General features: G+C 35.5%; 1 protein-coding gene and 1 long non-coding RNA gene across 3 annotated transcripts; one reads left to right on the plus strand and one right to left on the minus strand.

The window, feature by feature from the left end:
• Positions 1–25725: 25725 nt before the first annotated feature.
• On the plus strand, positions 25726–26082 carry LOC122018899 (splicing factor 3A subunit 1-like). Its single transcript, XM_042576360.1, has one exon. The coding sequence runs from the start codon at positions 25738–25740 to the stop codon at positions 26029–26031; it is 294 nt and encodes a 97-aa protein (XP_042432294.1). The 5' UTR covers positions 25726–25737; the 3' UTR covers positions 26032–26082.
• A 26860-nt stretch (positions 26083–52942) lies between these two features.
• On the minus strand, positions 52943–56057 carry LOC122020691. 2 transcript variants are annotated; one of them, XR_006122282.1, is made up of 6 exons: positions 55811–56057; positions 55522–55691; positions 55337–55406; positions 55143–55242; positions 54439–54502; positions 52943–52990 (listed from the first exon to the last, which is right to left on the minus strand). It is a non-coding gene; the product is annotated as an uncharacterized LOC122020691 (long non-coding RNA). The 2 variants fall into 2 exon arrangements; XR_006122283.1 differs by lacking the exon at positions 52943–52990 and having other exon boundaries at positions 54443–54502; positions 55337–55427.
• Between the last annotated feature and the right edge of the window lie 4891 nt (positions 56058–60948).

The raw sequence follows: 60948 nt of genomic DNA on the forward strand, positions 1-60948 counted from the left end.
AATGGTCCTACTCAATACACTCTAAGTGTACTAGTGTAATTATATAGTCAAGATAAACTAATTCCTAATTACACTACGACCTTCCAATGGTTTATTCCTTTCCATTTTGGTCGTGAGCTACTGCTTATAATTTATAAGGTATTGATAACATCATCTTCTGTATGTGGCACCACATACTATGTTATCTACAATATAAATTAATTGAACAACTACAACTAAATGTAGACAATTTGACCAAATGTGATTCTTTATTCAAAATAAATGTTTACAAAAGCTTAGGCTTTCAGTATACACTCTAACACCGTCTACGACCTCCGGAAAAAATTTTCAATGGAAAAATGATTAATAAGAAGAATTTGAGTAGAACCATGATTACTCCACTTCCGGGGTGGCTTCTTCTTCTAAACCTTTTTCAACCACCGGGAATGAAAGGAGAGTTGGTTCTAATTTTGCATACTTTTGCATTTTAATTCATGCTTGGTGTCTAATAAATTCTTTATACGTTTCTTTAGTTTCATATTTTGCATTTAGTTGGTATACATAGCATGTCTTTTTGAATAAAAGTCTCCATGGAATTTTTCTAGTAATATTTTTAAGATGGTAAGAGTTTCTTAAATTTGATCATCAAATTTTAGGTCATTTGACATGATTGGATACTCTACTTACATAATATTGGTTAAAATGGTGGTGAATTCCATTTTGATTAATTGAGCTTGATTGCTTAAAAAATTACCTAGAGAGGACTACTTTAAGCCTAAACACTATTATTTCTTTTGTGTGGCATGCACTCATAGCAAATTAAACTCTAGAACTTGCGTAGTTTCTTTTCAATGTCACAATAGCATTTGTGTGCATGGTGATAAAGGATTTTGTCAATTTTGTTCCCTCATGATTTTTAAATTCTTTCCCATAAATTATCTTTAACATTCTCATTCAACATTTTAACCCTTGATCACTTTGCCTTGTCTTCATTCCATTATGAGTATTGGTTGAATTCTTGATGATTTGGATCGACTAGATGACAAAGGATTAAGTGTGGGAGAGGTGTATAGTGAGTTTGAATGTTAGGATTCATTTGTGAATGGGATTCAAGTTCAAGCCAATGATGGATATTTGGAAGATGCAATGGTGTTAAATGCTAAAGGTTTTAAAGATGGAGTTGCTACTGTACTAGAAAAGAAAATGCTGAAAAAAATTGTCAAGAATGAAGTGCTCTTAAGATTGTATACTAAATGAATCCATTTGTTGAGTTTTATCATGTTAAGAGCAAGTTACAATTGCTTTGAATTTTGAAACTTGATACTATGTTGATACATTACAAACTCTAGGAGAAATATGAAGGAAGAAGATGATGAATCTGATTTCTGAATTTGAAGTTGCTGGAAGAGAAATAGAATTGATAGGAATTCAGAAAATTCTACAAGTAACATCTGAAAGAATGCAGGAATCTACAGAAATGGAAAAATCAGAACTGAGAAGTTGTTGTGACTATGTATCAAGATGTTACAATGTTTCTTGATCAGTGAAGGGTTCAAGCAAGTTTTTGATTTGTAATGCAATTGAAGATCAGGAATCAAGTGCAGAATTCATAATGCAATTTTATTTTTGGTAAAGTCTGATTTCTGAATTTGTTTTATGAGTTGCAAAAATTGGAATCCATGTCCAACAAATTCTTAGATAAACATCAAATTCAGGAATGTTAGATTAATTCTGAAATTCTGTGAAGTTGAAACTATGAAATGAAGAATTCAGATTTGTGCTATGCTGTAAAACTGTCAAGAAATTAAGAAGCTGTTTATGTTCCAGAACTCAGCTTTGATTCATAAGTGATACATTTGATGTGTGAGTAGAAGTGTTGTCAACATTCGGAAATTGATACTATGGTGGTCTTTAATTAAGCAATTCAATTCTGTAGAGATCAGAAACTTTTTCTGGACACAGAAATGCAAAAACAGGTAGCTTTTGTAGCTACTAAAATTTGATTTTAATGGACCAGATTTCAGAATTTAATTGGTGGGTGTAATTCCATTAATAAAGTACTTGAAATAGCATCATTTAATCTAAAAGAAAGAAGAAAGAGATTTTAAGAACTAGATGTTGAATTTTGATGTGTAGAAAGGAGTTAATGTTGAAAATCTGTATCAAAATAGGAGGCAGTTAGAAATGCAGGAATCGAATTGCATTTCCAGGAATTTAGAGTTATTAAGATGGAATTTTTGTTACTTATTTTCAAAAGATGCAGAAATGAAAAATGAAACTCAAGTGCAGTAGATGAAGAATGTTGTAAAATGAAGATTGTTGTAAGTTGCAGCAGTGAGAAAGTTAGACAAGCGATCAGTCCTGTTTAGTGCTAATTTTGTGTGCAGATTCTGACATTTCAGTTTTTAAATCAGTGAGTTGGAATGTGAGAAACTTATAACTGAAAAACATCACGGAAACAGAATAGAAGATTATAAGAAATAGCTACTACAGAAGAAGCAGTAAGCAAAAAGAAAATGCAGTTGAGATGTATCACATGTGTGCCAGAATTTTATCAGCAGTTTTCGAATCAGAGAGGGACTTTAGTGAAGATTTTGTATTTTAGTTTGCTCTATAAATGCAAGTTGATGCCCAAAGATGCATTCTGATATTATTTTGTTCAGTTTTCTGTTAATATCAGTGTTGTAGAATATCTTCAGCTTATTTCCATTTTTGGCCTGCTAGGATTGAGCTTTGGTTTGAGAAGTTGAATTGTTGGAATAGTGTACAATCATCAGAACCAGAATATGGAGAGAAGGTATTTTCGAGTACATGTTTGATATATGTTTTGTATAAATCCTCTTCAAGTTTTCCAATGAATTTTACCTCTGAAACTGCTCAACTGAAGTTGTATTAGCTGGAGAAACTGAATTTTGACTCTTAAAAGTCTCACTGCCAGTTCTGAATGTGTCAACTTTAATTTGTATGCCAAGTTTTTGTGGCAGTTTACTATCAGTGATAAACTCAATTGATGCAGCTCTTAAAAGATTTCTGAAGTTGTAATATGACAAGGAGTAGTCCTTTTGAGTTGGAATTCAAGAGCTGCAATTTAATGTTCTTGCAATTGTTTATAACCTGAACCATGATGCAGAATTCAGAGAATGTTGAAAATTAATGAAGTTGTTACAGAGTTGGGAGGTTGCTGGATGGAGCAGCAGTGAAGAAATTGTGAGAATGTTTATTAGCTGCTTATTTAAGTGTTGCTGTTGATTTGAAGGGAGTTCTAATTTTTCAGCAATGGAAATAATTAGGAACTGATAGAGCTATGAATAGAAGACCAATGAAGTTGTAAAATGAGATTTAAATTTGAATTAACTCAAAATCCTGAAATCTGAAAAGTTGTACTGAATCAAATTGTTGGAGTTAGAATGTAAGAGCTGCAATCAAATGTTTTTGCAAACTTGGATACTAATACTTTAAGAGGATGCTCCTACACTTCTACTAAGGAATTTTAGAACCAGCACCAAATTTGAGAACTTGGAATTGTCAAATTGCATCTTGTAGTGGCACAAGGAAGTGTATCAAGTTGAGAACCAAGTTTTTGTGGCAAGTTTCTGATAATTGGAAAGGCTAAGTAAAGTTCATGTTTACTCATTGACAAATGGTTTTTCCAATTGTCTGAGTGTTCTATAGATCAAAACTTGAATCAATCATGTAACGACCCGCCTCCTACTGACTAGGCTGTGAGGTGAATCGCTACAATTAATGCTAAACTACACTGTGCGGAAAACTGATCTAATTTGAGTTTTGCTAATTATCTGATTAATGTTAACTCTGACACTAACATTCCGGGTGTACCTTGGAGTTGTACACATGCTAGGGGAGGTATTTACAACTGGTAACACCCTCCGGATCGATCCACAGACCGATCTGCTGATACTGGTACGGTCACAAGACCCTGGATCGGTCGGCTGTCCGATCCCGAAGCTACATCGCTTCTGTCCCCAGCTGGATCGGTCTACCGACCGATCCAGGTATGTCTGGATCGGTCGGCTGACCGATCCAGGCACTTGGAAATCGGGGACTCGCTACTGTGTTGTACTGGATCGGTCGGCTGACCGATCCAGGAGGATACAGTAGCATACTGTATCTGGCTGGATCGGTCGACTGACGTAGCATACTGTATCTGGCTGGATCGGTCAGCTGACCGATCCAGTGACACAGCCAGGCCCTGATCGGTCGAGAGACCGATCAGAGTCTGATTTCACCCGGGGAACTCTGATTTCAGCACTTTCGCGTGCCAAAACCCCACATAACATTTAACTAATGCATCATAAACTATTCTAACAACATGTAATAACATTCTAACGACATAAACTAGTAATCTCACTTAACATATGGCATAGTTTAGGAATTCATGGCAACACACAACTAAAAGTGCCTAGAACATGAAAACCAAAACCAATAAATAAAATGCTAAAGTAAATGCTAAAGAGTCTAATGCTCAATTTGCTACGTCCCCTAAGGACCTTTGATTCCAGTTCCATACACACACATCCTCATCTGCATTGACCTCCAGCCTCCACTACTAGTCCACTTTTCCTTTACCTTTATCTGCAGTATAAGAAAAGTAGTATCTGTAAGCTAACAAGCTTAGTAAGAAACCATCTACCTCACAAAAACATGCGACGATGCAAGATGATTTTTAAAGCATGCTATTTGAAATAATCTGACTAGGCTAAAACATATAAACATGGCATGTGATCATACAAGCATAGCAATCAAGAACTGAACATGAGCTATCATAATGTGTAAGCAAGGAAGAGCTAAACTGAAGCTAAACTGGTACTGAATTCAAACTCAACTAACATAACTGATTTATATGAGTTTTGAAAACTAATACATAGTAAGTGAAAATACATAATCATGCTGTTTGGGCCCGGCAACTGTACTTGCTGTGCGCGCATCCCTGACTAGACCCGGGTTTGCAAGTCCCAAATTTAGTAGGGTTAACTAGGTTATCTAAACCTAGGGACGACTGTGGGAGTCCAACTCAATGGATATCTGATCCAGTACAGTGCCACTGAAAATAAAATACTGAAATAGCTAATACTTGCTTATTCTATTGTTTCTAGGTTATCTGAACCTAGAGCTAGGTTATCTAAACCTAGAGGCGACTGTGGGAGCCCACCCATTGGATATCTAATCCATATAAGCTGTAATAAACTGAGAATGCTGAATAGATACTTCTAATGTATCTAACTAAGCTGTTGGAGATGCATAGGGTGCATTTTACTAAACTAGCTATTTTATCGAACACTTAGTGTGCCCTAACTCTCCTCTTTATTAGGGAGACCACCTCTAGGCACCCGACAACGTCTAACCTCCTATCTGAAGAGAGAAAGCGTGTCCGGCCCATCTAGAGGTGTTCAACTAAATCCCTAATCTGAGAAGAGAATTAGGTACACCCTAGATATCGATAAAAATCTGCATACATCCTAACTAAATCATAAAAACTCAATCGGAAGCTATTATACTGTAGGTGAGGGGTTTCTTACCTCTTGTTCGTAATTTCTTACGATTCTATTCGCTAGAATTCCGGTGGAGATGACCTCCTCGACGATCCGATCACGTCTTCGCGTTCCTCTCGCGGAGAAGAACCTCTTTCGTGTTGGAGTCGTCGCCGGAAGGTGTCTTTGGGGCCTAGCCTTGGTGCGCCGAGAGAAAGGGGAGGAAGAGAGGTTGGCGTCGGTGAGGGTTTTGGAGAAGAAAAGTGGCGTGAGGTGAGGAGGTGCCGAACCAAACTCTAAAATAAACCAAACCCTCTTTAAGTTCTTAATTTATATTAAGTGGTTTAATGAACCCAACTCTAATATAAATATATTTGGTTCTCCTTTCTTTCAGCACGGCCCTGCTGGGTTCACTGGTTCCTAACATTATCCGCAAACCATAGGTCTCGGGTTCGATTCCCGCCTAAGCTATTTTGCGGTTCTATTTATTTTTGCTGCTTCTGCTACTCGGAAAATTCCGGAAAAATATCTAAAAATTCCAGAAAAATCGTAGAATAATTCTAAAATAAATTCGGGAATTTTTCGGGCTTTACAAATCAAAATCCTGAAAATCTGAAAACTACAACTGCATTGAAGTTTTGGAGCTGGAATTCAGAAGCTGTAACTGAATATCATTGCAAATCAAGCAAGAAATGGTGATTTCTTTATCTAAATAACTTTTTGGAAGTGTATGGAATTTGATTTGGTACTTCATCAATTTAGAAAGGTATCATCAGCCACTAAATTATGCAATTGCGATAAAAGTCTGATATAAGAAGCAACTAGAAAATTAAATGTGGAATTTTGCAAATTTCAAAAATGCTACTAATGCTACTAAAAGAGTATGTTTAGTGAAACTGATGTAGTTGGTTTAGAAATGAAGAGAGGAATTTCAGTGAAGTTGAGAACATGGAGTATGGAACAGAAATTGTTTGGTGTATCATGAAGTTTTGGAGCTGAATTCTGAATCAGAGTAGTAAAGTTTATCCCTGAAATTGAAGTATCAATTTAAACTATTTTGTGACAATTTCTATGGAATTTCTGCACAAAGACAACTCCTCAATTTGAATTTCAAATAAATGTTTCTGAATTGTTTTATTGAAAAGAAGTTTGAGAACTCCAAGGGAGCAACCAAAATTCCAAGATATCAAAATGTGGCAAATTGTGAACCAAAAGTTTGCACTAATACAACTGGGTTAGCATTTCTTATACACTGGATTTCTAGAATTCTGAAGTGGAACTTATTTAGTGTTGGTTCTTTATGTGGCTGCTAATAAAAAACAACTGGATATATAGCCATAGGCAGTGTTAAATTCTGAACAATCTGCATTGCTGAAAACTGAAGAAGTCACTGCTGGTATCAGATGTTCTCTCTTAAGCTATACCATTTGTTGATGCCAAAACAAGAACTTAAGTATTATTAGATTGCAAAGCAGTGCAGATTTTGAAAAAAAATGTGGTAATTTTGTGCCAAATTGGGAAAGGGATTGTAGCATGTAGAGTTGCTGAAACCTATAAACTTCTCAGTTATGCATTGTAAAGGGCCTTAAGAGACAAGATGAAGAAGTATTGAAATTCCTTATGGATACACAGTGACAAATGGTACAAAGACCAGAATGTGCAGAAATGGATCAGCAGTGGCTGTGCAGAATGGAATCAAGGCATTTGGTTCATTAAAAATTGTGAAACTCAACTGCCAATCCGGTATTAACAAAGGATTATCTTGCTTTTCAAGAGCTACAAGATTTTTTAGACAAGAAATTTGATACTAAACAAGGAAACAAAGCTGAAAACTGAAATTGAAGAATCTGTAGCTTGGGGTCTTGGACTGGTATTGCAGCAGGTGGAAGTTAAATTCGAGCTGAATTTTTGTGCTATTGCAAGAGAAGATGTTAGTCTTACTGCCAGCTATCTTCCAGGGCTTATCAACTAGAAAATTTTGCTGAAATTGAAGTAAGAAAACTGCAGAAATGCAGTAAGGGCAGCAATAAACAAAACAGAATGCAGCTTTAATTGTGTATCAAAAGTGTACCAACCTGAAATTCAGAATTTAATATTTTGTGAGATGCAGAACTGAGCTCTGTTGCTATTGCATTTTCATGAAAAGGATGAATTGTATGACTTAAGCATGGATTGAGATCCTTTTGGGAAATTCTGAGCTTGAGCTAATTACAGTAGTAGCTGCATTTGTAAGCAAGGTTACAATCTACAAGATATTTCAAGAAGAGAAGTGAACAATGGTATTTGTAAACTGTCTTATTCTATTCAATAAATTTGATAGCAGAAAGGAAATGAAGATTGTAACAAGAGAAGAAAAGGAAATGCTGAAACCTGATACTTGAATCTTTAGAGTCATGCAATTACCACTCCACCAAATGGCCTCTGTTTACAATGAATTTGAATCCGACAAATTAGAGATAGAGAATGGAAGAAAATGCAAAAATTTCTGAAAGGAAGCATTTCTGTGCTATTCCAGAAATGAGTTATAACAAGCTTGAGTTTCTAAAACCTGGAAAATTTTTTAGAAGATGAATTGATAAGGGTTTTAAGGAGCTCAATGAAAAGGAATTGGAATTTTTAGGAGCTAAATGATGAATAGTTGATACAAAGTCAAGGACTTATGTAGGAAATGCTGAAATCTGTTATTTTTGCTGAGTGGAATGCAGATTTAAGCCATGCATTCATGGAAAAATTTAAATCCATCTGTTGTTTTAGTGTTGATTGATGATGAACTTGCTTCACCAGAAATTATTTGATTTTAGGCTGAAAGTTGAATACAAATCAGAGGTGCAAACCAAAGGCTGGAAACTGAAAATCTACTCTGTAGTAATACCAGTTTCTGAAATTGCAGAGTTAGAATCCATTTAGGTTTGGCTGTAGAATATGTCCAAGGCATTAAGCAGAGAATCTTTGCTGAGCTGGAATCTTTGTTCAGTAATTCAAAGGGTCTGTTCTGGAATTTTACAGAGTGTGCCAATTTGATCTGCAGATTTTTGCAGAATTCGATTATTAGCTTGAGTTAGAATTCAAGAGCTCCAACCAAATGTTTGCAATCTTCTATGACAACACTCCTGTACCATGATGTAGAGGATGCATTTCCAAAGATGCAGGACCTGGAATTATATAGTTGTATCCATTTCATCAAGGTCTAAATTCTAATTTTGTTGCTGAATTCTGTTATTTACCTTATCGTTTCTGAAGATTGCAGAATTCAGAATGTAATGGAATGCTGGAATTGGGAACAGAGTTGCAGAATGGCTGTGATTTCTGCAACATGTGATTATGGTGTCTGCAAAAATGAAGATTGTTGTTGTGCAGGAATCATCTCTTGTACCAATCTCTTTGAAGTAGCTCTCAATTAATTGAGAAACTCAATTAGTTGGAATTCATGAGCTCTAACAAAAACAATTATTGCAATCTTCAATGACAACACTCTAAGAGAAACACAAAATTAGAATCTGCAGCAGGAAAGGAAAAAAATTCTGCAGAATGGAATCATGAAAAATTCTACAGAGTATCAAGTATTGGAAACCTATGATGAGATTCCATTGTCCGAGACTTAAGACGGATTCTGGATTCCTGAAAGTGCTAGCTGGTAGCTATAGATTGCTGAAGCAGAATCCAAGGATTTGAATTGATGGAAGTGGAGTTGGTACCTTATTAGTAATTGAAATAGCTACTACTTAAGAGAAGAGCTCATAGAAATCTTGTAGCTGAATTTGCAAGGCTAGAATTTTAAGAAATAAGCTAATTTCTGGATCTGAAGGAATGCAAGAAAAGAACCAGTAGAGCAGTCTCTGTATAAAGCTTACATGTCAAGGGGAATTTTGTTAAAAGCTGTTCTATTGCTGAGGATGAATATCAAATATTTCAATATCAACTTTATTCTAAATGGAATGTAGTGTTCTGATCAGAAACAACTTAAATTAAATTTCTTTTTCATTCAATGCTAAATGGAACTCTTTGTTAAAGTAGGGAAACACATCTTTTCCATGATGCTATTCTAGATTGTATTAAAGGCTTTAAAAAGGAAGAAGGAAACAATTGCAAGAACTTAAAATTGAATGTTGTTATGCAGAAATGAAGAATTCTAGATAGGCTGAATTCTTGATGTCTCAAGCTGAAAGTTCTGTGAGCACTATATTTTCATTGTGTGTTTTAATTCTCTATTTCAAGAAGAGTAAATCATATTTGGATTTTAATTGTTAAACTGCATTGAGTTTGGAATTCTGGAATTAGGTTCTGACTGGCTGGAAACTGCAGTGCAGAATTCAAGAAGACCTCATAGCAGTATCCTCTCACACTTCTGAAAATTTTCAAATCTGCAAGCTTAGAATGGAAATTATGAAACTGTAAGCACAAAAACTCAGTTTCTGGTGCTAAATGTTTGTGATCAAAGCTGCATTTGGTGGTTAACGGAATTTAACTTGGTCTTCTGCCAAGGCATTAGAGATGAACATTTTTTCTGAAAATGACAAAAACAGAGAACAAATTTTGTAGCAGAGAGAAAAAAAAATGAAGACATTGGTTTAAGTGTGTTAAGATTTGGATACATGTGGTGTTGAATTGTCCGAGATGGACATTGATTTAAGTGTGGGGGAGGGAATTATTCTTCATGATTTGAGATTATTTTTGAGTTTCAAAGTGCTGGAAGTGAAATGTGGAAAAAACAGTGAAGAATTTTTTTTTTTGGCGAATCAAAAGTATCAAGTGTGGAGATAGAGTATCAAGAATTTTGGATTGCCATCAAATTGAAGGAGAGGTTAGCTTGGTCTTTTGAATTGATAAAAACAAATGGTATTCATCTCTTTTCACATCAAAATGGCCAACTCATCAAGTATATTCCTCCAATACTCTCATCTTCTCATTTACTTCATTGAATTCTTTTCATTTGCCATTTCATTCACTTTCATTGTTCTTTTTTATTCCATTTCAATTCTTGTTGATTAATCCTTTTGATTCATGTATGCTATGTTTATAGTGGTGGAGAAATAGAAAACAAGCAAGCTTATGGTAGTGAATGTTGTGAGTTGCATTGAGTGAGCTCCACTTATACACATGTTTGAGTGTGAGAGCTAGAATAGGTAAATCCCTTGTGAGATTGCATCTTGCTTAATTTTTCAATTGGATTGAAGCTACCATTGTTAGCTAGAGCCCTAGAGCCAATCATTTGATGATTGTATTATGGACTTATTGTATCATATTCTTATATTAATAAAGGCATTTGTTTGGTTATTATACTTACTTATATTGGTGCCAAATAAACTAAGTATAATAACGTCCTTGAGTAGAAGGTTCTTACCTATATCAATCGATTGGTTGAATCGATAGTGAGATGATATAGGGAACACTACTCTAAATCATTCCTAGTCGAGTATTAACATTCAGGGACAATGTTAATGCAATAAGACTAGCATGTAGGTCAACTCGATGACTTGATCTCACAAGTCATGGATATGGAGATATCAAGTTGACACATGGGTATGCATTGGAGAATGTATACTGAATGACACGCCATGAGAAAGAATCATGGATCGTTATATGAGTGGCATATACTTTCTCATGTGACTATTAGTATGACTATTGGTCCTTAGACCTGAAGTCACCATGGTTCCCTACATAAGGAGTTATGTACTTTGATTTCGTCAAACGTCACCCGTAACTAGGTGGACTATAAAGGTGATTACTGGGTATATAATAAATTATGCAGAGGGATGTGAGTGATGTAGATGGGATCTATCCCTCCCATATGACGGGAGCGACATCGGTATTCTTGATAGAGTTAGACCACGAAGTGCATGGCCATGCCCAAATGAGTCAACATGAGATGTTGAGCTCATTTGATCGAGTGAGTCTACTCGGAGTTCAAGATTTAGATTGATTAGAGGATGACACGGTCTATGCCTCACATTGATCAATCTAGATGTCTAGGATAGAAGGACAATGCCATATATTTTATGAGGAGTCACAATTAGTAGTCACAATTAGTAGTCACAATTAGTAGTCACAAGGTGATGTTGGATCTCAACATTTCTTGTAACTTGGGTAGCAATGATGTATTGCTAGATGCTGCTCATTGCTTATGTTTCTAAAGGAGTTTAGAAACATTGCCAATGTTACAAGAACCTATTGGGTCACACACAAAGAACAAGTGGATGGAGATTAGGTTCATAGGATGAACCAATTGGATTAGGTTCATATGATGCACCAAAGATTGGATTCAGATTAATTCAAATTAGACTTATTGAGTTAGACTCAATTAGATTCAATTGTTGAATGAGTCTAATTTAAATTTGATTCATTGAGTCAATTAATATTAATGAATTGAGATTCATTAGATTGAAATTGACTTGAATCAAAGGTTGGATTTAACTCAACAAGGAAGAAAAATTGGTCAATTTTGACTTGACCAAATGGGAAGTTGAAACATCAAGTTTGACTTGATGTATTGCCACTTCATGGAGGATGACTCATCCTACATGGCAGCCACATCATCTCCAAGTTGTCAAGGAGGTTACAAATCCCATTTTCATTTAATGTGGCCGGCCACATTAAATGGAATGGGAGTTACATGTGTGGCCGACCACATTTTGTGATGGGGGTTTTTTCATTTCATGGCAATCAATTGTAGTAATTGCTTCAACTTCTTCCTTGTGTTCTTCCTTCTCTTTGCTACTGTTGCCGTGGGTTTTCAAGCAAGAGGAAGATGAGTGAGTTGAATTCCAAGTGAAAAAGGTGAAGTGAAGGTCACAAAGGAGGGTACCTAGAGGAGTATGTGAGATTCCTTTTCTTTCTCTCCTTTCTCCCCTTTCAAATCCTACCCGAGAGCCCTAGAAAGTGATAGCACACTTGGGGTGCTCTCTTCTCCATCCTTGAGAGTTAGAGAACACTTCTTGTTCATGTGGATATCACTAGAGAGTTGTCTACGTTGACAACTTTGAGATCCGGTGTACCTTAGACTTGCGGGATTGCGAGGGGCACGCATCGAAGGTATAAAATGTTTTTCCCTTGTAGATCTACTGTAGATCAAAGTTTGAAACTCGTACTCGTATTTTCGAAAGTTTTCTTCGCACGGATCCAATGGCTAGGGGGTTTCAGGGTTTCCGCAACGCGAAAAAGCGATTTTCGAGGCCCGAAAAACCCAACAACCATACCTACTGATTATTGTTTGGATTGTATTCATGATTTCTTTTGATCTTTAGATGATCTTAGTTAGATTCTTTTTACTATCTTCTAGGTATTGCTAGGGATTTTTTTGTGGAGATGATTTTTAGTTTTCTTTACTTTCACGGGACGGTCAAAACTAAGTGTAGGGGATTTGATATCCATGATTTTACTGTATTATTTTGATTCATATATGCATGGTTTGATGTTGATTTCATAGGGTTAAATCATGGTTACATCACATTTTATGTATTGTATATATTTTGGACCTAATTACAAATTATTGTATTTTTGTATTATCTGATGCTAATATTTGATTCTTATTTTGCAGGCATCAAAGGATCTTAGATTTGGATCTATTTGGACCAAATTTGTATTCAAATCGGAGATTAAACGAGAAGATCAAGCTGCGGAGCATTATGGACCGTTCATCGAAGATTGGACAGATCTGAACCATCCAGTGAAGATCTGGTCGATCCGACCTAAGGGAGAGTAGATCCAGACCCTAGATCAAGATCAACACCTTCAGATCAGATTTTTGGCGACTTTTCACCGTTGATCAAGCTCCAAATCACTCACAGCCGTCCGTTCAGATCTGGGTCAGATTTAAACCCAGAAGCTACAGTACACTTCTCTTCGTCGACTCCTCTGCGCAGCTTCGTCCCGACGTGTGTTTTCTTCCGAATTCTGACCCCTTTCTCTTCTCCAATCAATTTCCCGAGCTTCAACCTTGGTGGAGAGCTTCTCGGCGGCGTCATCCCGATCATCTGGAGCCTCCGGCGAGTGTTCCCTCCGACGAATTCAGCACTTCTGCGATACCTCTGTTCACCTCAGATTTGGAGGTGTTCTTCCAAATATGAGCTCCGATTCCCATTAACAACATTTGGAGGTGGTCTTCCAGTGTTCCTGAGCTCCATCCGACGTCCATCCTCATTCCACAGCTTCCAATCAGATCCAGATATCAGATTTGCAGATTTCCAGCATTTTCGGCACTTGAGTGGGTTTAGGGTTGTTCTAGCTCGCCGGAGGTGGTCCGCCGGTGTTGTTGAGCATACCTCGAGCTGATACGCCACTGAGAGTCTTCATTGAGGTCCAAGTTGGGTGTTCTCGACTTTGGCACTCTTGTGTGACGGCAAGAGTGAGAAACTTGTAGAGAATGGTTGTGAGTTGGATCTGTTAGGGTTTATTTTACTTTGTTACTGTTCTTACAGATAGATTATATTTCTTTTGATTTAGTTAGGTTTTTATCACTGCCATTTAGCATTTCTTTTTCTTGTTGAAGTTTAATTCATGTTTGGAAGCTATAATTTCATTTATGCAACTTAGTTTAAGTCTTGTTAGATACTTGGTTAATTGTTAAGTGGTTAGGTTTTAATTAGGGTTTAAATTTGACTATAGAACAGATTTAATTACGTCTCGTAATCTCATATTTAGTTTAAGTGTGTTGATGATTTAATTATGACGTAGGGTGACAATACGTTATGATTTGATCATTGACACTTAGTTAGGTTTGACTATTGCTTTAGATTAATTTCTTTATTGTTGTGCTTTACTTTTGTTAGATTTAAATTCAAGTTAAACCCCCCATTTCCATATTAAAAACCCCAAAAATGAGAATAAAATACAATCCTAGATTACATCCTATCGTTAGTTCCTCGAGGTTCGATCCTGGGCTCGTTACTACAACATGATTGTGTAATTAAGGGGTTCAGTGGAAATACATTGTTAATTTGATTTATGAGTGTGACAGACAACGTTATCAACGCTCGAACCACCATTTTCCAAATATTCCTTTTCCTGCAAGAAAATATTAGTACAAGGCAAAATAAAGATTAAACAACCCTGCAAAACAACAGTTAGCACAAATATAATAAAATAGGGTAATAATTAGATTCCGTCTCACCGAGACCGGAATCTAGTCACGATCTCAACTTAGATTCCCGAAATGGTTCTAAATTGGATCGACGCCTAAGTTCCCTAACTAGGAACGCATCCTCATTAAGTCACTCTCCTCCAGTGACTTACCTTAACTTACATGCCAGATGTCCGGTCAGCCTGTCGACTTATCTGGACTTCATGCTAGCTATCAGGTCAGCCCGTCGACCTATCTGGACTTCGTGTCAGACATCCCATCAACCCGTCGACCTGTCTGGACTTCGTACCAGACGTCCAGTCAGCCCGTCGACCAGTCTGGACTTCATGCCAGCTATCTGGTCGGCCCGTTGACCTAGTTGGGCTTCTCCTGCACACTTCGTCAAAGTGTTAGATCACAACAACTTAACCTATTTTGTCATTAATCAAAACATGAGTTAGACCGTCAGTGCTAACCATACCAACAATCTCCCCCTTTTTGATGCAATGACAACCTGGGTTTAGTTAGTGAAAAAAATGCAAAAAGTAAGAAATTATAAGCAACGACATGGTTTTTAAGTTAGCCTAAGCAATTATAAGCAACGACATGGTTTTTAAGTTAGCTTTGTTTTATGTTATGTTTGGTATTTTGTTGTTAACTAACTTAAACCACCTAACCCTCCCCCTTTGGCATTCATCAAAAATAGCAAAGATAGCAGAGATGGCAGAGTAAAAGAAAACAAATTTGACAACAGAAAATAAAATTTTCAGGTTGACCTGGGGGAGTTAACTTAGAAAAATAAGTTAGCCAAAATATTTTGAAAATCTAAGTTAAAATAGGTTTGCAAAAATCACATTAATTCTCAGAGATTTTAAAAACGAGCTTGCAAAATTAATGTAATTTTCAAAAATAAGTTTATAAAAGTAATTTTTCAACACATTTATCAAAAACAAGTTTTATAAAATTCAGGTTTATAAAAGGAATTTTTCAAAAAGAAACAAGTTTTATAAAATCTAATTTTCAAAAATAGGTATGTAAAAGCAATTTTTTTAAAAAAACAAGTTTTATAAAATTCGATTTTCAAAAATAGGTTTGTAAAAGCAATTTTTTTTAAAAAAACAAGTTTTTTAAAATTCAATTTTCAAAAATAAGTTTGTTAAAATAATTTTTTAAAAAATAAATTTTATAAAATCTAATTTTCAAAAATAGATCAAAACATTTATCAAATTTTTTTTTATAAAATCCAATTTTAAAAAAGTTTTATTAAGTATGAAAATAATGTGAATTAATTCTCCTCCTAAACCTGACATTAAAAAAAAAACCTCAACTGTCTAACTATTAGTTACTTACTAACTATCAGGGGATATCAGCTTTCACTTGGTTAGTCAAGTTAAGTTGATTGTATTCAGTTAGTATTTGACTAAGCTAAAATACTTAACCTGATTAATATTTATTTAGTTTTTAACACTCAGACTTATGATGATGCATTGATATAAGCATCTTTAAGTCCAGGTAATCTGCCTATACATCTCACCCCTTTCTAAGTTCAGAAATACACAAACAAGTTAGTCCTAATGTGTTGGTGAGATGCTCAAACCTTAGATCTATAGGAGCATACTTTCTAAGGGGTTGATCTACTCTAAGGCTAAAACTGATTTTAAAATTCTAAAACTAGGGAATTTTGAGAAATATAAAAAGTTTTACCCTAGAATTTTAAAGACAATTTTTGAAAATGATTTTACAATTTAAGAATCCTAGTCTATTAAGTGCATTCCTAATTTACGATATAGATTACTAAACTCACTTTCAGGGAGGGGTTTAGTGAATATGTCAGCTAAATTAGTCTTGGACTCAATGTATTTGAGTTCAATATCTCCTTTAGTGACATGATCCCTGATAAAGTGATGCCTAATTTCAATGTATTTGATTGGTGAATAATGCACAAGATTTTTTGTTAAATTAATTGAGTTAACATTATCAATTAATACTGTTACTTTTGTAAAATTTAAATTAAAATCTTTTAAGGTGTGCATCATCCATAATAATTGTGCAACGCATTCTCCTATAGCTATATATTCTGACTCAGTAGTGGATAGGGAAACACAGTGTTACTTTCTACTAAACCAGCTGACAAGCGATTGGCCCAGTAGTTGACACCCACCACTTGTACTCTTATGGTCTAATTTACAGCCAGCGTAATTTGAGTTAGAATAGCCTATTATTTCAAAATTGTTTATTCTAGGATACCAAATTCCTACATTTGATGTTCCTTTAAGATATCTAAAGATTCTTTTGACTTGAGTCAAATTAGATTCTTTAGTACAGGTTTGGTATCTAGCACACATACTAACTGCAAATAAATATCGGGTCGACTTGCACTTAAGTACAGGAAGCTACCTATGACACTCCTATAGTATTTTAAATCAACCGGTTTGCCATCAGGGTCATCATCTATGGTTGTGTTAACTGCCATAGGTGTCTTTATATCTTTAGTATTTTCCATTCTGATTTTTTTTTAAGTAATTCTTTAATATATTTTTGTTGATAAATGTAGTTACCTTCATTTGTTTGTTTGATTTGTAATCCTAAAAAGTAAGTTAATTTACCTACCAAACTTAATTTTTGTTCCATTAGGGTTATAAATTCTTGTAAGAACTCTGAGTTGGTTGATCCAAAGATTATGTCATCTACATAAACTTGGGCTATAAAGATATCCTCTTGGATTGATTTGACAAATAGGGTTGGATCAACTTGACCTTGGTGGAATCCTTTGGATATTAGGTAGGAGGTCAACCTTTCATACCATGCCCTAGGTGCTTGCTTAATTCCGTATAAGACTTTCTTTAGTTTAAAGACATAGTCAGGATAGTCTAAACTCTCAAACCCAGGCGGCTGACCTACATAGACTTCTTCTTTTATCAGTCCATTTAGAAAGACTGATTTGACATACATCTAATAAAGTTTGAACCCTTTATGGGTTGCATAGCTAAGTAGCATTCTAATGAACTCTAATTTAGCTACTGGAACATAAGTTTCATTGTAGTCAAGTCCCTCTACTTGACTAAACCCTCTAGCAACTAGCCTAGCTTTGTTTCTAGTGATTTCCCCAACTTTGCTCAATTTATTTCTGAACACCCATTTTATTTCTATTATCTTTTTATTTTTAAGTGGTGGTACTAAGTCTCAGACTTGGTTTCTCCCAAATTGAGCTAGCTCCTCTTGCATGGTTTCTCCCAAATTGAGCTAGTTCCTCTTGCATAGCTATGATTTAGTCTGGGTCAAATAAGGATTCAACTATAGTTTTGGGTCCAATTTTTAAAATTAGGGATATTTGACTTAGGTTTCTAAAGGATGATCTAGTCTGAACCCTTAAGTCTGGATCACCAATTATTTGGTCAATTGAGTGATTTGGGTTGACTCTTATGGTTCTAGAAGGTTGATTCATTTGAAGATGATCTTCCTCTTCGTGATTTAAATATTCACTGGTTTCCTTTTGAATATTGTTACCTTGAACAAAATCAATTGGTTGAATCTGAGTTTGTTCTAGGTTTTGGTTAGACTCTTCAAATTTCACATTTGAGGTTTCTTCAATTCTTAGTGTAACTTTATTATAAATTCTATAACCTCTACTATTCAGTGGATATCCTACAAAAATTCCATTTTCTATTTTAGAAGTAAACTTTCCTAAGTGTTCTCTTGTGTTTAGTATGTAGGCTGGGCACCCAAATACTTTAAAAAATTTGATATTGGGTTGTTTATTATAATATATTTCAAAGAAGGTTTTATTATGAGTTTTATTTAATGTGGTTCTATTTTGCACATAGCATGCTGTAATAACAGCTTCTGCCAAAAAGTATTTAGGTAAGTTGTATTCATTTAACATGAGTTCTATTTTTTCTTTCTACAATTTCATTTTGTTGAGGTGTTTTAGGACACGAAAATTCATGATGATATCTATTTTCAAGATAAAATTGGTTGAAGTTATGATTTTTAAATTCACCTCCATTATCACTTCTAATTCTTTTAATTTTCAAGTTTTTCATTTTCAATTTGTTTACAAAAGTTCGTAAAGATTTCAAATGTTTCATCTTTATTTTCTAAGAATTTTACCCAGATGAATCTAAAATAGTCGTATATTATTACTAGAAAATATAAGATACCATTTATTGATTTGACCCTATGGGAGTCAAATAAGTCTATGTGTAAAAGTTCTAGTATTGAGTTTGTTTGAAGTTGATTAGTTGGCTTGTGAGTAGATTTTGTTGTTTTCTTTGTTGACAAACATTACAAATTGCCGAGTCTAAGTTAGGTAATTTTGGTAATTCTCTAACTAATCCATTTAATTTGCTTATATTTCTGAAGTTAGTGTGTGACATTCTTCTATGCCATAACCAGGTTTCTTCTTTTCGTGTTAAGTAATACTTAATTGAAGAAGTTGTTAGGTTAATTGCATAGATGTTGTCTTATCTGAACCCTTTTAGCCTTATAGTAGGGTTATCTAAGTGTTTGATTAAACATTCTGAAGATAAAAACCTAGCCTTATATCCAGCGTTACATAATTGACTAATACTAAGAAGATTATTTGTAAAATTTTCAACAAGTAATCCTTTTGTAATAATAAAGTCAGTTCTTAGTTCAATGTTACTTATACCAATTACCTTGAGTTTACCGTTATTCCCAAAGGCAACTATTCTTAAACCTTTGTAGGTTAGTTCAGTGAATTTGGTGTGATCCCAGTCATATGTTTGGAGTAACCATTGTCCAAGATCTGCTTGGTTTCCTTCAACAGGTAGGAGTTAAGATTATTTTGAATTTGAATTTAATTTTACTTGTAATGATTTTAAGTTTGACTGTTTAGTAAGAGATTTTTAATACAATTTAATTTGGTTAAAACGAATTTTTAAAGTTAACATAATTTTTAGGTTAAATTAATTTTTAAAAATAATTTATAGGTTAAATTAATTTTTAAAATAACTTATAAAGTTAAATTAAATTTTAAAATAATTTTTAAGTAAAATTAATAATTAAAATAATTTTTAAGTTAAATTAATTTTTAAAGTAATTTTTAAGTTAAATTAATTAAAATAATTTTTAACTTAAATTAATTTTTAAAATAATTTTTTAATCTAAATTAATGTTTAAAATAATTTTGAAGTTAAATTAATTTTTAAAATAATTTTTAAGTTAACCTAATTTTTTTTTAAAAAATATAAGTTAAATTATTATTTTTTAAAAAAATTAAGTTAAATTAAATTTTTAAAATTATTTTAAAGTTAAATTAATTAAAATAATTTTAAAGTTAAATTAAATTTTAAAAATATTTTTTAAGTTAAATTAATTTTTAAAATAATTTTTAAGTTAAATTAAAATTTTAAAATATTTTTTTAGTTAAATTAATTTTTAAGTTAAATTAATTTTTAAGTTAAATTAAAATTTTAAAATAATTTTTAAGTTAAATTAATTTTTAAAATAATTTTTAAGTTAAATTAATTAAAATAATTTTTAAGTTAAATGAATTTTTAAAATAATTTTTAAGTTAAATTAATTTTAAAAATAATTTTTATTTTAAATTAAAATTTTAAAATATTTTTTAATTTAAATTAAAATTTAAAATAATTTTTAAGTTAAATTTTTTTTTTAAGAAATATTTGAAATTGAATTTTTAATTTAGTTATAAAGTAAATTTAATTTGATTTAGTTTAATTTAATTTTATTAGATTTAATTTAATTTAATTATATTTCATTTAATTTAATTTAATTAGATTTATTTTAATTAGATTTAATTTAATTTAATTAGATTTAATTGAATTTAATTTAGTTCAATTCGTTTCGATTCGATTTGATTTGAAGACCTTAGTCATCTCACCCGATCTATATTTTCAATCAGGGAAATCTATGATTTTTGTGAGATGAGTTAGATTCAGTTTCAGAGTTTGGTTTATCTTGTGTTAGATTCAGGTTTAACTTTGGGCTTAACAAATAGGTATTTTTTGGATAAACTTCTGGGCTATGGTGAGTCTCTTGGACATCATTAGAGTAACCATGCTTTTGGAGATTTTCAAATAGTCCTATCCACTAAACTTAGTACAAAATCTTGGTCTAACTAGTTAGGATTCGTAAGGGGTAGCTTCAGTTTGTTCCACTAAGCCAAATGCACTAGGTCGGAGCCATATATTCCTAAACATGCATAGACAGAGTTTTCCTAATGTACTATCATCCAAAACTTCACCAATACCGTAGGTCAAGTTAAACTTTTGTCCCTTTTTAACTAGTCCTAATTACCATGCCGGGTAGGTTATTTTTGGAGGTGCCAGCTATTCTGGAGCCTCCCCTGAATTATTGATTTGTTTTATGTTTCGGTTTTTGGTTTATGTCGATTACTTTTATAATTATAATATACTTGATTATAATCTTGGTTTAAGTTGATTTTATAGTTATTTCTATAGTTTGATTTACGCTTAGTTGGTATAGGTTTTTTGCTTTGGTTTATTTGATTTCACATAATATATTTTATTTTTAGGTACATAGTATTGATTTATTCCTACTTGCGTATTTAGACACGCTTTCGAACCCCAACCTTTAGTTTGTGGGTTGTTTTGAGTTATTAGTGATATAAATGATTTATTTGAGTTTGACTTGTATCCAAGTCCAGATTTATTATATACAGTCTTTTGATTATTTAAGATAAGATCTAAATTTTTACATCTGGTTGTAAAATTTTCTAAGATCCCTTTTAGTTTATTAATTTCAGCTTTTAGTGTTGAATTTCCTCCTCAAGTGTTAAAACTTGATTTCGATTAGAATTTGTAATTTGTTCCTTGAGGAGTCGATTCTCCTCAAGGAGCATTTTATTTTGATTTTCAATTGCAGTTAACTTTCTATCTAAGCATGCAATACTTTTATAAAACTTTTTATTTAAACTAAGGTATACCTTCTCGGGACCTTCGGAAATGAGTACGGACTCATGGCTTGATTCAGGTTCAGACCCGTCTTCCGATTCGTCCTCCGATTATGATTCGCAGGCCATCAGTGCGAGGTGGCTTTGATGCCTCTGCTCTTCGTCTTCTGATTCTTCTAAAGACGAATCGCCCCACGTTGCTTTAAGTGCCTTCTTCTTGGTTGTCTTTGACTTGTTGTTCTTCAATTTTGGGCAATCTTTCTTGTAGTGACCCTTCTTGTTGCATCCAAAGCAGGTCACATTTCTTGGTTCAGTTGTGGAGTTGATCTTCTGCAGGTCCTTCCTGCTGAAGTTCTTCTTTCTCCTAGTGAACATCTTTCTTACCAAGTTCACTAGGTACTCTTCATCTTCTGAATCTTGGTCAGACTCATCTTCAGGTTCAGGCTTGGTCTTTGTCTTTTCCTTGGAGGAACCTGCAAAATGAGCGATACCTTTCTCAGTTCGGGCGTTAGTTTGCTCGTGTAGCTCAAGTTCACAAAACAACTCATCTAACTTTAATTTAGAAAGATTCTTCGAAATCTTGTAGGCATCCATGATGGATGCCCACAATGCATTTCGAGGAAACGCGTTTAGAGCGTACCTGATAAAATCGCGGTTCTCCATTTGGTGGTCAATAGTGTGAAGTCCGTTGAGGATGTCCTTGATCCTCGCGTGGAGTTGACTCGCGGATTCTCCTTCCTGCATCTTAATATTAAATAACTTATTTAAAAGAAGGTCTTGTTTGGTTACCTTGGTGTCGTTGGTTCCCTCGTGAAGTTCGACGAGCTTGTCCCATAGTTCTTTTGCATTCTGGTGTGGTCCCACTCGGTTCAATTTTTCCTTTGTCAGCTCACATTGCAGTGTATTGAGCCCTTTAAAATCCGTCTGCGCTTTCTTCTTCATGTCCGAATTCCATTGTTCCGGGTCCAATGGATTTTCAAAGTTGTCAACAGGCGCCTTGTAGCCATGGGTGACGCTGAACCACTGGTCGAAGTCGGTCTTTAAGTAGACCTCCATACGCTTCTTTTAGTAGGGGAAGTCGTCACCGTTGAACAGAGGTGGACAAACTGTGCTAAAACCTTCAATTTGAGACATTGATCCTACACACAAGGAGAGAAAAGAAAAAATGAATCCCAAGACTTGGTCTTGGATTAGTAATGCGGGATTAAATTAAAAAATTAAATTAAATTAAATTGGTGTTGCACTAGTTCAGCTTGATTGCTACGAAAAAAATAATTTCCAAAAAGATAATGATACTAGTTTGGATTATATTGTAAAACTTAAAATTGAAAAGAAGAAAATAAAAATTTCACCCCCTTTGTCTGATTGGTGGTTACACCAAATCAGAGTGGTACATGCTCTAATACCACTTGTTAGATGGTAGAAGTCGCTAGAGGAGGGGGGGGGGGGTTAATAGCGATCGAAAATTTGAAGTGAGTACACAGTGGAAAACTAAAAATCACAACGCTAACAGGAACCAATTTTACTTGGTTCGAAGCCTTCGACGACTCCTACTCCAAGGCCCGCACTCATTGAGCACTTTCGTTGGGTAATCACTAATAGTTCGCAAACAAGATTACAACAGTAAGTACAAGAACTATTAAAATGAAATACTGACAACAATAATAATAATAATAAACTTGAACCGCAAATTGTCGGAGTAGCTTCGCAGCATCGCAGTGGCAGAGCGCAACAGAGCAGTTGTAGAAGAAGTTGTTGTTTTTGATGCTCCGTGGAGGCCTTCTTTTATAGGCATGCTCCGGGCGCCCGAATCGTGATGTAGGTCCGACCAATCAACGCCCTTCATATTTGTGACGAGATGAGTTTTACCATCCGGGTGCCCGGACCACCAGTTTTCGAAAATTCCTTTTCCTACAAGAAAATGTTAGTCCAAGGCAAAATAAAGTTTAAACTACCATGTAAAATAAAAGTTGGCACAAATATAATAAAACAGGGTAATAATTAGATTTCGTCTCACTAAGATCAGAATCTAGTTACGTTCTCAACTTAGATTCCCGAAATGGTTCTAAGTTAGATCGACGCCTAAGTTCTCTAACTGGGAATGCGTCCTCACCAAGTCACTCCCCTTCAGTGACTTAACTTAACTTACCTGCCAGACGTCCGGTTAGCACGTCGATCCGTCTAGACTTCGTGCTAGCTATCAGGTCAGCCCATCGACCTAGTTGGACTTCGTGTCAGACATCCGGTCAGCCCGTTGACCTGTCTGGACTTCGTGCTAGACATCCGGTCAGCCCATCAACCAGTCTGGATTTTGTGACAGCTATCCGGTTGGCCCGTTGACCTAGTTGGGTTTCTCCTGCACATTTCGTCAAAGTGTTAGATCACAACAACTTAACCTATTTTATCATTCATCAAAACCTGAGTTGGATTGTCAGTGCTAACCGCACCAACACAAAAGACGTAGCTGTCCAAGGGACGAAAAGATGTGGAAGAGTATGCTGGCGGATGAGAAGGAAGCAAGCAACGTTTCCAAGGGATGAGAAGCCGGAGCGGAAGGTTGCCTGAAAAGATCGGAAGTTGGGCTTGGGGGAGCCCTATTCCGGATGGCCGAAATCACCCAAGCGAGCGGAGTTGGAGTGAAAGACCCCGACTGATGCGACTGGAACCAAAGGAGGAGGTCGGGACCAAAAATTAGCAAAGGGTTGATTTTTGGCCCCGGGGCGGTCGAACTAGTCAAGGGCGCCCGGAGCTGGTCGGGGCATTCAGAGCAGTTCAAGGCGCCCAGAACCATTCCGGGCGCCCGGAACCCAAGTTTTAGCCATTTGAACATGGCTTTTGGCTGTTACGTCGGGGATAGATTTCTATCCCATTACAGGCACCCGTGCAGGGTTATATAAACAACCCTGCTCCTAGAAGCTAGATAAGAACAAGAAACTATGAAACAACACTTGTACGCTTTTAATTTTTTTTTAGCTCTATGATTTTGTGTTGTCATTGCTGTAAAGAAACTTCTCCGCCTGAAGGAAAAATTAGTGCACTTCACTTCTTTGGATTAACAACCTCCCTCATTGTAACTAAGTAAATTCTCAGTGCCTCTGTCTTTTAGTTTTTTGATTAGTTTTATGCAAGTATTCTTTTAATTAAGTTATAAGTTTGAGAAAAGTTGTGTTTGCTTGATTTTTACAAGGGCTATTCATCCTCCTCTACCCGGTCGTCAAGGGTCCTAACATGTGCTAGTCTCACAAAATTGACGATGTTCAGTCTCATCAATTCATTGACTAGGGATGATTTTAATACCCACTAATTGTAATCTAATCATAATTTCGATCATACTATGCTTTGTATTGTAGACTTTATTATTTGAGTTTAAAATCAAATCGCTTACCTATAGAATGTACACTCAAATAGTGAATCTTATTTATCAAATAACTAAGACAATGTTTAAGACGATTGCCTTTAGGATACCTCTTAAATATAACACCAACACCATGAGTGGTTAAAATATCACGGGCATATGATATATCCTACGAGAGTTTCGAACTCATGTTGCATGGGTGTCCATCTTGTCTCTTACCATTGCACCATGTAATGGGGCTTGAGGGCGTTTCCTCTTTTTTTTTGGGTAATTTAGGTATCCAGATCTTTGATATTTTGGAGATGATTGATTTGATTCTGTGAAAGCTTTCTACCGATCATTAAGATAAATCGAGAAGTGTTAATCGAGGCTCATCAAAATAACCAACATTCTTAAGTTCATTTTTTACCGGGGGAAAAATTTCCCATCATACATTGTAATTAAGACTCAAATTTTAAATCCCTATCCATTAGAAGGTCAAGCTCCTCCTTTTTTTCTCGTGTCTATGTCAGGAGTGATACTACTCTTATTTCCTTTTATACATCCATGCATACTTGTATCCATAGAAACTAAAAATTAATTGTTTTGTTACCCATCCAAATATCATGTTTGAAGCCCGCAATTAATCATATATCTTGATCTCGTTTATTCAAAGTTATTTCAGAGTTAATTGCAACTACTTGTAACGCTGAGAATGTGAGTCGGAACTTGATCCCTTGTCTTTGCCCAGTTTACATGTGGCATTAATTAAGCGGACTAACAGGAATTTAGTCCTTCAAACCTCCATCTATTTAAAATTGTGGAGCAGAAGCTAATCCAATCAATCTAAATTAACTGGTGATGGCCAGCGCCACATGTCCAGCAGCTGCTGTACAAGGAATCTTCTTATTTGCAAAACTGGGCTTTAGATTTCGAGCCACGCGGAGCACTCCATCTCGATTAATTAATAATTGCAGGGAAAATGAGAGAGGTGAGGATTCCAAGCGGCGAGGAGGCCGTGACCGGCTGCCGGAGATCGAGTGCAGCAGCGGAGGAATGCCCACGTCTGGTGCAGGAGGAGCGGGAACACATTGATAAGGTGGCGCGTTTCGTGGCGAGGGACGGCGACATGACGGAGGCCATCCTGCAGCGCCTCCTCAGAATCACCAAGAACCACCGCCGGTGGGGGTTCATATCGCCGGACCACCCGCACCATGGCTACTATCTCCATCGGAAGATCTCCGAGCAATGCCGTGCGATCCGACCGCCACGGTAGCGGCCATCACGGCCAAATTTCTTATTCATGCCTTAATTAACAAATTTCTTATTCCGCTATTTTTAATTCGATTTGGAACGACTCCAATGCAAATTCAATCTTCTGATTCTGTTCGATTTGGAGGATGCATATATTGATTAATTATTTACCGACTCGATAGATTTTTATAATTGACCTGCAGTTCGTTTGTGTGACATGATAATATATAGGATTAATTTATATATCAATCTTGTCAAGTTATTAACAAGTTGTCTCGTGGAGCTCGCAATCGAAGGAAGGAGGTGGTTTGAGAACGAGAAATTAAGTTGAAGATCGATTAAGAATATAACCATCCTTTGCTTGTGGTGTTTGATAGCTAGGCTGGCTGATGGTGCTGGGCCTAGGGGAGCTACTCAGTGTAGAACAAGAAGACCTGTTTGAACAAGCATACTACAGTGACTCAAATTAAGTAGGAGGTGTATTATTGTTTAGGTATGAGAAAGAAGTAGATGTGAAACCCATGAGGATGGTGAAATAGAATAGGATGCATGAAGACGTCAACAAAGGCAATGCCATGACTGCTGCTTTATGTGAGGAGGTTGGAAAACCATACCAGCAGTAGTAGCAAGGAAGGGGAAGATAACGCCATGGGTTGATAGTTCTTATAAAAACCTAAGCCGCATAAATTTTAGACAGTCGAAATAATAATTCGAATAGAAAAGATAAAAACATATGAGCATGAATCTTCTTTTCATCGAAAACATGACATAAGAAAATAAATACATAAACAAATATGATAAAAAATCTGATTGAAGAGTCATCCTTGTCTTTAACGTCGTCTAGAAATAATCGAGAAGATGTAGCGGAAAAAAAAGAAAGGTCTTCCAAGGGACTTAGGGGTGACGGCACCGAAAAAGTACTTTAGGTCAATGGGGAAACAAAAGCTTTGCCAAGATTAAACCGTAAACCCTTGGGGGCCAACCTTATATATAGTGGACATCTATTATCAACTCATAGATGATAATAGATACAGAACTATAAGTTCTACACATACAAGGTTTACATCTAATAATCGAAACCTAATAAGCCTAAGTTAGATCACTTTAATGGGTTCAGTTTATACTCATATACACACCCTACAATTAAGCTTACCAATTAGAGATAATAACTAACAATCTCCCACTTAGGCTATTTGTGAGTTATATATGAAATACAAGTAAAATTTTAGTTGATATCAAACTTTATGGGTATAGAATACCCCTGTAAACAATCTGATCCATTAACTTCATTGGTATAGGACTAAAGAGGTCATAACTATTATATATGATCATAACAAGTCCAAACAGTAATCACAATACCAATGTTAATGACATAGATCAAGATGTAAATGTGTAAAGTGAAATTTACATAAATGCGATCAGTACATGTTAATTTTCAATTGGTCCTAAGATAACCTCAAAAGAGGTCAGATCATATTTGTGAAATACTTTATGCTAAACTGCAATATCAGATCATGATCAACTTTATAATTCCAAAAGGAATCTGCATCATTTTTACCAACACCAAATGTTAAACTACAGTAGTAAATGATGATATCATAGTCAAAGTGTCAAACAAACATATAAATTCTCATTAATATTTTAAACTTTAAGTACATACAATAATCGAAACAAAATGTTTATCTTTATTATCAAATATAGAGCAATAAGATAAATACAGGCTCTCATTAGATGAGTTTTTCTTTCATAAGAGGACTCTCATATTCACAACATGCATATGAAACATCTTAGACACCAAGCCTTTGGTGAGTGGATCGGCCAACATGGAATATGTGCCGATGTGCTTTATCATAATTTGACTACTCTAAACTCTTTCTTTAACTGCTAAAAACTTGATGTCGATGTGCTTAGACTTCGACGAACTACGGTTGTTCTTGGCATAAAATTCTACGACTTTATTATCACAGTAGATTCTCAGTGGTTTGTCAATACCATCAATGATCTATAATGCTGTAATGAAGTTCCGCAGCCATATCCCGTGATTGGATGCTTTGTAACATGCTACCAACTTTGCCTCAATAGAAGAAGTGACTATTAGCGTTTGCTTGACGCTCTTCCAAGATATAGCCCCTCCAGCAAGCATGAAAATATAGCCCGAAGTAGATTTCCTACTATCTAAGCATCCAATAAAATCAGAGTATGAATATCCAATCACATTCAAATGATCTGATCTCCGATACGTGAGCATATGTCCTTTAATTCTTTGCAAATACCGCATCACTCTCTTTACCTCTTTCCAGTGCGATGGTCCTGGGTTACTTACATATCTACCTAATATCCCAACTATAAATACTATATTTGGTCGAGTACAAACTTGTGGATACATGAGACTTCTCACTGTTGACGCATATGGGAATTGCTCCATCTCCTTTATTTGAAGTTCAAGCGGTGGACACTACTGTAAGCTGAACTTGTCACCTCTTGATATTGGTGTGTCACCAGGTGTACAGTTCTACAGACCATACCTTATAAGCACCTTTTCAATATAGATCTGTCGTAAAGGTTTGAGAATGCCTCTTGAACGATCATGATAGATATATATGTCTAAAACAAAGAATACTTCACCAAGATCTTTCATTTCAAAATTACTAGATAGAAATGACTTGATTTGATGTAGCATATCCTTATTATTGTTCGCAAGCAATATATCGTCCACATACAAAACAAGTATAACAAACTTGCTCCCACTGAACTTGACATATATGCACTGATCAACGGGGTTCTCTTTAAATCTAAATGAGGTAACCACTTGATCAAATTTCTGGTACCACTGACAGTTTTTACATCTATTTGATGTAGCTCTAAATCATAATAACCTACAAATATCATGATTACCCTAAGGGAGTCTTTCGTCGACATAGGTGAAAAAGTCTCCTTGTAATCAATGTCTTCTTTCTGAGTGAATTCCTTGGCAACAAAACAAGCCTTATACTTTTTGACATTGTCCCTTGAATCCTGCTTGGTTTTAAATATCCATTTACAACAAATAGACTTCTTTCCTTCAGGTAATTTGATAAGTTCCCAAAAATTATTGTCTACCATAAACTTCAACTCTTTTTGCACGACGTTAATCCACCTTTCAGGGTTAGAGTATTTTTTGACTTTTTGGAAAGATGTAGGATCACTTTCTAATCCTATGTCAAAAGCATGCTCTTGGAGATAAACATAATCACGAGAATTCGTGGTTCTCCATACTTGTGGATCGCCTTAAAGGTACTTGTATATGAGGTGGTTGAGGTATTTGCTCATCAAAATGAGGCAATACTTCAATTTCAGTGGCAGGTTCCTCCAATTGTATTGGAGATGTCATGAGAATATCTTGATTCACTATACTCAGTGGATGTGTGATACTCATAATGTGCGCTATGGTAACCATACCATTACTAATTGCACTAGTAGTGACCACAGAAGGATCGCCAATGCTTTCCTCAAAAGATACTTCCCTGATTTTATTACTCCCACCATCCTCAATGAACTTGGCATTTCCCATTTCGATGAAGGATTTATTACAAGGATCATAAAATTTATACCCTCTTGACTTTTCAAAATAACCTACAAAATTGCAGATAACTATTCTTGAGTCCAATTTCCTTTCATTAGGCCTGTAAGGCCTAGCTTTAGCTGAACAACCCCAAATGTGTAAATGCATAATGCTAGTCTTTCTACCCATCCATATCTCAAATGGAGTTTTAATTACTACCTTACTATGTACTCTATTGAGTAGGTAAACTACAGTCTTGAGTGTTTTATCCCACAAAGACTCTAGTAGAGAAGTGAAAGCCATCATACTTCTTATCATATTTTTTAGGATTCAATTGCGACACTTAGCTACACCATTCTGACTGGGTGTACCAGACATGGTATATTGAGGCATAATCCCACACTCAGTAAGGTAGTTCACAAAAGGTCTTGGACGTTGTTCACCTGATCCATCATATCAATCGTAATATTTATCTCCATGGTCGGATCAGATGACTTTAATTTTCATACTTAGTTAAAGTTCAACTTCGACTTTGAAAATTTTGAACATGTCCAAAGATTGTGATTTCTCATGAATAAGATATATATAGTCAAATTTGGAGTAGTCGTTTATGAAGCTAATATAATATGTGTGTCCATTCCAAGATGTCTTAGGAAATGGTCCACAAATATCCATATATATTAGCTTCAAAACGTCACTACAACGGCTAGCCCTATTGTTCCTTTTGTTAGTGGTCTTCCCCTTAACACACTTTATGCAGATATTAAAGTATTACATGTCAAGGGAATCGAGAATTCCATGTGACAGTAACCTTTCTTGATGTTGTTTAGATATATGCCCCAAATGCCTATGCCATAACATGGAAGAATTCTCGTCAGTCAATTTATATTTTGTACCTATATTATGCATTATTATGTTGTCAATCGTAGGAGTAAAGGTGTTTAATTTATGAAGCTTATCAATCAAGAAAATTTTCATTTCTAAATAAACAAGAATAACCTGATTTGTCTAAATAAGAAATTGAAATTAAATTTCATCGAAAAGATAATACAATATATATATTTTCTAAATCTAGAAAAATATTGGTTCCTAAACAAAGCCTAAAAATACCAATCAACTCGACTTTAGCCTTCTTTCCATTTTCTATATAGATGTATCTTTCACCATCAAGCAGAAGTCGGCTCCTATGACAATCCTGCATAGTGACACTTATGTGAGTAGTAGCACCGGTATCTATCCACCAAGTGTTAGTGGGTACAATAGCTTGATTGACTTTCAAACTAACAAAGTTGAGAAGTTTACCTTTCTTTACACGCTAGTTGGTGTACTTGAGGCAGTCTTTCTTCATTTGACCTTTATTCTTACAAAAGAAACAAGTGAATTTCTTATCCTACTTCTTATGCTTCTTATGGGCATTGCCTCCAAAATCTGTAGTTTATTTTCCTTTTCCTTTGTTATTGATCCTCTTTCGTTTCTTGCTTGCACTTTAAGAACCAGATGTAAGTGAGCACTCTCAAATGTTTCAATCTTTAGTCTGCCCTCCTCTTACACGCATTGAGCAATGAGCCCATTCAATTTCCACTTTTCCTTTTGAGTATTATACGATATCTTAAAAGGAGTGAATTGTGCAGGCAGAGATATCAAGACGAAATGTACTAACATACCCTTAGACATATCGAGTTTTAGTGCTTTAAGACTTGTTGCTTTATTGGACATCTCCATAATGTACTCTCTTATGTTTCCTTTACCACTGTACCTCATGGTTACCAACTTCGTATGAAGTATGGTAGTTTTGATCTTTTCATTTGAGGTGAATCGGTCTGCTAATTGGCCTAGCATCTCCTCCCTCTGTTATTGAGTCTTTTAATGGTGCTGGTATGGAAAGTCTCATGATACTCAGAGATATGCAATTTGATTTCTCCCACAGCTGAAATTTAGCCCTCTGCTATATAGTGCTAGCACTGGTCAGAGATGTGGGACAATCATTCCTTAATGCATAGTCTAAGTCCATGCAGTCTAAGACTACGATTACATATTATTTCCATTCAGTAAAATTCGAACAGTTAGTGTTGAAATGCTATTAATGTTAGCAGTTACAGATTGCACTGAAATTAAAGAGAGAAATTTATTTAAACTCATGATTTAACTAAAGCCAAGAACATATATATATAAGCAACATAAAATTATGCAAATAAAATAAAATTTTAAATGCATATAAATGGGCTTTTCATGAGATACCAAGTACAACATAATGTGTCTTCCTTTGGGCTAACACATTCTTTATTAACAATACTTTTTGATATAACTCAAACTTTAATTGGCTGCATAATGTGTCTTCCTTTGGGCCGATCTATTGTGCACATAAAATAACCTTTATATGAATTATATGTTGGTCCATAGCTTACAACAACTTTAATCTATCACACAATATGTCTTTCTTTGAGCCAACATATTGTGCATGATCTGAACAGAATAAAATTTTGTTTCATAGTTGCAAGCTACCTTGAGTGTATATCTGGAATAAAAGTTATTGGTGCGGTTAGCACTAACGGTCTAACTCAGGTTTTGATGAATGACAAAGTAGGTTAAGTTAGTTTCATTGTGATCTAACACTTTTACTATATGTGTAGGAGAAGCCCAACTAGGTCGACGGGTCGACTGGATAGCTGGCACGAAGCCCAGCTAGGTCGACGGGCCGACCGAATAGCTAGCACGAAGCCCAGACAGGTCGACGGGCTGACCGGATGTTTGGCACGAAGCCAAGCTAGGTCGACGGGCCGATTAGATAGCTGGCACGAAGTCCAGATAGGTCGACGGGATGACCTGATGTCTAGCACAAAGTCCAGCTAGGTCAACGGGCTGAACTGATAGTTGGCACGAAGTCTAGATGGGTCGACGGGCTGACCGGACGTCTGGCAGGTAAGTTAAGGTAAGTCACTGGAGGAGAGTCTCTTGGTGAGGACGTGTTCCCCGTTCAAGAGAACAGTAGGCATCGATCCAACTTAGAACCATTTTCGGGAATCTAAGTTGAGATCGTGACTAGATTCCAGTCTCGATGAGACGCAATCTAATTACTACTCTTTTATTATATTTGTGTTAACTTTTATTTTGCAGGGTAGTATAACTTTTTTGCCTCGGACTAACATTTTCTTGTAGGAAAAGGACCTTCTGGAGAAAGGTGGTTCGGGCGCCCGGAAAGGATCCGGACACCCAGAGTTGGTACGGGCGCCCGAAATTAGCCCGGGCGCTCGGAAGGCAAATTCTATCCTCGACAGCTTGGAGCGTGCTGATTGGTCCAACGACGTCACAGTTCAGGTGTCCGGAAGGGATCCAGGCGCCCGGAGCACGCCTATAAAAATAGGCCTCCACCAGAGCTTCAAAAAATAGCAACGACATCTGCTCTACTGCACTGTGCTCCTGCGACGCTGCGAAGCTCCTCCGACAATCTGCTGCCAAGAGTTTTTTCTTTCCTTTATTTTGTTGTCGATATTCCCTTTTAAAGTTCGTGTATTTGCATTTGTAACCTTTTGCGAACTGCTAGTGAATTGCCCAACGAAAGCACTCAACGAGTGCGGGCCTTGGAGTAGGAGTCAACGAAGGCTCCGAACCAAGTAAGTTGGTTTGTGTTAGCATTGTTTCACTTTTATTTTTCCGCTGCTTACTCTAACTCGCTACGAATAATTTTAAATCGATATTCACCCCTCTCCCCCTCTATCAACTTTCACGATCCAACAAGTGGTATCAGAGTAAGTACCGCTCTGATTTGGTGCAACCACCAATTAGACAAAAGTGGTGGATTTTTTTTCTTTTCTTTTTCTTTTCGGCTTTAAGTTTTTCGGAACAATCCAAACTGGTATTGTTGCCTTTTTGGATTCTTTTCATAGCAAGTTCAAATTTCTTTCTTTCTCCCACACTGTCAATCCAAGACCAAGTCTTGGGATTTCTTTTGTTGTTCTTTTTTGTGTGCAAGGAAAAATATCTCAAATCGAAAGTTTCATCATAGTCTGTCCCCCTCTATTCAACGGTGACGATTTTCCCTATTGGAAGAAGCGAATGGAGGTCTATCTGAACACTGACTTCGACCAGTGGTTTAGTGTCACCAGAGGATATAAGGCGTCGGTCGACAACTTTGGAAATCCACTGGACCCAGAATAGTGGAATCCAGATATGAAAAAGAAAGCCTTGATAGACTTTAAAGCCCTCAGCACACTGCAATGTGGGCTAACGAGGGAAGAGCTGAACCGAGTGGGTCCACACCAAAATACGAAGGAATTATGGGATAAACTGGTCGAACTACACGAAGGAACGAGCGACTCCAAGGTAACTGAATGTGACCTTCTTTTAAATAAACTGTTTAATATTAAAATGCAGGAAGGAGAAATGACAAGTCAGCTCCATGCAAGGATCAAAGACATCCTCAACGGACTTCACGCGATAGGCCACCAAATGAAAAATCGGGACTTAATCGGGTACACTCTAAATGCATTTCCTCGAAATGCATTGTGGGCATCCATCGTGGATGCCTACAAGATTTCGAAGAACCTTTCTAAGTTGAAATTAGACAAGTTGTTTTGCAAATTTGAGTTACACGAGAAGACTAATGCCAGAACCGAGAAAGGTATCGCTTTGTTTGCAGGTTCCTCCAAGGAAAAGACAGACCCAAACCTGAACCTGACGATGAGTCTGATCAAGATTCAGAAGACGAAGAGTACTTGATGAACTTGGTAAGGAAGATGTTCACCAGGAGAAAGAAGAACTTCAGCAGAAAATACCTGCAGAAGATCAACTCCACTACTGAACCAAGAAACGTGACCTGCTATGGGTGTAACAAGAAAGGTCACTATAAGAACGAGTGCCCGAAATTGAAGAGCGACAAGTCGAAGACAACCAAGAAGAAGGCTTTCAAAGCAACATGGGACAACTCATCTTCAGAAGAATCAGAGGCTGAAGATCAGAAGCACCAAAGCCACCTCGCGCTGATGGCCCGCGAATCAGAATCGGAGGATAAATCGAAATACGGGTCCGAACCCAAATCGAGCCACGAGTCTGTACTTATTTCCGAAGGCCCCGAAGAGGTATACCTTAGTCTAAATAAGAAAATTTTCAAAGTCATTGCTTGTTTAGATAAAAATTAACTGTAATTGAAAATGAAAATAAATTGCTCCTTGAGGAAATCCAAAACCTCAAGGAACAAATCACAAATTCTAATCCAACTCAAGATTTAACACTTGAGGAGGAAAATTCAACACTAAAAATAGAAATTAATAAATGAAAAGGGTTTTTAGAAAAATTTACAACAAGATCTAAAAATTTAGATCTTATTTTAAATAGACAATAAGTCGTTTACAATAAATCTGGACTTGGCTACAAGTCAAGTTCAAATAAAATGTTTATATCCCTAATAACTCAACACAAACAACAAATTAAAGCTTGGGTTCCGAAAGCGTGCTTAACCACCCAAAGATAAAATATATTATGTAAAATCAAATAAAGCAAATCAAAAACCAAAATACAAACTCAGACCAACTAAACCAAACTATTTTAGAACGTACCAAAAATCAGACTATCATCAAGTTAAGTACAATTACAAAAGTAATTGACATAAACCCAAAATTAAAAGCTAAATCAGATTAATAATTCAGGGGGAGGCTCCAAAATAGTTGGTACCTCCAAAAATAACAAACCCGATAAGATAATTAGGACTAGTTTAAAAAGGGGTAACAGTTTAACTTGACCTACAGTACTGGTGAAGTTTTGGATGATAGTACATTAGGTAAACTCTGTCTATGCATGTCTAGGAAGATATGGCCTTGACCTGGTGCATTTGGCTTAGTGGAACTAAGTGAAGCTATCCCTTACAGATCCTAATTAGTTAGACCAAGGTTTTGTACTAAGTTCAGTGAATAGGACTATTTGGAAAATCTCGAATGCATGGTTACTCTAATGATGTCCAAGTGACTCACCAAATCCCAGAAGTTTATCCAAAGAATATCTATTTGTCGAGCCCAAAGCTAAACCTGAATCAACACAAAGTTAAACCAAATCCTAAAAATTGAACTTAACTTCATCTCACACAAATTATAGGTTTCCCCTGATTGAAAATATAGATCGGGTAAGATGACTAAGGATTTAAATCGAACCGAACCAAATATAATCGAATCGAACCAAATCAAATCGAATCGAACCAAATTAAATTAAATCTAATTAAATAAAATTAAATTAAATCCAATTAAATTAAATTAAATCTAATTTAAATTAAATAAAATCTAATTAAAATTAAAGTAATCAAATTAAAATTGAAAATTCAATTTCAGATTAACTTTAAAATTCATTTAAAATTAATTTAACTTATCTTATTTTAAAAAAATTATTTTAACTTAAAAATAATATTAAAATTAATTTAACTTAAAAATTATTTTAAAACTTTTTAACCTATAAATTATTTTAACTTAAAATTATTTTAACTAAAAAATTATTTTAAATCTTTTTAACTTAAAAATTATTTAACTTAAAAATTATTTTAACTTAAAAATTATATTAAAATTAATTTAACTTAAAAAATATTTTAAAACTTTTTAACTTATAAATTATTTTAACTAAAATTATTTTAACTAAAAAATTATTTTAAATCTTTTTAACTTAAAAATTATTTAACTTAAAAATTAAGTTAACTTAAAAATTATTTTAAACTTAAAAATTATTTTAAATCTTTTTAACTTTAAAATTATTTTAACTTAAAAATTATTTTAAACTTAAAAATTATTTTAAATCTTTTTAACTTTAAAATTATTTTAACTTAAAAATTATTTTAAATCTTTTTAACTTAAAACTTATTTTAACTTAAAAATTATTTTAAAAATTAATTTAACTTTAAAATTATTTAAAAAATTAATTTAACTTTGAACTTATTTTAAAATTAATTTAACTTAAAATTATTTTAAACTTAATTTAACTTAAAAATTATTACAAAATTATTTTAATCTTAAAAATTATTTTAAATCTTTTAAACCTAAAAAATTATTTTAAATCTTTTTAACTTAAAACTTATTTTAACTTAAAAATTATTTTAATATAAAAATTATTTAAAAATTAATTTAACTTTAAAATTATTTTAAAATTAATTTAACTTTAAAATTATTTTAAAATTAATTTAACTTAAAATTATTTTAACTTAAAAATTATTATAAAATTATTTTAAACTTAAAAAATATTTTAAATATTTTTATACCTAAAAAATTATTTTAAATATTTTTAACTTAAAAATTATTTTAAATATTTTAAATTTAAAAATTATCCTAACTTAAAAATTATTTTAAAAATTAATTTAACTTTAAAAAAAATATTATTTTAAACTTAAAAATTATTTTAAATATTTTTAACTTAAAAAATTATTTTAAATCTTTTTAACTTAAAAATTATTTTTTTTTTCAAATTATCTTAACTTAAAAATTATTTTAAAAATCAATTTAACTTAAAAATTATTTTAAAAATTAATTTATCTGAAAAATTATTTTAAAATTAATTTAACTTATTTTTTAAAAAAATTAATTTAACCTAAAAATTATTTCAAAAAATTAATTTTACTTAAAAATCCTTTTAAAATCTTTATCTAAATAGCTAAACTCAAAATCATTTCAAATTAAACTCAAACTAATCTTAATTCCTTCTAGTTGCAAGAAACTAAGTGGATCTTAGACAGTGGTTGCTCCAAACATATGACTGAGGATTACAACAAATTTGTTGAACTAACTTACAAAAGTTTAGGAATAGTTGTCTTTGAGAATAATGTTAAACTCAAGGTAATTGGTATAGGTAACATTAAACTTAGAATTGACTTTATTATTACAAAAGTATTACTTGTTAAAAATTTCAAGTATAATCTTCTTAGTATTAGTCAATTATGTGATACTGGATATAAGGTTAGGTTTATATCTTCAGAATGCTTAATCAAGCACTTAGATAACCCTTCTATAAGTTTAAAAGAGTTTAGACAAGACAACATCTATGCAATTAACCTAATCACTTCTTCAATTAAGTGTTAACATAAAAAGAAGAAATCTGGATATGACATAGAAGAATGTCACACACTAACTTCAGAAATATAAGTAAATTAAATGGATTAGTTAGAGAATTACCAAAATTACCTAACTTAGACACAACAATTTGTAATGCTTGTCAACAAGGAAAACAAACAAAATCTACTCATAAGCCAACTAATCAACTTCAAACAAACTCAATACTAGAATTTTTACACTTAGACTTATTTGATTCCCATGGGATCAAATCAATAAATGGTAGCTTATATTGTCTAGTAATAATAGACGACTATTCTAGATTCATCTGGGTAAAATTCTTAAAAAATAAAGATGAGACATTTGAAATCTTTATGAATTTTTGTAAACAAGTTGAAAATGAAAAAGACCTAAAAATTAAAAGGATTAGAAATGACAATGGAGGTGAATTTAAAAATCATAACTTCAACCAATTTTGTCTTGAAAATCGATATCATCACGAATTCTCATGTCATAAAACACCTCAACAAAATGGAATTGCAGAAAGAGAAAATAGAACTTTACTTGACACCTCTAGGATAATGTTAAATGAATATAACTTACCTAAATATTTTTGGGCAAAAGTTGTTAGTACAGCCTGTTATGTACAAAATAGAACCACGCTAAATAAACTCATAATAAAACTTTCTTTGAAATATATTATAATAAACAACCCAATATTAAATACCTTAAAGTATTTGGGTGCCCAGCCTACATATTAAACACAAGAGAACACTTAAGAAAATTCACTTCTAAAATAGAAAATGGAATTTTTGTAAGATATTCATTGAACAGTAGGAGTTACAGAATATATAACAAGGTTACACTAAGAATTGAAGAAACCTCAAATGTAAAATTTGAGGAGTCCAACCAAAACCTAGAATAAACCCAAATTCAGCCAATTGATTTTGTCTAAAGTAACAATAATCAAGAGGGAGCCAATGAATGTTTAAATCACGAAGAGGAAAACCAACTTCAAGTAAATCAGCCTTCTAGGACCATAAGAGTTAACCCAAATCATCCAATTAAACAAATAATTGGTGATCCAGACCTAAGGGTTTAGGCTGGGTCATCCTTTAGAAACCTAAGTCAAATATCTCTAATATCAAAAATTGAACCCAAAACTATAGATGAATCCTTACTTGACCCAGACTGGATCATAGCTATGCAAGAGGAACTAGCCTAATTTGAGAGAAACCAAGTCTGGGACTTAGTACCACCACCTAAAAATAAAAAGGTAATAGAAACAAAATGGGTGTTCAGAAATAAATTAAGCGAAACTGGGGAACTTACTAGAAACAAAGCTAGGCTAGTGGCTAAAGGATTTAGTCAAGTAGAGAGACTTGACTACGATGAAACTTATGCCCCAGTAGTTAGACTAGAGTTCATTAGAATGTTACTTATCTATGCAACCCATAAAGAGTTTAAACTATATCAAATGGATGTCAAATTTGCCTTTCTAAATGGACTAATAAAAGAAGAAGTCTATGTAGGACAGCCACCTGGGTTTGAAAACTTAGATCATCCTGACTATGTCTTTAAGCTAAAGAAAGCCTTATACGGACTTAAGCAAGCACCTAGGGCATGGTATGAAAGGTTGACCTCTTACCTAATATCCAAAGGGTTCAATCAAGGTCAAATCGAGCCAACCCTATTTGTCAAATCAATAAAAGAGGATATCTTTATAGCCCAAATCTATGTACATGACATAATCTTTAGATCAACCAACTCAAAATTTTTACAAGAATTTACAATTCTAATGGAACAAGAATTTGAAATGAGTCTAGTAGGTAAATTAACTTACTTCTTAGGATTACAAATTAAACAAACAAATGAAGGTAATTACATTTATCAACAAAAATATACTAAAGAATTATTTAAAAAATTTGGGATGGAGAATACTAAAGAAATAAAAACATTTATGGCAGTTAACACAATCCTAGATGACGATTCTAATGGAAAACCAATTGACTTAAAATACTATAGGAGTGTCATAGGCAGCCTACTATACTTAACTGCGAGTCGACCCGATATTTTATTTTCAGGTAGTATATGTGCTAGATATCAAACCTGTGCTAAAGAATCTCATTTGACTCAAGTCAAGCGAATCTTTAGATATCTTAAAGGAACATCCAATGTAGGAATCTGGTATCCTAAAACTACCAATTTTGAACTAATAGGCTATTCTGACTCAGATTACGCTGGTTGTAAGTTAGACCAGAAAAGTACAAGTGGTGGATATCAACTACTGTGACCATCACTTGTCAGCTGGTTTAGTAGAAAGCAACATTGTGTTGCTCTATCTACTACTGAGTCAGAATACATAGCTATAGGAGAATGTGTCGCACAACTATTATGGATGATGCACACCTTAAAAGACTTTAATTTAAACCTTACAAATGTAAAAGTATTAATTGATAATGTTGGCTTAATTAATTTAGCAAAAGATCCTGTGCATCATTCAAGAACAAAACACATTGAAATTATGCACTACTTTATAAGAGATCATGTTACTAAAGGAGATATTGAACTCAAATTCATTGAGTCCAAGTCTAATTTAGCTGACATACTTACTAAACTCCTACCTAAAAGTGAGTTTAGTAATCTACGTCGAAAATTAGGAATGTGTTTAATAGAATAGGATTCTTAAGTTGAAAAACTATTTTCAAAAATTTTCTTAAATTCTAGGATAAAACTTTTATGTTTTCAAAATTTTCCATTTTTAGAATTTCAAAAATCAATTTTAGCCTTAGTTTAGATCACTTTCTTAGAAAGCATGTTCCTATAGATCTAAGGTTTGAGCATCTCACCAACACACTAGGGCTAACTTGTTTGTGTATTTCTGAACTTAGAAAGGGGTGAGATGTATAGGCAGATTGCCTGAACTTAAAGATGCTTATATCAGTGCATCATCATAAGTCTGGGCGTTAAAAACTAAACAAATATTAATCAAGTTAAGTATTTCAGCTTAGTCAAACACTAACTGATTACAATTAACTTAATCTGACTAACCAAGTGAAAGATGCTATCCTCTGATAGTTAGCAAGTAACTAATCGGTTAGACAGTTATTTTTTGATGTCAAGTTCAGGGGGAGGATTAATTCAACTTATTAACAAAATTGTTTCCTATTCTTTGAAAATATTTTGTAAAATTATTTTTGAAAAATATTTCTTTAAAATATGTTAATCTATACTTATTTTTTAAAATCTAATTTGATAAACCTATTTTTAAAAACTAGCTTTTAAACTAAGTTTTTGAAAATTGGATTTTACAAACTTAGTTTTGAAATTTGGATTTATAAACTTGACTTTGTTAATCTTACTTTTGTAAAATAGGTATATTTGAAAATTAGCCTTTATAAAACTTATGTTTGAAAATTATTTTTAATTATTTTTTAAAAAAAATCTAGTAGATAAAGTTTAAATTATACAAAGTTAGTAAGTTATTTTTCTAAGTTAGATATTTTTTTCAAACTTAGCTATTTTTGAAAAAGCTAAAAGACAGTTTAAAGTAAAATTTTCTATGTTTTCTACTTTAAATTCCCCCAAGTCAATCTGACTTTAGTTCGGATTCTCATTTTTATTTTTATCTATTCTATATTCTTTTTGATGAATGTCAAAGGGGGAGGATTAGATGGTTTAAGTTAGTTAGCAACAAAATATCAAACATATGAAACATAAAACAAGACTAACCTAAAAACCATATTATGATTGTTTACTTTTTACTTATTTTTTCACTAACTTAACCCAAATTGTCATTGCATCAAAAAGGAAGAGATTGTTGGTGTGGTTAGCACTAACGGTCTAACTCATGTTTTAATAAATGACAAAGTAGGTTAAATTAGTTTCATTGTGATCTAACACTTTTACTAAGTGTGCAGGAAAAGCCCAGCTAGGTCGATGGGTCAACCGAAGAGCTGTCACGAAGCCCAACTAGGTCGACGGGCCGATCGGATAGCTGGTATAAAGCCCAGATAGGTCGACGGGCTGACCGGATGTCTAGCATGAAGCCCAGCTAGATCGACGGGCCAACCAGATAGCTGGCATGAAGTCTAAACAGGTCGACGGGCTGACCTGATGTCTGACACGAAGTCCAGCTAGGTCAACGGACTGACCTGATAGCTGGCACAAAGTCAGACGGGTCGACGGGCTAACGAGACGTCTGGCAGGTAAGTTAAGGTAAGTCACTGGAAGAGAGTGACTTGGTGAGGACGCGTTCTCCGTTCGAGGGAACAGTAGGCGTCGATCCAACTTAGAACCATTTCGGGAATCTAAGTTAAGATCGTGACTAGATTCCGGTCTCGGTGAGACGGAATCTAATTACTACTCTTTTATTATATTTGTGTTAACTTTTGTTTTGTAGGGTAGTATAACTTTTATTTTACCTCAGACTAACACTTTCTTGCAGGAAAAGAACCTTTTGGAAAAAGATGGTCCGGGCGCCCGGAAGGCAAATTCTATCTTCGACAGCTTGGAGTTCGCTTATTGGTCTGACGACGTCACGGTCTAGGAGCCCAAAAGGGATTCGAGCGCCCGGAGCACGCCTATAAAAATAGGCCTCCACCAAAGCTTCAAAAAATAACAACGACATCTGCTCTACTGCACTGTGCTCCTGTGACGCTGCGAAGCTCCCCTAACAACGTGCTGCCAAGAGTTTTTTCTTTCCTTTATTTTGTTGTCGGTATTTCCTTTTAAAGTTCGTGTACTTGCATTTGTAACATTTTGCGAACTACTAGTGAATTGCCCAACGAAAACACTCAACGAGTGTGAGCCTTGGAGTAGGAATCGACGAAGGCTCCGAACCAAGTAAATTGGTTTGTGTTAGCATTGTTTCGCTTTTATTTTTCTGCTGTTTACTCTAACTCGCTACGAATAATTTTAAATCGATATTCACCCCCTCTATCGACTTTCACGATCCATCAAAAGTAACCTTCCTTTGGGTCGATTACTCTTAGCATAGATATACGTCTACCAACATAAAATAACTAAACCTGCTTAAGGTGTCTTCCTTTGGGCTGACACAATAGTTCAATATAGTAGCATGTTGTGTAGATATATCCAAAAAAATCCTAGGAATTTTATTTGAACAGAAATTACTTAATAAGCTTTAACAATATAAAATTAGACTTATTAATCGATTAATATCTTATGGTAATCGATTCATATGATCCAATTGATTATTTCAATCAATCCGAAAATTTACTATACATGACTACATGATTATATATAAAACCTTCTCTCTTAATAAGTTGAAGTTTCTTTAAGTCCTATAATTAAATACTATTTAATCTTTTAATTATTAATGTATTAAAAAAATTATTTAATGCAATGTTTACTGTTTCAACAACACTGTCAAAAAACCCATTACGTTTTTTGTTTTTTTTAATGAACTAGTGTTTCAATGATTTTGTTTTTCTCTTTTAATATTTCAATGAAACAATTTATTTATTTTCTCTTTTACTGAAACTGTAATATGTTATTTTAGAGAAATTTTAATCGATTAAAAAAATCCTTCGTTTTTCATGAAACAATCAATTAATATTTCAATTTATTTTAATGGCATGAAACACTAACATAGTGTTTCAGGATTAATTGCATGAAACAGTAGTGTACTATTTCTTTAATGGATTATAAGAAATTTAATCGATTAAAAGATGAATCTCAATGGATTAATAAGTATAAATTTAATTAATTTAAAATTAACGTAATGATGAGTTTAAAGTAGTTAATCGTTTGAATTTCAATCATTTTTATTTAAAATTTTAAACTTGACAATCGATCAAAGTAATCAATTGAACTTTCATAATTTTACCTAAAGTTAGGTTAAACAATAACAATTTTTTATATTTTTTGTGTTTTTCGCAGAAACATCAAAAATTCAAAAAAAATAAGTCTTCCTAATTTTCTCTTACATGATTCTCGACGATAAAAAAAATTGTATTATACTAGGAAAACTTGATCTATCATTTAAACAACAAATCAACGAAAAACTTAAACTTTATTATCATTGAAAACGATGAAAGAGTACCTGGCTTTAATACCAATTGATAGTTTTTGTAAAAACCTAAGTTGCATGAATTTTATATACCGTCAAAATAAGAATTCGAATAGAAAAAATAAAAGTATATGAGCATGGATCTTCTTTTCATCAAGAACATCACATATGAAAATAAATACATAAATAAATATGACAAGGAACCTGATTAAAGAGTTATCCTTCACTTTAGCGTCTTCCAGAAATAATCTCTATGAAAGAAGAAGCAGCGGAAAGAAAAGGAAGATCTTCCAAGCGACTTAGGAGTGATGATACCGAAAAGCTTTAGGTTAACGGGGAACCAAAAGCTCTGTCATGATTAAATCCTAAATCCTTGGAGACCAACACTATATATAGTAGATATCTATTATCAACTCATAGATGATAATAGATACGGGACAATAAGTTCTACACATACAAGATCTATTTCTAATAATCGAAATCCAATAAAACTAAATTAGATCACTTTAATGGTTCAGTTTGTACTCATATACATAACAAATAATTAAACTTGCCAATTATAGATAATAACCAACCTAGGCTATGTATGTAGGTTTCTGAACTGCTCGAGCATCATAAATTTTAGCTCAGTTGTAAGTTAGTTTGTAAAAATGAATTTTTCAGGATTACTCCATCAACTTAGAATTATTATATATTTTTAAGATAAATTAATTGTTAGAATAAGTAAGTCTTTTTATTAGGTAAGAATTAGTATTATTGACTAGGCAATCCTACCCTCCCTATGAAGACCGGCCATAGTTTTATGATTTTCTCCCTCCTAATAGTGTGAGCCAGTAGTTGGGGGGGTCAAGGTACCTAATTAATTTATCTCTTTATTTCTCTCTACGAGCTCTTCTTCTTTGCTAATTTTTACATGGTATTGGAGTCAGTTTTTGTTCCCTTAGGACAATAAGATGTGCAAATTTTAAACTATAATGTTTTTCCATCTTGCAGCACCCTGCTTGCAAGGGCACCGCAAGCATCATCCACTCAATTTTGAAACATATTGGGTTTTTGCATCTTGCAACACCCTCCTTACAAGGGCACTGCAATCATCATCCACTCAATATTGAAACCTATTGGGAGTTTCCTTTTGAGGCAAGAATGACATCGTGATAGTCCATGGCAACCTTCCCTCTCCCATTGGCACATCTTTGCCACCAACCTCGTCATTGTTAGTGAATCGTGCCCTAAGTGGTTAATCAATCATGCATTTTAATGTTAGGGTAAAGAGATTGAGTTAGAAATTCTTTTATATTTGATATATGTATAAAGTAGTACAAAACTTGATGGATATACACATGAAGAGGATTTGGCATAGCTAAGGTCATATGAAGAAAGATTCATAAAAGATAGTACAAAGATAATATGGAATATTCAAGGAATATATATATATATATATATATATATATATATATGTTAAGCGACACTTTGTGCGCGACCGTGCGCGAAATCCGACGTGGGCTATCTGGCACGGTCAAAATCTATTTTTTTTTAATCTCTCTCTCATCTGCATGCAACAACTTTTCTCTCTCATCTGCATGCAACAAATATAAAATTCTCATTTCTCTCTCATCTGATTGCATGCAACAATCACTGTGCTACTAATTTTTAAAGGTGATGTAGCTGCTACAACGTTGTAGCAGCTACTACACAATAGCTGCTACATGTTGTAGCAGCTTCTGTATAGTAGCTACTATAACGTGTAGCAGAGTTATTGCATAGCTACTATGTTGTTGCAGCTACTGTACTGTTGTAGCAGCTTCTACACCGTTATAGTAGTTATTGCACCGTTGTAGCAGCTTTTGCACCGTTGTAGCAGCTTCTGCACCGTTGTAGCAGCTTCTGCACCGTTATAGCAGCTTCTGCACCGTTGTAGCAGCTACTGCATCGTTGTAGCAGATTCTACACCGTTGTAACAACTTCTTCACCGTTATAACAACTTCTGCACTATTATAGCAGCTACTGCACCGTTGTATCAGCAACTGCACCATTATAGCAGCTACTGTACCGTTGTAGTAGCTATTGCATAGTAACTGCTACAACTTGTAGCAGCTACTACATAGTAGCTGCTACAACATTGTATCATCACTACCATAATAATTTTTTGCATGTAATAATAGGAGAGAGAAGATAAAATACCATTTTAATTTAAAAAGAAAGAGAGAAAAGTTGTTGATATATATATATGTGTGTGTGTGTATGTCCAAGCATGCAAACGTCCTGAATCATAATTGCACTTATAACCATATATATTCTCAATTTAACTGAATTACATAAAATAAATAACTACTAGTAACATTTGGTACTGGTCATATGGTCCTAGAACTTATTCTACAAAAGGAAACATTTACCTATGTGGAAACTAAACTAAAAGGTTTTCGGGTTGTACTGCCATTATCCCGAGTTGGCTCACTGGCCATCGCCTCTTGCCCCCATTCATCTCATTACCTAAAAAAAAAGTTATAATATGTGAGTGGAGAGGCTCAGTATATTCAAAACTCTTATGATGCAATAATTAGCGCCTATAATTTAGTGTACTAAGGAAAATATATGCTAGGTAGCTTAGCACTTACAACATGGACCTGAGCATATGCATCGACATAGGCATACAAACATAAATATAAGCATAAGCATGTAAATAAACCAATCATAAAATAAACATCGTGATGAGCATGTACATAAGAATAGGCATAAGCATACTTGCATGACACGTGAGAATAGACTTAATCATGAGCATGTACATAAGCATAGGTATAAGCATACTTGCATGACATATACATACACATAAGAATGGACTTAATCATGGGTATGGACATAAGCATACGAGCATAAGCATCAACATGTAAACAAGCTAAGCATGGGAATAAACATAATTATGAGCCACAAACATAACCACGTAAGGTTGGTGAGCTCCTGGGCTAAGGTCACCAGTGACACTCAGCTACCCAAGATTTGGTGAGCTCATGGCTAAGGTCACCGATCACACTCGACCTCCTAGAATTTGGTGAGCTTCTGAGCTAAGACCACCAGTTACACTCAACCATATAGATTTGGTGAACTCCATGGCTAAGGACGTCGATAACTCTTAACTATGTAGATTTTGTGAGCTCTCGAGCTAAGGACACCGTTCACACTCAACCATGCAGATTTGGTGAACTCCCGGGCTAAGGACATAGGTCACATTCAATCACGTAGATTTGGTGAGCTTCTGGGCTAAGGACAACGGTCATACTCTATCACGTAGATTTTTTGTGAGCTCCCGGGCTATAGTCACTCATCACACTCCCGGGCTAGGGTCACTAGTCACACTCTACCACATAGATTTTTATTGAGCTTCCAGGCTAAGGACACAGGTCACACTCAACCATGTTCTTTACATAAACATGGACATAAGCATAATCATGAGCTTAATATAAACTTGATCACTACTTAAACATGGACGTAATCGTAAATCTTAACATAAGCATACAAATTCATAACATAAGCTTAAGTATAGACTTGTGAATCAACGTAGCATGAGCATGCATAGCAACTTAGACATGGCATAATCGTAAACCTAAACGTAAGCATGTAAATTCATATCATAAGCTTAAGCGTAGACTTGTGCATCAACATAGCATGAGCATGCATAGCAACTTAAACATGGCATAATCATAAACCTAAACATAAGCGTGCAAATTCATATCATACATATAGCCTACTAAACTATCATGATGTGAAGCAAGAGTAAGCACAAGCATCTAAGCAAATTTCTAAACTTACAAGGTTGAGAAGCTAACATGTTATCATCCTCTAAATAAACAAAAGAGCATCAGAATCTATGAAATCCAAACCTTGCAAATAGTAGGAACTAACATGGTATCATCTTCTAAAACTAAGAGCTTAAGAACCTACAAAATCCAAAACCTATAAATATATAGGAGCTAACATGATATCACCTTCTTAAAACATAAAAGAGATCTATACAATCCGAAACCTTTCCTTTTTAGCTAAAGACCTCTTGATCTTCTGTAGTATTCTTCTCCTCTTCTTTGATGTCGTGTGGGTGACGATCTACCAAGATAACAAACACCCTTCACTTCGTTGTTTCTAAACCGCCGACCACCAAGAGAATAGCTAGGATGGGGCACCTTCTCCTCTTCTTCTTCTTTTCCAATCCGCCACCCTCAAAGAAAAGCTAGAGGAGGTGCCGACCCTAGCAAGGAGGAGGCACCGACCCCTAGCAAGGAGGAGGAAGTGCCGCCGGCCCTAGGAAAGGAGGAGGTGCCGCCGACCCTAGGAAAGGAGGAGGCTAGCCAAAAACCACAACAACTACTCGAGGATGGGTGGATGCGAGTGTTTATATAGAGGCTACAACAGGGACCTAGAGGAGGAATTGGTTTAGGCTTCCTGATGGGCTTGGACTTCCTGTGTTCGGCCCGAACACTCAACTCAAGTCCATCAATAATAACTCATACCACTAAAGGGTTATTATTGAACTACCTCACCAATCTCATATTACAATATGGGCTCCTTTTTATCATGAGTGTGTTAATCTCCCTGTGTTTAAGATATCGTATGTCCGTTAATTAAATGAGTTATTGACAACTCAATTAATTAACATCTGATTCCAAGAGTAGTACCACTCAACTTTATTATCATGCCGGACTAAGTCTACCTGCGGGGTTTACATGATAATCTTTATGAGCTCCTCAACGGGGCATCATCAGCCTAAATAATTAGGACACAAATTCCTTTAAAATATAAATATAAAATACAAACATTTGACCAAAGTGATTCTCATTTCAAAATATTTCAAAACAAATGTTCATACAAAAGCTAGGCTTATAGAATACATCCCAACAATCTCCCACTTATACTAAAAGACTATGCTACCATACATCTGATTCTCATCCCCTCAACATGCCTATCAAAAGCTCTCGCCGAAAGGGCCTTAGTGAAAGGATCTGCTAGGTTATCTACTGATGTAATCTTGGCGACAATAACCTCTCCTCGTTTTATGATGTCTTGTATCAGGTGGTACTTGTGCTCAATATGTTTACTTGCCTTATGGGCTCGTGGTTCCTTCGAGTTTGCTACTGCACCACTGTTGTCACAATAAATTGTGATAACTTTGGGCAAACCAGGAATCACATCTAAGTCCATCAAGAAGTTTCTGAGCCATACAGCTTCTTTAGCTGACTCAGAGGCTGTCACATACTCAGCTTCCATGGTGGAGTCTGAAACGTATTTCTGTTTAACACTCCTCCATGCTATGGCTCCACCTTCCAAAGTAAACACATACCCCGAGGTTGATTTACTACTGTCCCTATCTGATTGGAAGTCCGAATCTGTGTAACCCACAGGGAGCAAATCATCTGCCTGGTAAATCAGCATATAATCTCTAGTCCTTTTCAGGTACTTTAATATATGCTTTATAGCAGTCCAATGTCCCGGTCCTGTGTTACTTTGATATCTGTTAACTATGCCCACAACAAAATAGATATCCGGTCTCGTACATAGCATCGCATACATTAGACTTCCTACAGCCGAAGCATAAGGAATTGCCTTCATCTCCTCTATCTCCTTTGGTGTCTTAGGACACATTTCTTTAGATAAAGGTACTCCATGCCGAAAAGGTAGAAAATCTTTCTTGGAGTTTTGCATGCTAAAACGAGCTAGGATAGTATCGATGTATAAAGCTTTGGATAAGGACAACATCCTTTTCTTGCGATTCCTTATTATTTTGATCCCAAGAATATATTCACATTCTCCCAAGTCCTTCATATTAAATTGCTTGGACATCCATACCCTTACGTCTAACAACACTTTGACATTATTGTCATTGAGTAAAATGACATCTACGTATGGTACAAGAAATACCACCACGTTTCCGTTACTTTTCTTGTATACACAAGACTCATCCGGACACTGAATGAATCCATGAGACTGGATCACTTCATCAAACCGGATGTTCCAAGATCTCAAAACTTGTTTCAGTCCATAAATGGACCGATTGAGCTTACATAAAAGATGTTATTTGTCCTTCGCAATGAATCCCTCTGGTTGATTCATATAGAAGTTTTCTTCAAGACTTCCGTTAAGGAAAGATGTCTTGATATCCATTTACCAAACCTCATAATCTATATGAGCTATAATAGATAAAAGAATCCGGATAGACTTAAGCATGGCTATCGACGAAAAAATTTCCTCATAATTGATTCCATCTTTCTGAGTATACCCCTCGCAACAAGCCTCGCTTTAAAGGTTTCCACCTTCCCGTCTGTTCCTCTTTTCCTTTTGTAGACCCATTTACATCAAATGGCTTTTACACCATTTGGTGATTCTACAAGCTCCTAGACCTGATTAGAATGCATAGATTCTATTTCAGAGTTCATTGTACTTTGCCAAGATGTTGCATCTTTATCTTGGAGTACTTTATCATATGTCCAGGGATTAGCTTCATATTCACCAGGGATCAAGTCCGAACACTCTCCCAAAAACATGAATCTATCAGGTTATCTAATAACCCTCCCACTACGACGAGGCACTACCTGTAATTGTGTATCATTTGTGATATGTGTTGCAGTTACTTGTGGTATCTCATCTTGTACCGTTGGTACTAAAGTAGAAGTGTCCTCTCTTATTTCCTCAAGAACAATTTTACTCATGGGCTCGTGGTTCATTACATAGTTCTCTTCTAAAAATCAGGCATTGGTGCTAACAATGACCTTCTGATCTTTAGGACTATAAAACAAACCACCTTTCATTCCTCTAGGATATCCCACGAACAAGCGAACTTCTGTACGTGATTCCAACTTATTAGCATCTCCCTTTAGCACATGTGTTGGATTACCCTAAATCTGAATGTGTTTCAAACTACGCTTACGCACATTCCATAATTCTGTGGGAGTAGAGGGTACTGACTTAGAACGTACCAAGTTCAGAATGTACTCCGTTATTTTCATAGCATATCTCCAAAATGAATTTGGTAATTCTGAATAACTCATCATTAATCTAACTATTTCCATAAGAGTCCTATTCCTTCGTTCCGCCACACCATTCTATTGGGGTGTACCAAGTGTAGACAATTGGGGTTGTATCCTAGCCTCTGATAAGTAACTCCTAAACTCTCCTAAGAGGTACTCTCCACATGATCAGACCGTAGTGTCTTTACTTTTACCATGATGTTTCTCCACATTAACCTTATACTCTTTGAACTTATGAAAACACTCAGACTTGTGGCGCATCAAGTAAATGTACATATATCTCGAATAGTCATCTATAAAAGAGATAAAATATTCGCAACCACCTCTTGCCTGGATAGTCATAGGCCCACACAAATCAAAATGAACCAATTCCAACACTTCTTCGGCTCTATACCCCTTTGTCTTAAAAGGTCTCTTGGTCATTTTTCCTTCCAAGCAAGACTCGCAGGTCGGAAAGTTTTCCACTACCAATGAACCCAAAGATCCATCAGCTATTAACCTTTGAATCCTACTCAAGTTAATATGACCCAACCTTAGATACCAAAGATATATTTGGTTCGTTTCCAAAGGTTGCTTTATCTTATTAGAATTAGAAGATGTGTTATTAATTTCTATTTGTTGCATCATGGGAGTTATTGGATTAAGAGTATACAAATTGCCAACCAACATACCAGAACAGATAACCACCCTATTTTTCTTGACAACCACTTTGTCATCAAAAGAAACAAAGTTTTTCAAAAATTAAAATCAAGTTCTTTCTAAAACATGGTACGTAAAGTTAATTTTTCAAAATCAAAGTTTTATTCTTATCAAAAGATAAATAAACATCTCCCACTGTAACAGCCGCCACTCTCGTAGCATTACCCATGTAGACGGTGATCTCCCCTTCATGTAGTCGTATAGTTTCGTGGAACCCCTGCAATGAATTGCAGACATGATCAGTGGCTCCCGTATCTACAAATCAGGTACCGGTAGATAACTCCACTAAACATGTTTCAACAACTAATGAATAAGATATACTTTTATTATTCTCCTTTCTGCGAGGACAATCCACCTTCCAATGTCCAGACTGTTTGCATGTGAAGCACTTGCCTTTCGACTTCTTCACACCTGCCTGCGGCCCAGTCCCTTGAGGTCGAATCACTTTCTTTGCCGAACCAACTTATTTCTTTTTCTTCTTTTCGCCTTTCGACTTAGAGGCAGAAACATTTTCAGCAATGTGAACTTCAGAGATTTGATGAAATAGCCCTTCTGCCGCTTGGGGTTCTGTCAGAAGTTCCGCCAACAAATAAACCCTTTTGTTCATGTTATAGTTCAGGCGGAACTGCTCAAAACTCTTGGGTAGCATTTGGAGAATGATATCGACCTGGGTTTCCCCATCGATTTCAGCTCCAGGGACTTCCATCTCATTCAAATGAGTCATCATCTTGAGGATATGATCCCTTATGGGTGTCCCCTCAGTCATGGTGGTCGTTATTAAGTTTCTCATGGCCTCCTTCCTGGGCAGCTCGATTCTGGTGTTCGAAGAGTTCCTTGAGATTGAACATCATGTCATAGGCAGTGGGTATGACCTGATGCTGATGTTACAGCACATTTGACATAGAAGCCAAAATGTAATACCGTTTCATCTCATCTACCTTGACCCATTTCCTATGTCTCTCTATCTCCTCTTCACTAGAATCCTTATCAGGCACGCTAGGACAGACCTCAAAAAGTATGAACTTGTATTCTTCAGCAGTTAAAACAATGTCCAAGTTCCGTTTCCAATCAATATAATTTGGACCAATAAGTTTATTTTCTTTTAAAATAACAGCAAGAGGATTGAAAGTCATTTTAAAATCCTAAGAAACACAAAATAAAATATTTGGTCAAAACTTTAGATTTTAAAATAATATTGATTCCTTAAACAATATAATTTAAATTCACCAACTGTCACGTCCCAAAGGAGTCCCTGCCAGACAAAAATCTGGCAACACCTCCCCTGTACCGGTGATAATATAAAGCATCACTACAAACAAAATACATCAGTCACATGCGGCTGGAATATATATGTATACAACCACGCAGTTATAATCACAGCCCACTCGGCTGGAATGAAACAATCACAACCACGCAGTTATATATAAAGCAGCCCACACTGCTGCACTAAAAACACAGCGGAAAAATGAAGGAAAGCCCACACCAACCAAATAAATACAATGCATGCCGGCACGGCTTAAATACAAATACAACACCAAAACCATAAGATAGCCACATGACTACACATAAATACAATGCCAAAAATAATAAAAAGATATACAAAAGAAAACAAGCACGGTCTTCGGATGTGACGTAGGACCCGGCAGACAGGATACTCCGAGCGACACCAACCATTTACAAGCTACCTGAAAACATAAATATATACATGCGGTGGTGAGTATAGGTAACTCAGCGGGTAATAGACAAGATAGTGCATGGTCCATAAACAACATGGAGATCACAAGTATACAGTCTCAGTAAGGAATAAAGAACATGATCATACTATCATAATCAATGCACCTAAACATAACTGACATAATAACCTGACATATAAACTGTACAAACCACAACTAACATAATGACAGATACATACCCAATCTGGAATCGACACATAGTACAATAATCAGTAAACTCACTGGATCTACAACAGATATACCCGTGACACCTGTGCAATATAAATACGACTGCATATACATGTAAAATAAATGACATGTATGCAGCATGACAATCATATGCGACAATCATATCTCAATCAAGTGCAACAACGACAATCACATGCAACTAGTATCTACTAGGCATGTATGCAAATGCAGATGCACCGCGCATCAAATGCAGGAATAATAACTGTGTATGCATGCTCCATGGTCACCCCGACACCTCTCCAGACACCACGACCCCAGTATGGCCGAGAGGCTTGGGTCTGTGACAACTGTACTACCCTCTAGCCCACTATATAGTGGTCGAGGCGGACAGTCCACTAGTAGCTATCTAGCTACATAGCATCAGAGTCTCTGACTGCTCACAACGCCGGTTCTCACTAAACCTCGTGACCGGGTGGCACGACAGGACGAGCGGCAACTGCTCCAACTACCACTACCCATGAGTGGCCGAGTGTGTGGCGCTAAACCAAACCGATGACTCTCTCAACCACAAGGGAGACAATGGTCATCAGATGCAATGAATGATGAACATGATATATATATATATATATATATATAATCATTATCCATGCAACACCCCAAAGCTCATAAATACCTCTAACATGAGTATAATCGTCATGATACCTCCACGTATCCCACCAACATATGTACACACTACACATGTATAATCAACCAATAATCTCCAATAATCCCACCAGACACATGTACACAAAATATAAGTACAATCAACATGTATCCTCCAGTAAAAACACAACGGACATGTGTATATACTCCAAACATACAATCAACGCAACTCCTCCAAAAGTACATGACAAATACCTGCGTACATACAACATGCAAATGCACGGTCAACAAGATGACTCCTATAACACATCCCCACCTATGTACAGTCAACATCATATACCCAATCAGCATGGGAATACCAACAACCCGACAATCCCTACAAGACATACTCTACACGTGAAATTACAACAGAGTAGATATCAAGAGTGGAGACTGTATATAAATTAAATAGATCATCATAAGGGTCAAGCATAAGTATCATGCAGGAAAAATAACAACCGATCATGATATAAGATAAAGCAGCCTAATTCATCCAATAATAACCATGCACTAAGTACAAGAAATTTACATAGAGGCCAAGGAAGAAATACCCGCCTTAAAACGTAGATTGTGCTAAGTAATCCCGCGTCAAGACGCCCGTCCCGACTCCAAGTCCTGCATCAATCAATATATATATTCTATTTAGCTAAATTCATAAGAATTAAAATAGCTAAATAAAAATCCTTACCCAATTAGGATAACTCCACTAAAATCTGATTTCTAATTAATCCTCCCAATAATCCTTAATCACACAACCCAAATTCATCCATTAACCAAATTTCGTCATATATTCTAATCCATCCCTACACAACACAATATCAATCCAATGAACTCAATTAACAATCATGAAATCATCTCTAAAACTCTCCAAATCAATAATCCAATTCTATCCAACATCATCACAATACTTTCTAATTTGATAATCATCCAATCATTTAATCTATTAAACCAACTACTAAACATCATGAATCCAACCTATATAATTCTTCCACATAATAAATCTCTAACCACTACATCTGATAATCCAACCAATTAATCAATCCAATGATCCTAAGAATGACCACATAACCATCTATATCAACCAATCACCATCAATAACTAATTAACCAAAATAATACAGGAGATAATTTCCAATTCCATAGAAGCACATTCCAACTCCTAACACATCTTTTCTTCAACATTTAAAACAACCTACTACAGAAATAACATCCACATAATTCGATTAATCTTAACTATAATTCCTCATACTACTCACCAAGATATGCAGTGGTCCCTTGTGGCTCACAGCTAGATACGGTGCACAATCGAAGAAGATGGTCGGAGCTCTGGATCCCTGGCGAACAGTACCATCGAAGCTGCAGTGACAATTCAAAGAACAACTTACCATCTAGCACTAAAAATAAAGCCAAGGGAGACACAACAAACCCTCAACTCATCTCTAGCACTCACCCAAATCCAAGGTGGCAGCTGGGGAAACACGACCAGAGAGGTTCACTGCCGCTACTGGATCATCGGAACCCTGGATCGCTAGAAATCAGTACTGCCCGAAGCAACAATGCCTATCCAAGAATCAAATCTCTACATTCCAATCCAAATATAGAAATTAGATTGCTATAAACTAACAAGAACCATACCTTACTCTATTTCTATGTCGGCAGTCCATTGCACACCATGGATCGGCAACTGATCTATGCCGGCAAAGAAAAAGAATCGGAATCTCGAGAAGAGAAAAAAAAGCGCTGAACCTCCCCGATGACAACTGCCTTAGCTCTGCGACGAAGATCGGGCAGCCACAGCTATCGTGCTAGTAGCGCGACAAAATCGCAAGCAAGAAGAGATCACGGTTAGGTAAGATCGAAGGGAGAAAGAGATAAGATCAGTGATCAACTAAGGGAGAAATCGCAAGATGGCTCGAGAGCTTACCCCTATCGCTGGCTCGCATGTTATTTCCGACGATCTAGGGCACGACGAGAGGCATATGTATGCAGCATCGGGTGAGGTGAGAACGAGAGAGAGTGCAGGACGAAGAGGAGAAGATCGGACCGCCAAGTAGCCAAGATTGCTTGGCGTTGATGAGGCGCTCGAAGGGGAAGATCGCCGTCGGTGGAGATGAATCGGGGAGGAAGGTGATCGGGCCGAATGGAGGAAATCGGGAAATGCGAAGAACAGAGGAAGAAATGGGGAAAAGAAGAGGATCACGACGTTTTAAAGCTAGGTTACTGTAGCATTAACCTAGGTTAGCCTAATTGAAACCTAAGTCCAATCCTAATCAATTCCCACTTAATTTTGGGTATTCCAAATAGGCCTCCACTGTGCTCCGAATTCATCCCCTCAAAACGGGTCATACGAACTCCATTTAAATTCCGAAAATTTTCTAAAAATTCCTGAAAAATCTAATAAGATTTTTCGTCCAATAGCATTTATAATCAAATTTTGTGATATCTTACATTCTCCCCCACTAATAAAAATTTGGTCCCTAAATTTACTGGTCAACTCAGAGATCCTCCTCCAAGAGTAACATTCAAACCGCATACTCATATACCATTCACTCCAAGTATGATGAACAAATCTCCAACCGTAAAGAATGACTCTATGGGTTATGAGCTCACCCTACTCCCGCTACTCCCACTCTGCAATCTAGCCAACTGCGGATACATCAACCACCTCTGAAATCCAAAATGCACTATCATCAGATCCTCCAATATCTATATAATGCGCTCAAACTATCCATCAGTCTGAGAGTAAAAATCTATACTAAAGCGAAGCTCCTAATCCAAAGTCTGCTATAACCACAGTCAAACCATGATATGAAATCACTGATCTCCTTCTAATATCAGACTCTGAGATGTACCATGAGAACCGGTAATCTCTCTAGAGTATTATCCTACTACTCAATCCAAAAGAATCTGCTCTACAATTCGATAGCTAGGGAGCAAAGTCGTCACCCAACAATGATTAACCAAATCAAAATATCCTCTCCATGTCTTGGAAAATCCGACAACAAAGTCTATCAATAAGAACGCTCCAAATCTCCATATATCGGATGCCACCCAGATGTATCACAAATCCAAATCAATGTGTTTCCTGCAGTAACTCCTCCCGGATAAGAAGTGACTTGGAAACACACATAATCTCCCACGGAAATAAAGAATCTCATTCTCATTACCCGAGAATTCTAACTACTGATGCAAGACTGCTTCGCTCATGCTATATCGAAACTGCACCAAACTCCAGGTACGATACCTCTGTGTAGAGTGCAAATCCGTCTACACTAGAAAGTACTACTAAGACAGGTGCAGCTATCTAAACTGATCTCATAAACACCTATCCAGGAAAATTCCATACCCCTCCTAGACAGTCCAGTCAACGACATAACAATACTGGAGAAACCTCAACTAATCTCTGATAATATCTAGACAAATCAAGGAAACTGTGAGTCTCCTGTATAGACTACGACTACTCCCCACTGGTAACAATCTCTATCTCCTGCAGATCTACGGTATACTCCCACTGATCACCACGTGTCCTAGTAATCTCACAGAAGACAATTATAATACGTACTACTAAACTTCACATATAGATATTCCCATCGAAACATCTCTAGAACTATGCGAAGATAGTGTACATAATTAATCTCGAATCGGAAATAGATCACAACATCATCAATGAAGATAATGAAATCTAATCCAAACGCCCTAGTAATACCAAATACATCAAGTCCATAAAAACATCTAGGGCACGGTATGCCTAAATGGTAACACCAAGGACTCATAATATCCATACAACAGACACTCTCAACCATAAGATCCCCAACAAATCTATGATTTGATCACCAACTATAAATCACCAAATCTATAAATATCACAGACATACCATACTCTATGTCATTATCAACCTCAAGTATCAAACAGTATATCATCAAGTCAAATATCCACTAATAGATCATCAAAAGATAACATATCACCACACCTGATCTCACAATATCTACCAATACTAATCATCCTCAACATCAATCAATCATACCAGAGTCTCCTAAATATTAATAGAGTAAAAGGAAATCATCCAACCTTCAACATACACTACCAACAAACTAAATGTATCCAGAAAGTCTGTCAAATCTCATCATCTCATCCTCTTAGATACTCAAATATCCACAGTAAAAGGATATTAATCCCAAGTCTAAAGATTTACACCACCTCCTGACTAAGAGTCTATCCATCCAGAAGATATCTCCACAATCCTCATAATCATCCTATAAATGTCCCTCAACAAATATCGATAAAAGGTCGAACCCTCTAATCCGAGATAGCTGGTCAAAATATCTGTCAATCGACGCTCTACCCCTCAAATATCATCATCTGAAATCATATCTAGTTATGATCGGAACTCCTAGGTATTACTCAACTAATACCACTTCCTCCGCACCATTGCGGGATATATATCACTAAGTACATCATGGATATCTAATCATATCCAATAGTTACATGAGTCAGGATCTCCCATAGAACAACGTTAGGCGAGTCGATTGACATCGCCTTGTAATCCATCATGCTAACGAAGAAGTAGAGAACTACTCTCTCTCTCCAAACCCTCAAAGAAATCACTAAGTGATGACCTGATCTCCAAAAAGCATTCTCTATTTCTTCCTTCACGTGGTACCGGGTCACGTAAAGGTTAAGCAACTAACTTCAACTCTCTCACGTCAGTACAAATCATATATCCGAATGTACTCTCCAAGTTATACTCTAGTAACGGTTGTATCTCAAAGTGTTAAGCAGATAGCTTTACACTTTTCCATAACACTGGGGTATCATATCTAAATGTACCTTCTAAGCCATCCTACCAGGTACAGATAGTCCATGGTCGAAGTCCCCATGGAATAGGATACATCGATCCTCTATAGACCGACTAAGTCGACAATGGTATACGGCTAATTCAGTCCTTTCCACGATGATACAAGTCATGTACTCAAATGTATCTCCCAAATATCTAACCAAGCACAAGTAACCCCAAAGATCAGAATCTCAAAAAATAGAGTATGACGATACCCTAATGATCGAACTGCTAAATAAATCGGTCATCAACTAAGTGATCTAATAAGGGTAAATCAATCCTCGTCAAAAGCAACTAAGGTAAAATCGATCCACCACTACCCAAGTCAACGAGGGTAATCTACAAACCTAACCAACAGGAGTAAATCAATACTCTACAAATCAAAATAACAGGAGTACGAAACCAACTAAGATAAATCAATCCACAACTGCACAAGTCGATCAGGTAAATCAATCCTAAACTGATCTAACCAACCGGAGTAATACAAACTGAGTCAATATATGTATACAGATATCATCCACTATCCAACTAATAATAATAGAGACTGGTATGTGACTCTAACTCTCAACCAACTAATACTAACAGACACTAAAACTACTAGTAGTATGATATGAGGAAATCCCCTGAAGAGAAAAAAAAGCGCTGAACTTCCCCGATGACAACTGCCTTAGCTCTGCGACGAAGATCGGGCAGCCACAGCTATCGTGCTAGTAGCGCGACAAAATCGCAAGCAAGAAGAGATCACGGTTAGGTAAGATCGAAGGGAGAAAGAGATAAGATCAGTGATCAACTAAGGGAGAAATCGCAAGATGGCTCGGGAGCTTACCCCTATCGCTGGCTCGCATGTTATTTCCGACGATCTAGGGCACGACGAGAGGCATATGTATGCAACATCGGGTGAGGTAAGAACGAGAGAGAGAGCAGGACGAAAAGGAGAAGATCGGACCGCCAAGTAGCCAAGATTGCTTGGCGTTGATGAGGCACTCGAAGGGGAAGATCGCCGTCGGTGGAGATGAATCGGGGAGGAAGGTGATCGGGTCGAATGGAGGAAATCGGGAAATGCGAAGAATAGAGGAAGAAATGGGGAAAAGAAGAGGATCACGGTGTTTTCAAAGCTAGGTTACTGTAGCATTAACCTAGGTTAGCCTAATTGAAACCTAAGTCCAATCCTAATCAATTCCCACTTAATTTTGGGTATTCCAAACATGCCTCCACTGTGCTCTGAATTCATACCCTCAAAACGGATCATACGAACTCCATTTAAATCCCAAAAATTTTCTAAAAATTCCTGAAAAATCTAATAAGATTTTTCGTCGAATAACATTTATAATCAAATTTTGCGATATCTTACACCAACACCTCAAAACACCGTGAATTTCGCATGCCATGATAGTGTGGACTTATACTAATTCAAACATTTGTAAGAGGATATTCTTCCCATTAATTTTATTATCTTGTCATCCTAACTTTATGACAAATAAAATTAATAGTTGGTTCATCTTCAGTCACACAAATAATAGGAGTGACTCCAACGGGGAGGATACTATTAAATATGCCTAAGTATATACCATTACTTGATACTTAGTCCATAAATTAGGATTGTGCCCCTTCAGATGGAGAACATCACACATACCTAAATAATTTCCTATAATCATCTATAAAGGAAGTTTGATCTAGTAATCCACAAATAAACTCATCCGATATGGAGGAAGGCACTTAAAGCCAACGTGCAAGTTTGAATGCATCACTTACAAACCAGTAATGGAGACCGTGGAATTTATTTAAATAATCTCTCTCCTACTTAGTTATTTAAATTGAGGAATTTTAACATGCACACACATCACAGCACATAAACACATCATCACAGCACATAAAATAACATATAAAGGCAATAAATATGAAAATAAAATTTCCAACTATTATGGCCTCATCTATCGCTGCCCTCCAAAATGCCGCCAATGGATCAAGTCGTCGCATCTATCTTACTTCCTTCTTCGTCGCGCCCCTGGTCCTCAAAATAGCACCACACATAGCAAGGATACAAGTCGCAACAAAAAAAAAATAAAAATTTACATTTATCGATCCTATATTCCACAAAGGAATTTACATGTAATGTAGATCGAACAGAATGTAAAAAATAATACAGCAACCGACCGTATTTAATTATTACAATCATGCACAATACAAAACAACCTCGACATGCCCGAGGGTTCAAATCATACACAAAC

The sequence above is a fragment of the Zingiber officinale genome, chromosome 9A (genome assembly GCF_018446385.1).
Source record: "Zingiber officinale cultivar Zhangliang chromosome 9A, Zo_v1.1, whole genome shotgun sequence".
Taxonomy (NCBI): Eukaryota; Viridiplantae; Streptophyta; class Magnoliopsida; order Zingiberales; family Zingiberaceae; genus Zingiber; species Zingiber officinale.

Bases quoted from the DNA above. Each gene is read 5' to 3' on its own strand.
- LOC122018899 (XM_042576360.1), top strand. From the start codon at position 25,738: ATGAGAGAGGTGAGGATTCCAAGCGGCGAGGAGGCCGTGACCGGCTGC.